The following is a 72,089-nucleotide window of genomic DNA, read 5'->3' as shown; positions in this document are numbered from 1 at the left end:
CTTGAAGGTGAAGAAATGGTTCAACAGGAAATCATCAAGGATGAATATGATTTCATACTTAAATACCTGGATCAAGCAAGAAATCGATTACCTTTCCGATGTTCGGACATTCAAAGAACCCCCATAGCTTCATGTGGGAAATCTACTGAAGAACGTAGCAGGAAGGAGAAATTGGGCACTCCGGTGGATAGTGAGCAGCACGATTTGGTATTGGAACAAGTGGAGGAAGCCGAAATTATTGAAGAAGAAGAGGAGGTAGTGGTTGAAGACTTATGAGATGTTGAACCTCCATGGGAAAGTCAAGTTATAGAGCATCCTTCAAAGACGTTTGAAGCTGATGTTGAGGAGGGTGTACAACCTCTAAACCCCCATGGCTTCATGTGGAAAATCTACTGAAGAACGTAGCAGGAAGGAGAAATTGGGCAATCCGGTGGATAGTGAGCAGCACGATTTGGTATTGGAACAAGTGGAGGAAGCCGGAATTATTGAAGAAGAAGAGGAGGCAGTGGTTAAAGACTTAGGAGATGTTGAACCTCCATGGGAAAGTCAAGTTATAAAGCATCCTTCAAAGACGTTTGAAGCTGATGTTGAAGAGGGTGTACAACCTCCAAACCCCCATGGCTTCATGTGGGAAATCTACTGAAGAACGTAGCAGGAAGGAGAAATTGGGCACTCCGGTGGATAGTGAGCAGCACGATTTGGTATTGGAACAAGTGGAGGAAGTCGGAATTATTGAAGAAGAAGAAGAAGAGGCAGTGGTTGAAGACTTAGGAGATGTTGAACCTCCATGGGAAAGTCAAGTTATAGAGCATCCTTCAAAGACGTTTGAAGCTGATGTTGAGGAGGGTGTACAACCTCCAAAGCATATCATGGTTGAAGACTTTGAAGGAGACGATCAAGAGATGGATTCAATCATTAATGAATTCTTATCTACATTTGAATCCTCTCCCATTGGTCTTGACATGGAAATTAAAGAAGAAGAAGCACAACATCCCATGCCCTTGGTGAACAATGAAGAAGAGATTAAATTTGAAGAAATTCACAAAAAGGAAGAGATTGATATTGAAGATTACAAAGAGGTGGCAGATGTCGAAGAGGAGCACAAGGGAGTGGAGCTTGCACGTTCATTAGAAACACCTCCCCCGAAGTTGCCATCATCCTTCACAACATTCAAGTGGGTAAAATTTATATCCTTTAGCTTTCTAAGTCTACTTGAATACGGGCTACTAGAGACGGATGGTCAACTTAGAGCTCTTTGTGGCATTAAGAGTAAGAAGAAGATGGTCAGTGGTAAGATCTGTCCTGCAAGGTTCATTATGGTTGGAAGCTCAAAATTTAAACGCAAAGGTTGGTGTAAAGCTCAACTGAATGGGTCTAGGAAGTTGTTTGGAAGCTTCAGTGAGAATTCTAAAGCTGAACCACCCAGATGGAATCATGATAATCAACTTGAAGATGGGTGTAGAAACAAGATTTGGGACCCCGGAGGATATCGGCATTCCAAACATTGGTGGAGATTTCTGGATGAATTTAAACATAAGCCGCCATAACAGGAAGCTCATCCAATGTCCAACATAAGGATTTAACTAAAAGTTCTAGGTGGGAGACAACCCACCATGGTATGGTCGTTTCTTTTCCAATTTTATTTCGCGTTATTTATTTTTATTCTTTTTCAATTGAACCTGAATATTATTCATTAGCATTGCATACTGCATAATCGCATAATTGCATAAAAAAAATTTTAGGGGCGTGGGATGTGACCGCATCCCTCATGCGATCGCGTCAGTTGCAATAAAACACCTCCCACGCGCCTGCGTCAATCACGCGGACGCGTGATCTGGACATCGGCGTAAGGATCCAACGCCCAGTAAGTTGGGCTGGAATCATGCGGCTGTTGTGCATCTAGCACAAAACAACCCACGTGGTCGCATCTTTGACGCAGCCGCGTCACTTGCACAAACATCAATCCCATACGACAGCGTGAGCAACGCAATCGTGTCGCATGGATTGCACACCACCCCAATGGAGACAGAGAGTTGCGCTGAACCAATGCTAGAATTGTGCGTTTCACACAATTTCTAGCGACGCGATCGCATGCTTCACGCGATCGCGTCCTTCGTTATCTACCCTTTCCATGCGATCGCACCAACCACGCGATCGCGTCAACCCCTATTCCACCCCAGCCACACGACCGTGTGTTACACGCGATCGCGTGGATTCAAATTCGATTACACCCTGTGACGCGAACCCTACCCATCGCGCGCTCCCAACCCCTTTCTTCTTCTTCTTCCCTGCGACCACCCCTCTCTCTCTCTACCCTCCGCCGCCGCACCTCCAACGACCACCCAGACGCCACCACAACGCCCCCTTCTCTCTTTTTCCTCTCTTTCCTCTTCTTCTCCCCCACCCCTCTTCCCCTCCTACCCCCATTAACCTTCCCAAACCCCCTGCCCCCGAACAGCCACCACCCACAACCGCCACCCTCAACCGCCGCTTCAGCCGCCACCACCACCATCCCCAGCCATCTCTCCGCCCACTTTCATTCATACGCCTACCAGGTTCCGCCAAACGACACCCTTCTTTTAAATTCCTAGTTAATTGCATATTTTTTCTGTTTATGTTCATCATTAGGCTAGTTAGATATGCATGTTTGTAGTGGATTCTAGGTGGTTAGGTAGCCTAGGATGTGGTTAGTGGATTTAGGCCTGATTCATTGCGCTATTCGTGCTTCTTGTTTTCTAGTTTTGTAAATCTGCTATTGCTGTGATATTAGTCTTGTTCATATGCTGTTCTTACTATTCATGCTGCTTCTGCGAATGTTCTTTCTTGTTCATACCTAATTGCAGTTTGTTTTATTATATATGAACTATTCTGCTTGCTGTTATTTTCTGGGGAACATCCAATTTTTAGCCGGAATGCTGCCCAATTTTCTGTAAACTATTTTGTTTCAATTCATGTCTTGGTTTTGGCACTTTAAAATCTGCTTTACTTTGCTTTTACCAAACCGATTCATGAATACCAGGGCAAGCTTTCTTATTCTTTTTGATTTCCTGGTAAATAATCTGCACTTTTGATGTTTAGATTCCACTTTTTGCTATTTCTATGACTATCTAAATCTTCATCAACCTGATTTCCTTGTTTGGATATGAGTCCACTGTGTCTTCTAATTGTGAATGCTTGTTACTTAGAAAATGATCATCATACCACTTACTCAGACTTTCTTTTTCCTAACTCACTGATTTCAACTTCCTTACCTCTTTTTCATTCCTAACCTAATCACCTTTCGAAACATCTCTTCTGGTTTTTCCTATTCTCTTTAACCTTCTAACCAAGGCATGATGATCGTTTTTCCTACTTAACATGAAGTCTAATACATTTTGGATTGTGAATTTTTCTTCTCGGACTTTTAACTCTTATACAATCCTTAATGCACATTCTTTAACTCATTTTCCTTACTTTGCTACCCCTTTGCCACTATGTGCTTATTTTGTTATTTGCCTACCTGTTTTCCTATTTCCATTATATCCTTGATTTCTATTTTTCAGGATGTCCGACACCCAACGAAAGGGAAAAGGAAAGGCAACAACTGGCAAACGAAAAAGAGGAGAATCCTTTATGTCTCTCCTGGAACTTTTGCATGATGAATCCTGGCGGGACAAGCACTTTACCGCGCAGGAGAAGGCTGACCAACTCCTCCCTGCTAATGATCCAATTAAGTTTTCAAACCGATACTGTGAGCTAAAGTTTCCTATGTTTGCTACCTCCAGAAATATGTACCTTGAGAGGACTTTGAAAATTCCAGAAGAACTACAACAGTACACCTCCGATCAGATCAAACAGAGAGGCTGGTTCTTCCTAGAGTGAAACTTAACTGAGGTAAATGCTTCCTCGGTAAGAGAGTTTTACTGCAATTACTTCAAGACTTCCATGGATGTCGTGTACCTCTGAGGGAAACAGATACTGGTCACTGAAGAGGTCATTGAGGATATTTTGCACCTTCCACCTAAGTCCGATCAGCCTGACGGTTACCAAAAGGCTGAAGAGGACATGCGCTTTCTGAGATTTGACTGGGATGCTGTCAAGGAGAGGATAGCCCTTGACCCTACTGTCCCATGGGTCATGGGTACAAACACCACCATGCCTAAAGGAATCAAGCGGAAATATTTGAATGATGAAGCTCGACTCTGGCATCAGATCTTGAGTAACTTTATTATGCCGAGCACTCATGAGACAGAGTTACCTGCTGCCATGATCACCCTCCTCTGGTGTGTGATGGAGGGTAAGGACATGTACCTACCGCGATTCATTCGGCACTATATGGCTAGGGTACATATCAGAGGCACCCTCCCCTTCCCTTATCTGGTTACCCAACTAGGTCGTCAGGCTAACGTGCCTTGGGAGGACGCTGATGAGAGGCCACCTACTGCAGAGTGCAGGAAGATCATTCCTCACAACAGGAACTTTCTGGCCTTGGGCTACAGACCTGACTTCCTTACTGCTTCCGATGAGACAGCCACACCCTCAGCTGCCCCCTCTTCTTCCACTGCTGCACCTACCCCACCCACTGCTCCTCCAGCTACTCATGAGCCTATTTACCATTTGGTGCATCGACTGTTCGCCCACTTGGACCGTATGGAGCGTCGCAACAAGCGACGCTATGAGCATCTCACGTTGTTGATCCGATCCGGCGGCGACATTCCCTCCGAGCCTGACACCCCTTCTGATACATCTGAGGCAGAGGCATATGATCATGAGGAGTAGGCACCCACTCAGGCTGAGCAGAGAGGACCAGAGCAGGCTGTGCCATACATTGAGGCACCACACCAGATACAGCCCACAGATCCTGAGATTCCTATCCAGTCTGAGCATCCTCCGCAGCAGACGGATCCTCATACCCTCATCCAGTCTGCAGACCCTCAGACCACCACCACAGAGACTCCGGCTATCCATCCTTCCGGAGATGACACTCCTTCACACCCTGCTTGCCCCGATGCTTTATTTTAAATGTGGGGAAGATGCCATCTCTGGCATATTTTTTTTTTTGGTGAACCACTACAGACCCTTCTATTTTATTTTAGCTATTTTTCTGTATTTTTCTCTTTATTTTTATTTTCTCGGTACTTATACATTACTCTTTTCATGTATTTCTACTCTATTTCTGCATTTTGCACTTTAGTTCATACTTTAGCCATTTAGTTTAGTTTGCAGTTCTAACTTATTAGTGATAGAATATGTGGATTAATTAGTATAGTTTACTCTTTTAGCATATAATAGTTTAATTTGGTTAAAAATAAAAAGGAGTAAGCTAGAGACTTTAACAGAATCAATCCACACACCTTGTATATATAGCATTACATGTTAGTTAGTTAACAACATTTCATCAAGGAGAAATACTAAAACTTTAAAGCCATCCAATATATTTTACATTGAGAATAATGGGAACTCTTAATTTCTACTTGCATGACATATATAACTGATATATGACTTATGAGCTTGAGAACACACAGCCTGTGAGTTTTGAGCTTAATTGTATGGTTACATCTAAACCATAATATTTTATTCCTGTGTGTTCCGCCCTTCTCATTTATTCTGGTGTTCTTTACTTTGTTTTAATCTATATGTCCATTTATAGAATATAGATACATACCAAGAAAGTGATTGAGGCCATTGTTTGATTTTAGCTCACTTATCCCAAATAAAGCCTACCTTCTACATCACCCTTGTTAGCCCCCTTGAGCTTTTAAATTCTCCCTTGTTTTATAACCACATTACTAGCCTTAAGCAGAAAAACAAAATAAAAAAATCCCAAGTTGAATCCTTCATTAGCTTAAGATAGAAATTGTGTAATTGTTTAAGTGTAAGGAAACCTTATGAGAACATGGATGATAGAAACAAGGTAGAAAGTTGAAAAGAATAAAGATATTTCGAAATAATATTTTTTTGGGAAGCATGCTCATGTGAAATCAAAGTGATTAAATTACCATGTGCAGATCAAAAAAAAACTAATGCATGAGCATGTAACATAAAAAGTGGGAAATTTGGGTAAATAGATAAAGAAGCTTGGCTTTACAAAGTATGTATGTTAGGTGAGACCTTGACTAATCAAGGATTCACTTATTAGCTCACTTAGCCTTATACATATACCCTTTACCTTTACCTCGGCCCCTTTACAACCTTAATCAAAGACCTCATGATTTTTGTATGCCTATATTCTATAACTATTGATTTGATAGATGAAGAACAAAGTTTTGGAAAACAAGAATAAAAAGAAGAATAGAGTGATTAACCCAATAAACACTGAGTGACTAGAGAGTAAACACAAAATCCAGTAAGGGTTCAATAGCTCATCACCATATATCTCTACTACTATTATTAATTGTCTTGCAAGTTTGAAAAATATTTTATTTACCCATCTCAATTATAAAAGTGCCTTAACATTATCTAAGGTTGGCTATGCATATATGATTCCTTGAGAATGTGAATTAATTTAACTACATGTAAGGTTTTATATATAAGTGGATAATAACTAGATTTGCATGACTCATTTAGGTAGATGCATTTAGAATAGATTGCATTGCATGAGATTCCACCACTTTACCTTACTCTACATCTTGGATTTAGCATGAGGACATGCTATTGTTTAAGTGTGGGGAGGTTGATAAACCCATATTTTATGATATAATTTATGCTGAATTTAAGTGTTTTATTCAATCCTTCACCCACTTATGCATGTGAAATTGCATGGTTTTACCTTCCCTTCCTTATTATGAGATGTATGTGAAAAACACGTTTTCTAGGCTTTAAAAGTATTAGTTTTAATTACCTTTTATTGCCATTCGATGCCGTGATTCGTGTGTTGAGTAATTTTAGATCTTCTAAGGCAGGAATGACTTAAAGGATGAAAAGGAAACATGCGAAAGTGGAAAGGAAAGCATAAAACGGAGTTTTTGAAGAAACTGGCAGCGATGCGATCGCATGGGCGACGCGGCCGCATGCCATCGCGAAATGGCAATGTCGCAATCGCATGATTGATGCGATCGCGCGCCACAAGCGAAACGCATATGACACGGGCGCATGACTGAAGCGACTGCGTGACAGAGGCCACGCACCAGAAATTACAGAAAGCAATCCCAGCGATTTCTGAAGCCCTTTTTGGCCCAAATCCAAGTCCAGAAAGCACAGACCAGAGGTTATAATGTGGGGGAATGCATCCATTCATATTAATGCTTTTCATAATTTATAATTTTTAGTTATAGATGTAGTTTTTAGAGAGAGAGGCTCTCTCCTCTCTCTTAGGAGTTTAGGATTAGGATTCCTCTTAAAGGATTTAGGATTTCAACTTTTCATCAGGTTCAATATTCCTTTTATTTTATATTTCTCTTCTACTTTGAGATACTTTAATGCTTTTATTTATGTTTGATTTATGTTGCTCAATTGGCTTATGAATATTTTCCATGTTAGATTTGACTGCTTTGAATGAATGTTATTTAAGGTATTCCAGATATTTATGATTTTAATTTAGCTTTTTATATTTTTGGCTTTAAATTGATTAACTGGAAACTCTTGAGTTATCAACTATTCATGATTGATTGTTATGTCGGCTAATTAACTGGAATTCCACTAACTCTAGTCTTTCTTTAGGAGTTGGCTAGGACTTGGGAATTCTAACCAATTGGTTCACTTGACTTTCCCTTGCTACGCAAAGGTTAACTAAGTGGGATTAATTTCCATTCTCATAGGAGTAACTGGGATAGGACTTCCGAATTTTCATATCTTGCCAAGAGTTTATTTTATAGTTAATTATTTATCTTATTTGTCATTTAATTTACTTGTTCCTCACTTTCAAAACCCCAATTTACAAAACTCATAACCAATAATAAGAACGCACCTCCCTGCAATTCCTTGAGAAGACGACCCGAGGTTTGAATACTCGGTTATCAATTTTAAAAGGGTTTGTTACTTGTGACAACCAAAACGTTTGTAAGAAAGGTTGATTGCTTGGTTTAGTAACTATACTTACAACGAGAGTTTACTATAACTTCTAAACCGTCAATCTTCAGTTCTTCAACAACCCTGCAAAAATTGTAACCTGTGCACACGCACAGACCTGTGCGTACACACACGCAGGGGAAGACTCTCTGTTTGCAGCGCTAGCACAGCTTGTGTGCACACATACCAATGAGGATTTGCGACCTGTGCGTACGCAAAGACTTGTGCGCACGCACACGTTGGGAAGACTAGTCTGTTGGGGGTGCTGGCACAGGTTGTGCGAGTGAACAGACCCTGAAAATTTTGGTACCTATGCGTACGCACACCTCTGTGCGCACGCACACATTTTGAAACTTCTTCTGGGTGTGCGCACGCACAACCCTGTGCGTACGCACAGGCCCTATTTCTCAAATTTTAACTTTGTTTTCAACTATTTCACCTTCCCAACAAGGTTGTAAGCTTCTAGTACACCATTTTAAGACTCTTGGGCCTAGTTTTGGATATTTGAACATGGGATAGAACCTAAGGAATTTGATTTGGTATTATTTCAAAAAGTAGAGAACGGAGGCTTAGGTTTCTAGTGTACTGAGGATGGGTTTGATGGAGTGCGAGGGAAGAATAGTTTGTGAATTGAAATGTTAACGAACTAGTAAGTTCAGAATGGAAAGTTATGAATTAATGATGGTTGTGATGAGAACTTGGAAATGGATGATTATGGTTGATGGAGTGAGTATGAGTGGAAGGGTGCTATGAGCACTGGCCTTTGGGATTGAATCCGTGATTATGATATGTTTTGTTATCCATCGTAAGGGTTGTGGAAGTCTTCCGCCTATGTTCGGATGTGAGAGTTGAAGCTGGGCTTCTCACTCATACTTATCACTTCAGAGGAAGGTGGTAGGGCACTCTCCCTCGAAATGTTTCCCTCTGAAAGGAGAAGGTGGTAGGGCACTTATCCCTCGGAATTATTCCTCCTGAGAATGCGATTTCTCTCTGATTGCAAGGTGGTAGGGCATTAACCCACAGAATCATGCGGCAACCAAAGGAAGGTGGTAGGGCACGCTCCCTCGGAATGTTTCCCTTTGAAAGGAGAAGGTGGTGGAGCACTCATCCCTCGGAATTATTCCTCCTTATGCGCAATAGAGAGACTAATCTGGGAGTTGTCGACCGAATTTTCTATCGGATTTGGCACAATAATCGGCATGTGATATCACAACCAATAGAACAGACATTCATCATGTGCATTTTCTATCTTTTTGTATACTTTGCCGACTTGTAATTGTATGCCTAATTGAATAACATGCCTATTTGCTTACTTGAGTCACTTACCTTATATGCTTCTAGTTGTGTTTTACTTGCATTGTAATTAATTATGATTTCTACTGGGATTGAGGAGGTTCGGAAGGCGATGGCAATGGGATCGCATGGAAGATAAGTTGGTGATGGCTGTGGGATAGCAGTGTTTGGTTAGATTAGAAATCCCCTAAGATAGATTACCCTTTTATTTTATTATGATTTAAGTTATGCTTTATTGTTTTAGTATGCTTTACGATAAATCTGTGATGGATATGAAGTTCTAGGGTTGCCTCTGGCGTCCCGAGGTCTTATATCCTACATCACTGGGCACTGTTACCATATTGAGAACCTCTGGTTCTCATACCATATTTCTGTTGTGTTTTATAGATGCAGGTTGCAACCCACCTCGGTGAGCTATTTGGTTGGTGATAGAAGCGGAGGATCCGGATACCTTTTTGGAGTCTTTTTGGTTTATTTTGTACATGTCTCTCACTTTTGTTTGGTATGGCCTAGAGGCTTGTATTCGAGAGCACAAAACTTGTATAAGCTGTTTTTACTGTCTGGTTTCTTGTATGGTCTGTATATGGCTAGCCGGCTCAAACTCCGCGAGTCGTGGCTAGTTTCTTATGATATTATATACTTATTTTTTTTATCTTATATCTATTTCTTGTGCCTTAAGTTAGTAGCTTCGTTAGTACATTTTGGGCTTTTGAAATCCTGTTTTTGAGCTATATCCTTCATCGGGCTTCTAGATTATATTAATTCTTTCTATACATGTTATGTTTAAGCTTTAGGATTGTCGTAACCTCTGATTAACCTTTGCTTTACGGCTAGAGGTAAGGCTTAGGGTAATTAGGGTGTTACATTGGGAATTGGATACTATTCATCCATTCAATACTTAAACCATATGCATTAGTCTCTTGTGTATATATTATATTATATAAAAAAAATAAAAACAAAGAGAAAAAGAAAAGAAAAAGAAAAAGAAAAAAAAAGCAATAAAGAGGGAACAAAATGCTCCAAAGAAAAGTCCAATAATAATTAATGCATATGTGTTGTGATAAAAAAAAGAGAATGCATGAGTGTGTGAAAAAAGTGAAGAATGGGTAGTTAGGTTTATATTTGAAGTGTATAGGTTGTTATATGTGTTAAGTGAGAGTTTCAGTTAATCAAAGATTCAAATCTCAAGCTCACTTAGCCATATATATATCCATACCTTGACCCTAACCCTATTACAACCTATGGATATGTCCTCAACATATTTGTATGTATGCATTGAATAATTGTTGATTGTTAGATGACAAACAAATCTTAGAAAGTATTATTAGAGGAGAACTGAGTGAATCAACCCTATACACTTGAGTGACTAGAGCGTATACACATCCGGTGAGTGGTTTGATTACTCAATTCTATGTTTCCACCGGTTATTATTTCTTATCTTGCAAGTTTATAATTCTTTTCAATAACTCAATTCAATTGTGGATTTGATTTGATTGTGATTGCTTTAGCCCTTATGTTCATATATGTATTCTTGAAAATTGATTTATTTTGACCACGTAGTGCATACATTTAGATAGAGTGCATTTAGATAGTTTGCATCGAATAAAATTCATACCCCTTAGTCTTATCCTTCTTGAGTTTGGCATGAGAACATGCTATTATTTAAGTGTGGGATTTGATGAATCCACAATTCATGGTATTTATTTGCTTTAATTTGGTGGATTTCAACAACTTTTTCTACACTTATTCCCTAAAATAGCATGGTTTTGTGAATTCTTCCTAAATTTTGCTTAAGAGTGAAAACATGATTTTTAGGCCCTTAAATTGCTAAATCTAACTCATCTTTCTCCTAATTGATACCTTGATATATTTGTTTGAGTAATTTAAGATTTGGAAGGAAAGGATGGCTTGAGGAAAATGGAAGAAAAGCATGCAAAGTGGAAAAATTCATGAAGAAATGAAGGAATTGCTAAGCCGTCAATCCTGACCTCTTCGTACCAAATCAATCATAACTTTAGCTGTAGAGGTCCAAATAAGGCGGTTTTAGTTGCGTTGGAAAGCTAACATCCGGAGCTTCAAAATGACATACAATTTGCCATAGTTAACATACATTTAGACAACGCATACACATGACAAGATCAACATGCTTCACTTAAGACAACACGTGACCAGCAATTTCTGGACTTGCTGGAGCTCAATCCAACTCATTTCTAAAGCAATTAGAGGTCAAATTCAAGAAGGATGAAGAGAGAGCAATTAGGTATAGTTTAAAAACATGTTTTAGATCATATTATAGAGAGAGAAGCTCTCTCTTCTCTCTAGAATTAGGATAGATTATATTAAATTCCTCTTAGGTTTAGATTTTGATTGTTGCTTTGATTTAGTTTCCTTGCAATTTATTGTTCTTTTAGTTTTACTTTCTATTTCCTTTGTTTTGTTGATTTTATGTTCATGACTCTTATTGATTTTAATTTCTATTAATACAATTATGCTTTCATGTTTCTTATTATTTAATTGAGTTGTTATTGTCATTTTTGTATTAGGTAGTTGTGAAATTTATTATTTCTTATAATTTTACCATGCTTTCTTTTTATGCCTTTCAAGTGTTTGATTAAATGCTTGGTTGGATTTTAGAGTAGATTTTAATACTCTTGGCTTGTGATTTAGAACTTAGGTGCCTTGATATCATTTATGTCCAGTATCATTGGTAATTTAAGGTTGTTAGTTGGTTTTAGAATCAACTATATGCACTTTACTTCACCCTCCGATATTAGAGGAAAACTAAGTGGAATAAACTCTTTGTAGTTACCATGTTGTGGTCAATGATACAAGATGGGAAACCTTGACTCTTGATCTTTGCCATGAGTAGCCTTTTAGCATTTATAATTCCTTAGTTGTTAGTTTTAATTTCTTATTCATCATCTCAAAAAAAAACCCAAAAATAGTTTCCCATAACCAATAATATGCACACTTCCCTGGAATTCCTTGAGAGACGACCCGAGGTTTAAATACTCTCGATTTTTATTCGGTTTGACTTAAGTGACAAACAAATTAAACTTTGATTGAAGGTTGTTTGTCAGTTTGGAACTATACTTGCAACGGAATTATTCTATGAAAATTCCTAATCGACAATTTTCCTCCGTCATTAAGAAAGAAAAGAAAAGGAAAGAAAAATATTAAAGAACCTCTGCTACCGGAGAGCGTAGAGAAAATATTAAAAGAATCTAAAGAATCTCTACCACATGAGAGCAGAGAGCAAGAATAAAAGAATGTATTGACTAAAGGGATCTCTACCACAAGAGAGTAGAGGGTAAAGATAAAGAAAAAGCTTTAAAAGACTGTCTTCCACAGGAGAACAGATGTGATCTTGTTTGGGCTTTAATACCAAATGTATAGTAGGGATGCCCACATACTGAGAACTGTTTCTCAGATGTAAGCCTATTGAAATGCATTTAAAATTCACATTGCATGCGGCATGGCCGTAAGACTTATGTGCACACTGTATGCATCTGGAAAGTCATATCTGGGACTTGTGCCCGAGTAATGTTGGGAGAGAGTAGGCAACCGACACATGAGCTCATGGCCTTCGATAGGAATAGACATGCATCATACTTGTTTGCACATATTTGTTTGTAAGTGTGTTTTTTGTGATTGTGGGTGTGTCAAATGACTGTTTAAATTTTGTGTTCTATAATTGTTGAATTGGATTGCCCCTTGTTGACTGTTATTGTTGACCAAGTATATATACAATGAACAAAATTTCTAACACTGATCCTTCCAAGAACTCCCCAATTTGTACCCTCTATTTCCACCCATTTCAGCTACAGGTGCGAAGGTTTAGTGCAGAGCTACAGGAGCATAAAAGATTATATTCACGAGTTGAGTTGTTAGAATTTATTTTTCCCTCATCGTTTATTATTTTTAGTTTTTGAGGGGTAGGATTTATTTTTGAGAATTTGGGAATAATTCTATGTATTAATGCTGTGTGAATATATATACCTTTGTGGTTCAGTGATTTAAAATAAAGGATTTTCATTTTCTTAATTAAAAGTTTCGGTTCGTGAAGAGAGAACTTTTGCGTGGTCTAAGAATCTTTACAATTAGGTACTCGTTGCAAGTATAGCTCCTAAACCAACAAAAGTCCTTTCTTACAAATGCTTTGGTTGTCACAAGTAACAATCCCTTTTTAAAATTGATAACCGAGTATTCAAACCTCGGGTCGTCTTCTCAAGGAATTGCAGGGAAGTATGATTTATTATTGGTTATGGAAAATAGTGTTTTGGGTTTGAAAAAGGTTTTAAGCAAGAGAAATAAATTGCAAGAATTAATAAATTAATAACTAATAAAACTCCTGGCAAAGTATGAAAACTGGAAGTTCTATTCCAGTTGTCCTTATCGATCGTGATAAGAATTAGATTTTTCTCCCACTAAGTTAACCTCTAACTATGAAGGTAAGTTAAGTGGATGGAATAAGTTTGGTTCCTCAAGTCCTAATCTTTCCTTGGGAAAGATTAGAGTTAGTGGAACTCAAGTTAATTCTTGGAGAATTCCAAAATTCAGTCAACGATGAGTTTGACAACTCAAGATTTACCAATTAATCAATTAAAGCCAAAAGGGAAGAGAATCTACTTGAATAAAAATACCTTCAGATGAGAAGTAACAGTAACATAAATAAAAGAAAGAAATCTTAAGTCTGAAATACCTCAATTGCATTAATAAAATAAAATCAATCCAATCATGAAAAGTCATAAGCCAAATAGGTAACATCAATAATCAACAAATAAGAGAAGTCAAAATAAAAAGATTTTGAACCTGATATGAAGATGAGATAAATCCTAATCCTAATATAAATTCTAATCCTAATCTTAATCCTAAGAGAGAGGAAAGAACCTCTCTCTCTTTAAAAACTACATCTAAAACTATGAAAAGTGAATTCTGAAAGCATGTTGAGTCTATGCATGTTCCCTGACTTTAATGTGTTTCTGGGCCAAAAACTGGGTTGAAATGCGGCCCAGAATCTCTGCCAGTGACTTTTGTAATTCTGCAGATCGTGCATGTCACGCGTCCGCGTTGTCCACGCGATCGCGTCACTCAGCGTTTTTCGTACCACGCGTGCGCGTCATCCACGTATTCACGTAGTTCGTGCAGCTTCCAATCCGCGCGGTCGCATCAGTCACGCGAACGCGTCACTCTGATTTCTTCCATTTCGTGCAGTCGCGTGAGCCATGCGACCGCGTGACTTCTCGCTGGTCATCTCCTCAATTCCTTGTGTTCCTTCCGTTTTTGCACGCTTCCTCTTCATTCTCTAAGCCATTCCTACCCTATGAAGCCTGAAACACTTAACGCACATATCAAGGCATCGAATGGTAATAAGAGAGGATTAAGATTAGCTAAATTAAGACCAAAGAAGCATGTTTTCAATCATAGAACTAAACTAGGAAGGAATTGTAAAATCATGCAAATCATATGAATAAGTGGGTGAAAAGCTTGATAAAACTACTCAATTAAATATAATATAAACCATAAAATAGTGGTTTATCAGTTCGTATTAACAAAGGCTTAATATTAAATGAGTATAGTATGAAATTAAAAGAGTAGAGGTCGGTGACACCCGAACTTTTAGTACGATCATGAGGTAATAAAAGTTAGGGTGTTACAAACATGACCTCTGCAAGTACTTGCATGCACTGATTCTTCAGCTGAAGCATGTGACCCGTTCACCTGGAAGCCATACCATAATTACGGGCGTCCCCGCACAATCATTCACATACAAAGCCCTCGGCTTGTTAACATTTATCCCTCGACACCATAATCATACTATTGTCACCCTCTCGTGACCTTTCCATAATCACAAGTGCCGATTTATCTTCTGTCTTTCTTCAGTCTTTTACTTATTCATCCTTAATAGTCAAACTATCTTCACACTATTCTCTCACCATCCACTAAGTATTTTATGGAAAGAGAATCATAAGGTTATTTAATTAAGTCGGTGTTCTCTAAATCTTTTAAAATTACTCTGTTTACTATTTTCTATTTTATTCTTCATAATACGTATAATAATATTCTTATAAAATAATATCTTTGATAAATAATATTTATAATAATAATTTACTCTAATATAAATGAGTAATTTTAAACAAATATTTAAAACAATGTTTATAATACTCTTAAAACTTATTTTATAAAACCTTATTTTTAAACTTTTATTAATTACTTTCTAAACTACGAACTTCTTAATATTTTATTTTTGACCTCAATATTTTATTGAATTATATATAAACATTCACTCTTTGTTTCATATTTATGAAAATAATCCTAAACTTTTATAAAATATTCGTTTTACCCCTGAACTTTACTTATTACCCAAATTACCCGAAAAACTTATATAATTATAATATTAAACTCTATTTTTTCATAAAAATACATTTACATCCCCCAAAAATAATTCTTTGTGACTGTTTCTTCTCTTCACAAAGAACCGAAATCCTTCTTATTTTCTTTTCAAAATATACATTTAAATCTTAATCCCTTTTTGAGTTATATAGTTACCAATTTGCCGTAACTTTTATATAATCACTTAGTCACTTAAGCCTCATCAAATTTTACTTAATCTTTAACATTGTAACAGCCCAAATTTCGTCAATGCATCACGGTTTGGGCTGCTCCTTTCTGGCCGAACTATCATCAATCACCAATTATCAAAGTTTCACAAAAATTCAACATAAACTCAAACAAATTCAATCAATAATCAATTATAATATCAATTCATTTATCAAATATAAATTTAATTGGTAAAAATTTATCAAAATTGAAATTAAAACAATAAAAATTCTGGAGAAGTTTTTCGATCCAGCTGTTAAAGAACGTCAGAAATTGTCTGTGCTTTTTAGAATTTTAATTGGCCAAACTCAAGAGAAAGAAGAGTCACGTTACCGTCAACTTCTACCAAATAAAAATGACGTCAATATGTAAAGAAGAAAGATACGAACATATTTATCGGATTAAATTTTTTATTAGATTTACGGATGAAAAGAAATCAAAACCAAAAATTGATGAGCGGTCACAGTTTATATAAGAGCATTCTCTTTATATAAGAGCATTCTCGGACTCTCTTTTTCTTCAAGCTCAATTCGGTGGGGAATGAAGAGAAAAGGAGGATGATTATGGGCTAATAATAATCAATGAAAATTTGTGGTGGTTAAGGCATCATTAGGTGTCATTATTATTATTATTATTATTATTATTATTATTATTATTATTATTATTATTATTATTATTATTATATATATATATATATATAAAAGCCAATTTCTATTTATTGTCTTCGTTGATAATGATTAATTGGTGATAAGTGTGATCATTGACTAGGTGTTAATTTCTGAAACTGTTGAACCAGCCGTTTAAATTATAAATATCTTAAATGAATAATTATAAAATCGAATATATTAAAACACAAGTAATAATATATATAAAATTAAATATATGAGTTATTTATATAAATAACATTAGTACTTAAAGATGAAAGATATTTGATAAAGTATTAATAATTTTAAATTCATTAAAAAATACCAATAATTATTTATATTGACAAATATCAGATTTAATAATAATAATAATAATAATAATAATAATAATATATCTATACTCTATTATAATTATAGTATGTAAAATAAATTAATAACATAATAATAAGATTATATTATTATTTATTTTAATTTGGAATTCGAAATTGACTTATCAAAATAAAACTAATAGTTAAAAATAATATTTTTTAAAAAACATCGCATTGAGATAAAAATTCGAATTGTTACAGATTCAATATCATCTAATAATCATCATTACATCAGAACACAATTCTCTCTATTTCTCTATTATTCAACAAAGATACAACTTGATCAAGTGTGAACACCATTGATTCAATCCAGTGTCTAATAATGGGCAAGGACTTGAGTCACTGTAAACATCATCTAAAAGATACATCCAAGAAAATCATGCTTAATACATTGGACAAATATTACGATACAAGATTGCGAGAAATCGAACTTTGTCATTGAACCGGTCAAGCGATTGATTTAATAGTTCAATAATCTAAATGTAATTGGACGTCAGTTTAATTAAATATATAATAAAATTATTAAAAATAAATATACAATTTTAAATATTCAAATTTAATTATTTCTTAACTAATAAAATCTAAAATTTTGTAATTTCACATATAATTTGTACATATTTTATTATTAAAAATTCACAAAATAAAAATTTTTTAAATAACTTATAAATTCTAATGAAATAATCAGTAATAAAACCATCACATTAGCAACAAAAATTTAGAATAAGAAAAATTTTAACAATAACTTCTAATAATTAAATAATTAACAACAATGAAAAACACAAACCTTTACAAAAGCTCAAAAATTCAAAATCATAACAAATTTTTAACAAAGACTTCCAATCAAGAATTCAACAAAATTATAATTTTTTCTTGGGTCACTAAAGTTTAAGAATCTTTTGAAAATGAAACAATGTGTATATTATTAATATATGACATATAGTTCACAAAGCAAGAGTTCGCATACGATTTTCTATGACTAAATTCACCATTTTAACACGGACGATTGTTGTAATATAGATAATGAAGATTACCGTCAGACTATTACTATTCTGGACCTATCACATACCTCAAAGCATGGTTTTCAATATCTGCAACATAAACAATATTTTTCTTTGCATTATAAGCGAGGCCCTAAAAACAAGAATAGAAAAAGTAATATATCATTATTGAGATGGAGGAAATTGTGGAGTAATCACCATTTTCAGTTCCTCATAACGATGGCACAATCAATCTAAATCCAAAATCCAAAATTCTCAGTTCCCAAATCACCATTCTCAGTTCCTCATCAGTCGCAAGGATGAATGGAGAGGCGAGCAGAAAGACGATTTTGGCGGCGAGCCGGCGACAGAGACAAAGTAGACGAACCGCGCAGTGGCAAGGAGAGAGACGCGGGTGAGGGAGGAGCCGAGGAGTTCTTACCCTAGAGGTAAGTAACGGCGAGGTGAGCAAAAGCAAGAAACCAAAGAGGTGAGCTGATAAGATGAGCGACGTGAGCGACAACGAGGTGGGCGACACGAGCAACAGCGAGATGTCTGAATAGAGATTTCACAGCAAGGAGAATAGGGTGATTTGCTCTGATAAGGTTTTTCTCAATGAAATTTGGGGGGAGACTTGTGAGAGAAAGAAGGGGGAGGAGAGCGGGTTCTGTAGCTGTTTTTTTCCCCTCAAAACGCCGTCGTTTTAAGAGGAAGTAGCGAACCAGACCTTCAAAAAATCGAGCCAATTCATTCGATTCAACGGTTAACCGCCAGTTCGACCAATTTTTTGACTAGGTATTTGTATAACAGTTTTGGATATCAACCAGACCAGTCAAAAAATCGATTCCGGTTAACTCGGTCGAACTAGCTGAAATATTAGTGTCATCTAAGTACATACAAATGGCTGAAATATTTCACAAACAACCTTCAGCATAGTTTCAGACAGTGAATGCCGGAGAAAATTAAGCAGGTATTATTAACAAAGATTATATCTTTTCTTTCATAATCACCAAGACAATCAAAAAGGCACATATTATAAAGATTATATCATGAGCAAAACTATTAAAAGATACGTTTTCGGCTACAAATGGAGGAAGTGGAAGGAATCCATTTGATCATGGCTCTTCTTATCAAATAACATGCAGCCCTCTTATCTGTATAACACAAAAAGTATGGATTTAAATGACCAAGCTTTCGTTGCACTTTCAACATTTTCTCGAAAATTATGTCCGATGAAGCCATGCCGACCCACTCTCCATCCACCACCATTTGATGAGAAAGCATGCTGTGAACGGTGAAAATTGCATGGTTAGAGAGAATCAAGCTCTCATCAACCTTTGTTGAGTGAGTCCAAGAGTGAAGGGAGAAGAATCTAGAGAAGAAAGTGAGAGAGATGAAACAAGAAAGAAAGGACCAATGAAGAATCTGTTAGGTCAGTTGGAAATGTGAATGAGAGAAAGAACGAATTAGGGAAGATGAAAATTTGTGATTGATTCATCTACTTTTCTGCATTACATGCTTGTCTTACATAATTACACAAGAGCAGCAGTTCTCTAACAATCCAATAAACTGACTGCATTAACTTTCTATATTGAGCTAACACCTAACTAACTCAATCTGCCTAACTAACTTTGCCAGCTGCCAATTCTAACTGACTTATAACTGACTAATACTAACAGCAGCAATGGATCAAATAATAAGTTCAGCTCCCAAAGTCCATTAACTCAGGTTACATGAACAATTCAAAAATCTTTATGTAAACAGGTAAAACGTCATTGATTTATATCACATATGCACATACATTTTATACCTTCATGCTGTTAGTTCATAGAGAAAAAGGATGACACTTCCTTTCTCACCAAGAACCAATTTACAACAACTACCTTCCATCAAGCTTTCTTAACCGGGTATTAATCAGTGTTTCATAGAACCCACCATCATCACCCTTCAATATAAGATGCAACGGTGGTTTCACCCCATTCTCAACCAACACCTTATGCCTTGGCTTAATACTCCCTTCCAAGCCAAATTTAAAATACGGCGGAAACCGCTTCAACTCTGAAACATTTCCATTCATCTCATTCAAAAAGTACTCAACTTTAGGCTTCAAATTCTTCTCTACACTGTAGGTTAACAAAGCAGGGGACCTCACAACCATGCAATTAACCTCCGATTCCGAAGAGCATTTCAAGAACTCGATCTTCGGAACGAGCGTCTCCTCCACGCTCGAAACGAGTAGCACAGTGTTCTGGCACGTGAGGGAAGTCGAACCGGCGAACCCTAATTTCATCAGGAATTTTAGGGTTGGCTTCAATTGCTCCTCCACGCTGCAGATCAAGAGCCTCGGGGTAAGGGATTCCAACGTCGTTGAGGAAGAAATCGAGGATCGGATAGAGGTCCGTGGCGGGGTCTCGGTTGAGAAGCTCAGGGAGCATGTCGAGGATTCTTCCCATTGCTCGACGGATTTGACGGCGGAGAGTGGCGTTGACCGGAGGTTAGGGTTTACTTGGAAAGATTTCTGTGGTTCACTTTGAGATTCTTGAGGTACTGAACTTTTTCCTGGAAAAAAAGGCCACGGTCGGTGGAGGAAGCAGCGGTGTTTGTTTCCCGGGAACATTGGGGTCTGAATTTAAAAGGGTGAGTTTTCAGGATAAAATAAAGGTTTTGGAAGGGTTTTGGGTTCTGAGGGAGCAAGAAGTGAAGCGAGAGTACGATTGTCGTCGTCATGGTGTTGTTGGAGCCTTGGAGGACGATGGATGATGGCGTTAACGGCGCCGTTTGTTTCTATAATCCAATTCCAGGGAATCTGATTAAACGACATGACGTTTTGACTGACCTTGCAATCTGGATTTGTGGGTAGTCGGTAATGGTCTCGTTATTCTTTCTTTTTACTTTTTGGCGTGGTTTTTAGCATTGTCCGGATGCATGAAACGCCCAATTTTAAGAAGCGAAAGTTTTTTTTTTTTTTTTTTTTTGATCTTGAAGAAGCGAAAGTTAAAGAAAATCGATAGTCATTAGTTGGGCTTTAAACAATGTTTTTCTAAGGCTACCAACATATATACGACTATACCCAAGAAAAAATATAAGTAAAAAACCTGTCCATACGGTTATAGCCTCTGCATATTAAGTTGAGTTATAATAAAAATCATATGAAACTTTGAGGCTGCAGCAGCAACCCACCCACTATAGTATATAATGATACGGTTTTTATTTTTTATTTTTTTGTCGTGGTACTACTGTACGTCTAAACCATAATATATATTTGAGATTCTCCAAGATTTTGACTTAAAATTAATTAGTTTTTAAAAAATAGTACTTATTAGGTTTTTTAAAATGATAAACTGTGAACATATATATTCTTCCGTTTATTGATAGTGCGAAATAAAATGAAATTGTTCATATATTTCGTTATTTATAGGAGTGTGCGTCTCGTTGTTTTACATGAGCATAAAAACAATGTAGTTTTACATAGTAAAACATTCATTATCTTTTGAGTTCCTATATAACCTTTATTGACTGTTCTTTATTTACAACGAATCTTACTATAACAGCTGAAGTTTTGTTCCAAAATTTGTTATCTACATAACAATCTTTCATAAATAGATACGTTATAGTAGTTAACAATACATATAAACACCACGTTGATAGAACTGTTAGAGAATCATTAGAATTAATTTAGATCAATTAGTATCGTTTATATTTATATAGCATATATGTATATTAATTATAGGATTCTATACCTTTATTACTTTGATTTAGGCTTAATTACTCTGTTGGTCCCTATAGTTTCGTGAAATTTTCAATTAGGTCCCTATACTTTTTTTCTTTTTAATTGAGTCCCTACACTAGATTTTTTTTTCAATTAAGTCCTTCTTAGTAGTAATTGGCTTAATTTTATAGGACCCAACTAAAAAAAGAATTGGTATAGGGACCTAAATAAAAGGAAAAAAAAGTGTAGCGACCCAATTAAAAAAAATTTTGGTGCAAGAACTCAATTAAAAGGAAAAAAAGTATAGGGACCTAATTGAAAATTTCGCGAAACTATAGGGACCAACAAAGTAATTAAACCTTTGATTTATTTAGCACGTATAAATACCCCTTGTATATTGTACTTTTGATCAGACTGAATAATACACAAAACACTTTCTTTAGTTTGGTCTCTTGTGTCTAACATGGTATCAAGAGCTTAGGTTCCTTTCTTTTCCATGAGAATTCGTTCATAGCCCCGTTGTTTTTTTTCGGCAACTGTTCTTTGGCCTCATTTTTCGTTCCCTTTCGACGCTTTGGTTCGTCACCTCTGTTACTACCGTGTTCGTCTTGTCACCGTGATTCCAACGCAACCAAAATCGCCGCCATCCGCCACCGGACGGGCCGCCTGAAGACACTGCCGCCACCAGGTTCAGCTCCTCTCCAGATTCATCTTGAGCTATCAGATTGGGTCTTCAATCGAACGCTCCGCAGCCACCCACATGTCGCACTGCAACCCTTCAATGTCGACCCGACGACCCGCGTCTCAACCTGACCCGGTCCGCTTGGCTGACCCGTGAGTTTCTTCCTCCATCCATACGCTGCCACGTGTCGCTGACGTGGCCGCTGACATGGCAGATAGTCACTACAAAAAAACTTGGTAATTACAGCGGTTTTTTTGGGTTATTACGGCGGTTTGAACCGCCGTTATTACCTTGAATGGCGGTTAAGAAAAACCGCCTGAATTCTAAGCGCCATTTGGTTATTACGGCGGTTTTTAAAAAACCGCCACAATTCCCATGGTTAAAACGGCGATTTTTTAACATGTTAAAACGGCGGTTCAAAACCGCCGTTATTTCCGGATAAAACGGCGTTTTCTTGGTTGGTTAAAATGGCGGTTCAAAACCGCCGTTATTTCCGGATAAAATGGCAGTTCAAACCGCCGTTATTTCTGGATAAAATGACATTTTTTTAGTTAGTTAAAATGGCAGTTCAAACTGCCGTTATTTCCAGATAAAACGGCATTTTTTAATTGGTTAATACGACGTTTAAAACCGACATTTTTACCGAATTAAAATGACATTTCATATTTTTTAAAACGGCATTCATGAACTACTTTTACTAAATAAAAATGACATCTTTTATCGTTTAAAAAGGCATTTTTAACTATTATTTTTACATTAAACAAATAATTTTTTGTTTAAAATTTCACAATAACAAAAAATCATAACCCATAAACAAAATATTACACAACTCATAAATAAAGTATCAAATATAATATATAATTTTTTAGTATTAGAAATCAAAAGTAATAACTTCTATACAACAAATCATATCCACTAATTATTACTTTGAGAAGTATTAGCATAGGCATGCCAGAAAAAAAAAAAAAGCTCAAAGGATATGAGCTGTGAGCTAAAAAGTTGATTTCTGGCATCATAACATTTCTGATAGCATTAGCATGAGCTTGAAAAAGTAACCCACCAAAATTCCTAGTCTCCAAAGAACTTTCTTTAACTTTCCACTGCTTTTAAGCCTCTTCAAATTCTTTTCGTCCCAAATCAGTAGAGCAGAAGTAATAATTAGTATGAGGAAAGGAAAATAAGACTTTACCTGCAAAACAAAAATGAATGATGGAACCAACCTTTCATTATTTTCTACTTACATCAAGTCATATATATATGGCCCTCCTCAAGAGAAAAAGAAAGGAAAATAAAACAAGTTCAAAAGATCAAACAAAGACATTAGGTATAAATGAGAAGGTGGTGACGAAAAAGGATAAAAGTACAAAACTAATATCAAGAAACAAAGCAATTTAAGAGAATAAAATATTAGGTATAAGGCCAAAAAATTGTTTTATACCTCGCTACACACCCAAATGCTTTGGCCTTTAAACATGGATAAGCATAGCCCAGTTTTTCCATGTGCCAAAAATTAATTTAATTATGAAGAATGAGGAAGCAAGCATCAAACTCCTAATCCTTGATAAAGGAATCACAATTTTACCTGTCTCTCTGTTCCAAGAAATCTAGGCATTAGAAAATCAAAAAGGGACCACAAGTCCATGATGTTATTCTGCACACAAAAAAAAAGAGGTAGTGTGTTTATTTAATTAGTCATGATATGTTTACCTTTAATGAGAACAGAAAATCACCACACTAACCTGTATTGGAGTCCCACTCAATATCAAGTGGTGTTGGGCTTTTAACTGCTTTATAGCAAGTGTAACTTTGGACTTAGCATTCTTGATTATATGCCCTTCATCTAAAATGCAGTAATTCCACAGAAGCTGTCCCAAATAATCGATGTCTTTACGGACAACATCATATAAAATTTCATAAGCTTGAAACGTTTCAAAAAGCTCTAGAATAAGACCCAGAAACATACCATAACATAATAGTCACCTTACCTGCCCTTGTAATGTACTTGAGGCACACCATGACTGCCACCAAGAATTCTGCACAAGCAGAGGGAAAAGATTGAAAAGAAGCAAGGTACACAAACCGAGCTAAGAGAAAATACAGAGGTCAAAACTAGCACTCACTTGTACACTTGCCACTCGTATGGTGGTCCATAATTACATCCTTTACTACTTCTATGCTCAAATTTTAACGCAACCTCGGAACAAAAGTTTAACGTATGGTGGTCCAGTTCTCTCATTCAAATTTCCACCAGAAAGATGTCGACCAACATATACTTGACCAAATCCACCCTTTCCAAGTTTTCTTTCTAATTTATACAAAGGGGAACCAGTAACCACCTACTTGAATCTATGCCAGTGACAAAAAGATTAGTACACAGGTATCAATTAAACAAAAGTATGGTAGGTTCCTGGTGCGCGAAATTGTGAACAATACTTTTTCACAACTCTCATAATCCCTGGTCATGAACCCCAAAAACTTGGTAGCTCAATACCATGGCATTACACAACTTCGCACAACTAACCAGCAAGTGCACTGGGTCGTCCAAGTAATAAACCTTACGCGAGTAAGGGTCGATCCCACGGAGATTGTTAGTATTGAAGCAAGCTATGGTCATCTTGTAAATCTTAGTCAGGCAAACTCAAATAGTAATGGTGATGAACGAAAATAACACAAAGGTAAAGATAGAGATACTTATGTAATTCATTGGTAGGAACTTCAGATAAGCGCATGAAGATGCCTTCCCTTCCGTCTCTCTGCTTTCCTACTGTCTTCATCCAATCCTTCTTACTCCTTTCCATGGCAAGCTTAAGCAACGGTTTCACCGTTGTCAGTGGCTACCTCCCATCCTCTCAGTGAAAGCGATTGCATATGCTCTGTCACAGCATAGCGGAATTCATCTGTCGGTTCTCAATCAGGCCGGAATAGAATCCAGTGATTCTTTTGCGTCTGTCACTAACGCCCCGCCTTCAGGAGTTTGAAGCACGTCACAGTCATTCAGTCATTGAATCCTACTCAGAACACCACAGACAAGGTTAGACCTTCCGGATTCTCTTGAATGCCACCATCAGTTCTCGCCTATACCACGAAGACTCTGATCTCACGGAATGGTTGGCTCGTTTGTCAGACGAGCACTCGGTTGTCAGGCGATCAACCATGCATCGTGCAATCAGGAATCCAAGAGATATTCACTAGAGCCTTGATCGCTTGTAGAACAAGAGTGGTTGTCAGTCACCTTGTTCATGGGTGAGAATGATGATGAGTGTCACGGATCATCACATTCATCAAGTTGAAGAACAAGTGATATCTTAGAACAAGAACAAGCGGAATTGAATGGAAGAACAATAGTAATTGCATTAATACTCGAGGTACAGCAGAGCTCCACACCTTAATCTATGGTGTGTAGAAACTCCACCGTTGAAAATACATAAGCATAAGGTCTATGCATGGCCGAATGGCCAGCCTCCCAATGATCTAAGAACTAGATGTCCAAAGATGAAAATACAATAGAAAAAGATCCTATATATAGAGAACTAGTAGCCTAGGGTTTACAGAGATGCGTAAATGACATAAAAATCCACTTCCGGGCCCACTTGGTGTGTGCTTGGGCTGAGCAATGAAGAAATTTCGTGTAGAGACTCTTCTTGGAGTTAAACGCCAGCTTTTATGCCAGTTTGGGCGTTTAACTCCCATTTTGGTGCCAGTTCCGGCGTTTAACGCTGGGAATTCTGAGGGTGACTTTGAACGCCGGTTTGGGCCATCAAATTTTGGGCAAAGTATGGACTATCATATATTGCTGGAAAGCCCAGGATGTCTACTTTCCAACGCCGTTGAGAGCGCGCCAATTGGGCTTCTGTAGCTCCAGAAAATCCACTTCGAGTGCAGGGAGGTCAGAATCCAACAGCATCTGCAGTCCTTTTCAGTCTCTGGATCAGATTTTTGCTCAGGTCCCTCAATTTCAGCCAGAAAATACCTGAAATCGCAGAAAAACACACAAACTCATAGTAAAGTCCAGAAAAGTGAATTTTAACTAAAAACTAATAAAAATATACTAAAAACTAACTAAATCCTACTAAAAACATACTAAAAACAATGCCAAAAAGGGTACAAATTATCCGCTAATCACAACACCAAACTTAAATTGTTGCTTGTCCTCAAGCAACTGAAAATCAAATAAGATAAAAAGAAGAGAATATACTATAGACTCCAAATTATCAATGAAACATAGCTCCAAATTAGATGAGCGGGACTAGTAGCTTTTTGCCTCCGAACAGTTTTGGCATCTCACTTTATCCTTTGAAATTCAGAATGATTGGCTTCTTTAGGAACTCAGAATCCAGATAGTGTTATTGATTCTCCTAGTTAAGTATGATGATTCTTGAACACAGCTACTTATTGAGTCTTGGCCGTGGCCCAAAGCACTCTGTCTTCCAGTATTACCACCGGATACATACATGCCACAGACACATAATTGGGTGAACCTTTTCAGATTGTGACTCAGCTTTGCTAAAGTCCCCAATTAGAGGTGTCCAGGGTTCTTAAGCACACTCTTTTTGCCTTGGATCACAACTTTATTTCTTTCTTTTTCTTTCTTTTTCTCTTTCTTTTCTTTTTTCATCTCTCTTTTTTTTTTGTATTCACTGCTTTTTCTTGCTTCAAGAATCATTTTTATGATTTTTCAGATCCTCAGTAACATGTCTCCTTTTTCATCATTCTTTCAAGAGCCAACAATTTTAACATTCATGAACAACAAATTCAAAAGACATATGCACTGTTCAAGCATACATTCAGAAAACAAAAAGTATTGTCACCACATCAAACTAATTAAGCTAGTTTTAAAGATGAATTCGAAATCCTGTACTTCTTGTTCTTTTGTGATAAAAACAGTTTTCATTTAAGAAAGGTGATGGATTCATAGGACATTCATAACTTTAAGGCATAGACACTAAGACACTAATGATCATAAGACACAAACATGGACAAACATAAGCATAAAAATTCGAAAAACAAGAAAATAAAGAACAAGGAGATTAAAGAACGGGTCCACCTTAGTGATGGCGGCTCTTTCTTCCTCTTGAAGATCCTATGGAGTGCTTGAGCTCCTCAATGTCTCTTCCTTGTCTTTGTTGCTCCTCTCTCATGATTCTTTGATCTTCTCTAATTTCATGGAGGAGGATGGAATGTTCTTGGTGCTCCACCCTTAGTTGTCCCATGTTGGAACTTAATTCTCCTAGGGAGGTGTTCAGTTGCTCCCAATAGTCTTGTGGAGGAAAGTGCATCCCTTGAGATGAATCTCAGGGATCTCATGATGAGAGGGGTCTCTTGTTTGCTCCATCTTTTTCTTAGTGATGGGCTTGAGGTCATGCCTTCTCAGTTGAACCGGCTTCCCTCTTGAATCTCTCTTTCATTGAACGCCCTCTTCATAAATGTCTATGAGGACTTGGTCCAACCTTTGATCAAAGTTGACCCTTCTTCATGGCCACAACTTCATAGAAGTGGTCTTGATGCACCCTAGAGATGAATCTCTCCATCTCCCATGATTCGGAGGAGGAGGCTTTTGCCTTCCCTTTCCTCTTTCTAGAGGTTTCTCCGGCCTTGGATGCCATAAATGGTTATAGAAAAACAAAAAGCAATGCTTTTACCACACCAAACTTAAAAGGTTTGCTCGTCCTCGAGCAAAAGAAGAAAGAAGAGAGTAGAAGAAGAAGAAATAGAGGAGAGGGAGGTGGCTTTTTGGTTCGGCCTTTATGGGTGGGTTTGGGTGGGAAAGTGGTTTGAATTTTGAATGGTGAGGTAGATGGGGTTTTATGAAGGATGGATGTGAGTGGTGGAGAAAAGATGGGATTTGATAGGTGAAGGGTTTTTTTTTGGGAGAGAGGTGTTGAGGTGATTGGTGAATGGGTGAAGAAGAGAGAGGGTGGTGGGGTTAGTGGGGATCCTGTGGGGTCCACAGATCCTTAGGTGTCAAGGAAAAGTCATCCCTGCAGCAAATGGCATTCAAAAACACGTTTTGAGCCAATTCTGGCGTTAAACGCCGGGCTGGTGCCCATTTCTGGCGTTTAACGCCAGGTTCTTGCCCTTTCCTGGCGTTTAACGCCAGTCTGGTGCCCCTTTCTGGCGTTAAACGCCCAGAATGGTGCCAGACTGGGCGTTAAACGCCCAACTGCTAGCCTCACTGGCGTTTAAACGCCAGTGGGTTCTTCCTCCAGGGTGTGCTGTTTTTCTTCCTGTTTTTCATTCTGTGTTTGCTTTTTCAATTGATTTTGTGACTTCTCATGATCATCAACCTACAAAAAAAACATAAAATAACAAAAGAAAATAGATAAAATATAACATTGGGTTGCCTCCCAACAAGCGCTTCTTTAATGTCAGTAGCTTGACAGATGGCTCTCATGGAGCCTCACATTTTCTCAGAGCAATGATGGAACCTCCCAACACCAAACTTAGAGTTTGAATGTGGGGGTTCAACACCAAACTTAGAGTTTGGTTGTGGCTTCCCAACACCAAACTTAGAGTTTGACTGTGGGGGCTCTGTTTGACTCTGATTTGAGAGAAGCTCTTCATGCTTCCTCTCCATGGTGACAGAGGGATATCCTTGAGCCTTAAACACAAAGGATTCTTCATTCACTTGAATGATCAGTTCACCTCTATCAACATCAATCACAGCCTTTGCTGTGGCTAGGAAGGGTCTGCCAAGGATGATGGATTCATCCATGCACTTCCCAGTCTCTAGGACTATGAAATCAGCAGGGATGTAATGGTCTTCAATCTTCACCAAAACATCCTCTACAAGTCCATGAGCTTGTTTTCTTGAGTTGTCTGCCATCTCTAATGAGATTCTTGCAGCTTGCACCTCAAAGATCCCTAGCTTCTCCATTACAGAGAGAGGCATGAGGTTTACACTTGACCCTAAGTCACACATAGCCTTCTTGAAGGTCATGGTGCCTATGGTACAAGGTATTGAAAACTTCCCAGGATCTTGTCTCTTTTGAGGCAGTTTCTGCCTAGACAAGTCATTCAGTTCTTTGGTGAGCAAAGGGGATTCATCCTCCCAAGTCTCATTTCCAAATAACTTGTCATTCAGCTTCATGATTGCTCCAAGGTATTTGGCAACTTGCTCTTCAGTGACATACTCATCCTCTTCAGAGGAAGAATACTCATCAGAGCTCATGAATGGCAGAAGTAAGTCCAATGGAATCTCTATGGTCTCAGTTTGAGCCTCAGATTCCCATGGTTCCTCATTGGGGAACTCATTGGAGGCCAGTGGACGTCCAGTGAGGTCTTCCTCAGTGGCGTTCACTGCCTCTTCTTCCTCCCAGAATTCGGCCATGTTGATGGCCTTGCACTCTCCTTTTGGATTTTCTTCTGTATTGCTTGGGGGAGTACTAGGAGGGAGTTCAGTAATTTTCTTGCTCAGCTGACCCACTTGTCCTTCCAAATTCCTAATGGAGGACCTAGTTTTAGTCATGAAACTTTGAGTGGTTTTGATTAGATCAGAGACCATGGTTGCTAAGTCAGAGGTATTCTGCTTAGAACTCTCTGTCTGTTGCTGAGAAGATGATGGAAAAGGCTTGCTATTGCTAAACCTGTTTCTTCCACCATTATTGTTATTGAAACCTTGTTGAGGTCTCTGTTGATCCTTCCATGAAAGATTTGGATGATTCCTCCATGAAGGATTGTAGGTGTTTCCATAGGGTTCTCCCATGTAATTCACCTCTTCTATTGAAGGGTTCTCAGGATCATAAGCTTCTTCCTCAGATGAAGCTTCCTTAGTACTGCTTGGTGCATTTTGCATTCCAGACAGACTTTGAGAAATCATATTGACTTGTTGAGTCAATATTTTGTTCTGAGCCAATATGACATTCAGAGTGTCAATCTCAAGAACTCCTTTCTTCTGACTAGTCCCATTGTTCACAGGATTTCTTTAAGTAGTGTACATGAATTGGTTATTTGCAACCATTTCAATCAGTTCTTGAGCTTCTGCAGGCGTCTTCATCAAATGAAGAGAGCCTCCAGAAGAGCTATCCAAAGACATCTTGGACAGTTCAGAGAGACCATCATAGAAAATACCTATGATGCTCCATTCAGAAAGCATGTCAGTGGGACACTTTCTGATTAATTGTTTGTATCTTTCCCAAGCTTCATAAAGGGATTCTCCTTCCTTCTGTCTGAAGGTTTGGACTTCCACTCTAAGCTTACTCAATTTTTGAGGTGGAAAGAACTTTGCCAAGAAGGCATTGACTAGCTTTTCCCAAGAGTCCAGGCTTTCTTTAGGTTGAGAGTCCAACCATGTTCTAGCTCTGTCTCTTACAGCAAAAGGGAATAGCATTAGTCTGTAGACCTCAGGGTCAACCCCATTAGTCTTAACAGTGTCACAGATTTGCAAGAACTCAGCTAAAAACTGATGAGGATCTTCCAATGGAAGTCCATGAAACTTGCAATTCTATTGCATTAGAGAAACTAATTGAGGCTTAAGCTCAAAGTTGTTTGCTCCAATGGCAGGGATAGAGATGCTTCTCCCATGGAAGTCGGGAGTAGGTGCAGTAAAGTCAGCCAGCACCTTCCTTGCATTGTTGGCATTGTTGTTTTCGGCTTCCATGTGTTCTTCTTCTTTGAAGAATTCGGTCAGGTCCTCTAAAGAGAGTTGTGCTTTGGCTTCTCTTAGCTTTCTCTTCAAGGTCCTTTCAGGTTCAGGATCAGCCTCAACAAGAATGCTTTTGTCTTTGCTCCTGCTCATAAGAAAGAGAAGAGAACAAGAAAATGTGGAATCCTCTATGTCACAGTATAGAGATTCCTTGAAGTGTCAGAGGAAAAGAAGAGTAGAAGACAGAAGTAGAAAATTCGAACTTATCAAAGAAGATGGAGTTCCAATTTTGCATTAAGGGATAGTGTTAGTCCATAAATAGAAGGATGTGAGAAGAAGGGAAGTGATTTTCGAAAATTAAGTGAAAAAAATTTTGAAAACATTTTTGAAAAACATTACTTAATTTTCGAAAATGAAAGTGGAAAAGAAATAAAGTGATTTTTGAAAAAGATTTGAAATTAGAAATCAAAGAGATTTGATTGAAAACTATTTTGAAAACGATGTGGTTAAGAAGATATGATTGGTTTTAAAAAAAATGTGATTGAGAAGATATGATTTGAAAAACATTTTAAAAAGATTTGATTTTGAAAATTAAAAACTTGACTAACAAGAAAAGATATGATCCAAACATTAAACCTTTCTCAACAGAAAAGGTAACATACTTGAAATGTTGAATCAAATCATTAATTGATAGTAAGTATTTTTTTTAAAAATAGAAAGAAATTGATTTTGAAAAAGATTTGATTGAAAAATTGATTTGAAAAAGATTTGATTTTGAAAAGCTTTGAAAACTTGAAAAAAATTGCATTGAAAAATAGAATCTTCCCCCTTGTGCCATCCTGGCGTTAAACGCCCAGAATGGTGCACATTCTGGCGTTTAACGCCCAAAATGCTACCCTTTTGGGCGTTAAACGCCCAACCAGGTACCCTGGCTGGCGTTTAAACGCCAGTGTGTCCTTCTTCACTGGGCGTTTTGAACGCCCAGCTTTTTCTGTGCAATTCCTCTGCTGTATGTTCTGAATCTTCAATTCTCTGTATTATTGACTTGAAAAGACACAAATTAAAAATATTTTTGGATTTTTAATAATAAGGAATAATCAAAATGCAACTAAAATCAAAGAACAATGCATGCAAGATACCAAACTTAGCAGTTTGTATACTACTGACACTAACAACATGAGAATGCATATGAGACACACAAAACACTCAAGTCAATAGAATTCAAAGATCAGAGCACGAAAATCATCAAGAATTACTTGAAGATCCTTAAGACACATGAATGAATGCATGCAATTGACACCAAACTTAACATGAGACACTAGACTCAAACAAGAAATTTTTGGATTTTATGATTTTTTTGATTTTTTTTTTCGAAAATTAAGTGGAAAAAGGTATCAAAATTCTTAATGAGAATTCCAGGAATCATACAATGTTAGTCTAAAGCTTCAGTCTAAAGGAATTAGACATGGTCACCAAGCTTTAGCAGAACATTGCATTCAAGAGCTAAATTGATGAAGATCAATCAGCTTTGGTGATGATAAGAACATCACCTTGAAACACTAGAATTCTTTCTTAAGAACTCTGAAGAAAAAAAATACCTAATCTAAGCAACAAGATGAACCGTCAGTTGTCCAAACTGAACAATCCCTGGCAATAACGCCACTAACTTGGTGTTGTTGCCGGATCTTGGCACTGATGTTACCACAAGCTTGCTCAAAACTTGAACAATCCCCGGCAACGGCGCCAAAAACTTGGTGCGCAAAATTGTGAACAATACTTTTTCACAACTCTCATAATCCCTGGTCATGAACCCCAAAAACTTGGTAGCTCAATACCATGGCATTACACAACTTCGCACAACTAACCAGCAAGTGCACTGGGTCGTCCAAGTAATAAACCTTACGCGAGTAAGGGTCGATCCCACGGAGATTGTTAGTATTGAAGCAAGCTATGGTCATCTTGTAAATCTTAGTCAGGCAAACTCAAATAGTAATGGTGATGAACGAAAATAACACAATGGTAAAGATAGAGATACTTATGTAATTCATTGGTAGGAACTTCAGATAAGCGCATGAAGATGCTTTCCCTTCCGTCTCTCTGCTTTCCTACTGTCTTCATCCAATCCTTCTTACTCCTTTCCATGGCAAGCTTAAGCAAGGGTTTCACCGTTGTCAGTGGCTACCTCCCATCCTCTCAGTGAAAGCGATTGCATATGCTCTGTCACAGCATAGCGGAATTCATCTGTCGGTTCTCAATCAGGCCGGAATAGAATCCAGTGATTCTTTTGCGTCTGTCACTAACGCCCCGCCTTCAGGAGTTTGAAGCACGTCACAGTCATTCAGTCATTGAATCCTACTCAGAACACCACAGACAAGGTTAAACCTTCCGGATTCTCTTGAATGCCGCCATCAGTTCTCGCCTATACCACGAAGACTCTGATCTCACGGAATGGTTGGCTCGTTTGTCAGACGAGCACTCGGTTGTCAGGCGATCAACCATGCATCGTGCAATCAGGAATCCAAGAGATATTCACTAGAGCCTTGATCGCTTGTAGAACAAGAGTGGTTGTCAGTCACCTTGTTCATGGGTGAGAATGATGATGAGTGTCACGGATCATCACATTCATCAAGTTGAAGAACAAGTGATATCTTAGAACAAGAACAAGCGGAATTGAATGGAAGAACAATAGTAATTGCATTAATACTCGAGGTACAGCAGAGCTCCACACCTTAATCTATGGTGTGTAGAAACTCCACCGTTGAAAATACATAAGCATAAGGTCTAGGCATGGCCGAATGGCCAGCCTCCCAATGATCTAAGAACTAGATGTCCAAAGATGAAAATACAATAGAAAAAGATCCTATATATAGAGAACTAGTAGCCTAGGGTTTACAGAGATGCGTAAATGACATAAAAATCCACTTCCGGGCCCACTTGGTGTGTGCTTGGGCTGAGCAATGAAGAAATTTCGTGTAGAGACTCTTCTTGGAGTTAAACGCCAGCTTTTATGCCAGTTTGGGCGTTTAACTCCCATTTTGGTGCCAGTTCCGGCGTTTAACGCTGGGAATTCTGAGGGTGACTTTGAACGCCGGTTTGGGCCATCAAAGTTTGGGCAAAGTATGGACTATCATATATTGCTGGAAAGCCCAGGATGTCTAATTTCCAACGCCGTTGAGAGCGCGCCAATTGGGCTTCTGTAGCTCCAGAAAATCTACTTCGAGTGCAGGGAGGTCAGAATCCAGCAGCATCTGCAGTCCTTTTCAGTCTCTGGATCAGATTTTTGCTCAGGTCCCTCAATTTCAGCCAGAAAATACCTGAAATCACAGAAAAACACACAAACTCATAGTAAAGTCCAGAAAAGTGAATTTTAACTAAAAACTAATAAAAATATACTAAAAACTAACTAAATCCTACTAAAAACATACTAAAAACAATGCCAAAAAGGGTACAAATTATCCGCTCATCAGTTCCCTCTAGAAGCACACCATTCCCTAGCTTTCTTCTCAGTCACCTGCAACAAGTTGAATGAGATTTCAACTTCAAAACTATGCATATTAATCTCAAAGGCCCAAACTCTTTTTAATACCTTTCTACTGTTCCCACCATCTACATCAACCTTGTTCCCAAGTAACACAAAGGGAAATGCTTCATGATCATTCAAATCTGCCTGAGGCCAAACACCAAAACATATAAGATATAATCTTCATGTATTGCTCATTTAGAAAGGTGCTAAATAGTACACACCTGCTTAATGAACTCATCATGCCAATTGTTTAGTGTGTCAAATGTGTTGTGTGCATTTACATCATACACCAAAACACAACAATCTGCACCTCTATAAAATGCAGCACCTAAACTATTGAACCTTTCTTGTCCTGTTGTATCCCAAATCTGCCAAAAGAGTCTCATTTATTGTTTTGACCAAAATAAGAATGTGTTAGTTAAAAGTAAAGTTATCAGATAACTTAAAATTACTTACATGTAAAGTGACGAGTCATCTACTTGTAGCTCCTTTGTAAAGTAGATTACATAATTGGTTTAGGTAGAAAACCTGAAAATTTGATCCTCACGAAGATACTGCTTGAGCGATTTTGTTAAAGCAGCTGAAGATTCTGAGTCTCGACCAAAAGGCTTCTCAACAATGACTCTTGTCCAACCATTACCAGAAGATGCTGATGAACTGGCACATTTTACAGCATCTATGAATATGTTTGGAGGAATTGATAGATAGAACAGGCGATTAGAAGATTTCCCATTATACAAGCAAAAACCATATGGCTAAATTAAGATCAGAAAGAAAAGCTTAGAAGAGCATACATAGAATGAAAAGAAAAGGATAAGTTCATGCATCCTTCATATGTTGATCTTGAGTTCTTGACACAAACTAAAATGATGCGCCATAATTAAAATTACCTCATGTTCCTTAAGCTTCTTGTCCAGTGCTGCAAAGTTTTCCTGAGAGTCATACTGACCAGAATGGTAGAAGCATCTCTTAAGAAATTCATCCATCTTTTCACCGCAGTTCTCTCTGAAAATCAATAGAATAAGTTTTCATACATTAAACATGTTTCTTAAGCATGACAAATAAGGAAATCCCAATGGAAAATTTATTCTCCATTATGAACTAGTTGACAACTGAAGATGATCATAATCACACTGCAATGGAAAAAACATTAGTTGATAACATAAAGTAAACTTTTAAATAACCAAAATAACCTCTTAAGAAGATCATATTTATCACCTGGATAACCGGAGAATCAGGTTCCAGTTCTGTCATAAAAGCATTGATAAGGGCAGAATTTAGTTGAAGCATTTCATCGAGCAGGTTGTGTGCTAGTAAAATAAAAATGAATTTTAATGCAAACAAAATTTAAAGCTTTCAACAAAACAATCCACCACATAGTAAGATATAAAGCATGAGCTTTCATATTAAGAATCAATGAAAAATTGAAAATTACAAGCAACATTAGAAGTACCAAATTATATCAAATCAAATGAAATAAAAGAAAAAGAACATAATCATTATTAGAAGTGAACGGTTGAATAGCAAAATTGAACATTTATAATGTAAGAATGGAAACAAATCAATAATCATGGATTCACTTTTTCTTTTCTTTTTTTGGAAGAATTAAAGCAAATTTGATATGGATAGACAAGAATACTCACAGTTAATGTTGCCATAAATGAACCAAAGAATAACAAATTAAGAAGAAAATTGATGCTTCACTCACCAGGGCTTTCTCCCATAAATTTTCTGCCAACTTCATGAACAAATAGAACAAATTATCAAGAATTTAAAGAATGTACTTTACAATTTACATCTGAAAAGAATTCGATTGTTAACCACCAATTTAGAAGCACAATAGAAGCTGATATACAAAAGTACCAATTTAGATACATTAACCATCACACACACATAAAAACAAACACATGGTGCTCAACACACAATAAGCTACAATTCCTGTCTCTCAAAACCCTAACAATCATACAATTAAGATGTCATGCTTAACCTTAATTATTAATCAAATTGAACCAGCAACACAAGAACAAATATTAATTAATTATATTGTTATACCGCAAAAATAAAATAAAAAATTAAGGAAGGGACAAGAGAAAGGATGAGAGAGATCTATAGTACTTACAGAAAAACAGAGGAAGCAGGGGAGAGTTGTGCTTGTTCTGTTTGTGATGGCTTGGATTTACAGATCTTCAATAGAGAGATGTCATCGAAGAAGACGCTGAGGGAGGCGCTGAGGATTTTGGCAAAGAAGGCGCAGAGCTAGGATGGAAAGGAGAGGAAGTTGGAGGTGACATCACCGGAGGAGATTACCATGGGAAGAGATGTGGCCAAAGGAGGTCGTCGCCGGAGGAGATGTCACCGGAGAAGATCCGGGATCTGAAAAGAGATCCGCTATCGTCGTACAATGGGGAAGCAAGGTGTGTGGCTTGGAACCTTTGATTCTGTTGAAGAGGAAGCGATGGTGGAGGGTGAAAGTGGCGGTAGCGATGGATTGAGCACGAGGACGAGGGAGAGATAGAAGGGAGATTGAGCGAGCCATCGTGTGTATATGTACAGTGTTTCAGTTAGGGATTGCACTTTTTGCTGCCACAGACAGAAAGGATAAATTCTATCGAAACTATACCCGTTCTGGGCACCTCTTCCCCGAGTGTCCTTCTGTTGAATGTCACGCATGCCTCTAGAAAGGTCATATTAGCTACCATTATTCACAGCTGTTCTGCCGTTACTACAAGCTCTCGGACATTTAATTACTGCCTGTCCTACTCGCCCACCACATCCTGATCCACTCAACCGATTTCGTGTCTCTCTATCTCATATTGCATCTCTTCTTCAGCGTCTTCTCTCCGTTTCTGGTAATACTCCTGCTGCTTTTTCGACCGCTCCAGGTAATTCTAAATGGTACTTTGACTTGGGTTGCTTTAATCACATGTCTCCGTTGCTTAATATTTTCTCGTCCATGTCTACCACTACAAATGTACCTTCTATCAATACTGCAAATGGCTCCCTCTTGCACGCAACACACAAGGGTTCTATATCCCAGTTAACTCTTAATCTTTCTGATACTTATTATATTCCCAAATTAATCTTTAATCTTATTTCTGTTGGTCAACTTGTTGATCTGGGTTTTGAGGTCACTTTTTCTGTTTTTGGTTGTCGTGTACAGGATCCTCGGACGAGACAAATCATCGGGACTGGACGAAAGGTCGGAAGGTTGTTTGAACTCGAGAATCTTCATGTTCCTCCTGTACCAAATCTCTGTGCTGCTTCTTCTCCCTTTACCTTTCACTTATGGCATCAACGTCTTGCCCACACCTCCTTAGGAAAACTGCGTCCTCTTGTGTCTCAGGGTGTTTTAGGTCAGGTTCCAAATGAATCGTTTGATTGCATTTCTTGCCAAGCTGCGAAACAACCTTCTTTATCTTTTCACAATAATTCATCTCTTGCTTTCTCTCCTTTTGATCTCATTCACTCTGATGTTTAGGGCCCCGCTCCCACTGCCTCTATGGGCGGAGCTCGATACTTTGTCGTTTTCATTGATTGTTATTCCCGTTTTACTTGGATTTATTTGATGACTAATCGCCATGAGTTACCTCAGATCTATATCAACTTTGCTACTATGATTAAAACTCAATTTTCCAAGGTCATTAAGGTTTTTTGATGTGATATGGAATACCGTGATTCTCAACTCTTAACCTTTCTTGCAAAACAGGGTACTTTGTCTGAGTTTTTTTGTCCTCGTACGTCTCAACAAAATGGTAGAGCTGAATGCAAACACCATCACATTCTTGACTCCGTCCGTGCAATGCTTCTTTCTTCTTTGTGTCCTGAGCGTACTTGGAGTGAAGCTGTTCTTACTGTTGTTCATGTTATCAATAGACTCCCTTCTTCTGTTCTTGGTAATGTTACTCCCTTTGAGCGTCTTTATCATACCTCCCCAGATTATAGTTCTCTTCAAGTTTTTGGTTGTGTATGTTTTGTTCTTCTTCAGTCTCATGAATATAGTAAACTTGAGCCTCGGGCTCGTATGTGTTGTTTCCTTGGTTATGGCACTGCACACAAGGGTCATCATTGTTGGGATCCTCTCTCTAAACGTATTCATATATCTCGTCATTTTGTCTTCTGGGAGCATCACATGTTTTCTCGGTTCTCATCCTTTGAGTTCATTCCTACTACTCAGTCACCTTTGTTTACTAACCCCAATGTTGATCTTTTTTCTAGTGATGATTCTACAGATTCTATCTCGAGTGACCCTCTACAGCCTCCTGTTCTTCCGCCTTCTCCATCTCCCGATGATTCCAGACCGGACGATGATCTTGCTCCTATCGCCATGCCTCCTCCTCCTGCTCGTTCTTCTAGGGTAAGGAATCCATCTCCTCATCTTCTTGATTATCATTGCTTTTCTACTATCCTTTATCAACATGAACCTAAGTCATTTAGAGAAGCCTCCACAAACCCATATTGGCAACAAGCAATGCAGGAAAAAATACAGGCACTTGAAAAAGCACACACTTGGGATTTGGTTGATCCTCCTTCTGATCAGGAAGTTGTGGGCAGTAGATGGGTATACAAGATCAAGACTCGCTCTGATGGCTCTATTAACCATTATAAGGCCCGCTTGGTTGCTCAAGATTGTACGCAAGAGTATGGTATTGATTATAAAGAGACTTTTGCTCCTGTCGCTCGTCTTACGTCTGTTAGAGCTCTTCTTGCCATTGCCGCGGTTAAAAAATGGTCTCTCAGTCAGATGGATGTGAAGAATGCATTTCTTAATAGATATTTAAAAAATAAAGTCTATATGAAACTACCTCCGGGATATCCTTGTCCTTCTAGTAAGATTTGTCTCCTTCACAAGGCACTTTATGGACTTAAGCAAGCTCCCCGTGAATGGTTTGACAAGTTCAGCACTACCATATGCAGTCTTGGTTTTACTTCTAGCCCTCATGAGAATGCCCTCTTCATTCGTAAAAGCGAACGTGGAGTTATTCTTCTAATTTTGTATGTTGATGACATGATCATTACTGGAGATGATGCTGATGGTATCTCTGATCTCAAAACCTCACTTCACCGTACTTTTGAGATGAAAGATCTTGGTTCTCTCAACTATTTTCTTGGTCTCGAGGTCATCTCCATCGATGATGGCATCTACCTCTCTCATGCTAAGTATGCTTCAGATCTTCTTACTCGTGCTAGGATTACAGATAGTCGGACTGAGTCTACTCCTCTTGAGCCTAATGTTCGATTTACCCCTATGGATGGCACTGTTTTGGATAATCCAACTCTCTATCGACAGTTAGTTGGAGGTCTCATCTACTTGACTGTCACTCGACCAGACATCGCCTATCGGCAGTTCTTTCTCTCCTTTTGATCTCATTCACTCTGATGTTTGGGGCCCCGCTCCCACTGCCTCTATGGGCGGAGCTCGATACTTTGTCATTTTCATTGATTGTTATTCTCGTTTTACTTGGGTTTATTTGATGACTAATCGCCATGAGTTACCTCAGATCTATATCAACTTTGCTACTATGATTAAAACTCAGTTTTCCAAGGTCATTAAGGTTTTTTGATGTGATAATGCTATGGAATACCGTGATTCTCAACTCTTAACCTTTCTTGCAAAACAGGGTACTTTGTCTGAGTTTTTTTGTCCTCGTACGTCTCAACAAAATGGTAGAGCTGAATGCAAACACCATCACATTCTTGACTCCGTCCGTGCAATGCTTCTTTCTTCTTTGTGTCCTGAGCGTACTTGGAGTGAAGCTGTTCTTACTGTTGTTCATGTTATCAATAGACTCCCTTCTTCTGTTCTTGGTAATGTTACTCCCTTTGAGCGTCTTTATCATACCTCCCCAGATTATAGTTCTCTTCAAGTTTTTGGTTGTGTATGTTTTGTTCTTCTTCAGTCTCATGAATATAGTAAACTTGAGCCTCGGGCTCGTATGTGTTGTTTCCTTGGTTATGGCACTGCACACAAGGGTCATCATTGTTGGGATCCTCTCTCTAAACGTATTCGTATATCTCGTCATTTTGTCTTCTGGGAGCATCACATGTTTTCTCGGTTCTCATCCTTTGAGTTCATTCCTACTACTCAGTCACCTTTGTTTACTAACCCCCAATGTTGATCGTTTTTCTAGTGATGATTCTACAGATTCTATCTTGAGTGACCCTCTACAGCCTCCTGTTCTTCCGCCTTCTCCATCTCCCGATGATTCCAGACCGGACGATGATCTTGCTCCTATCGCCATGCCTCCTCCTCCTGCTCGTTCTTCTAGGGTAAGGAATCCATCTCCTCATCTTCTTGGTTATCATTGCTTTTTTACTATCCTTTATCAACATGAACCTAAGTCATTTAGAGAAGCCTCCACAAACCCATATTGGCAACAAGCAATGCAGGAAAAAATACAGGCACTTGAAAAAGCACACACTTGGGATTTGGTTGATCCTCCTTCTGATCAGGATGTTGTGGGCAGTAGATGGGTATACAAGATTAAGACTCGCTCTGATGGCTCTATTGACCGTTATAAGGCCCACTTGGTTGCTCAAGGTTGTACGCAAGAGTATGGTATTGATTATAAAGAGACTTTTGCTCCTGTCGCTCGTCTTATGTCTGTTAGAGCTCTTCTTGCCATTGCCGCGGTTAAAAAATGGTCTCTCAGTCAGATGGATGTGAAGAATGCATTTCTTAATAGAGATTTAAAAAATAAAGTCTATATGAAACTACCTCCGGGATATCCTTGTCCTTCTAGTAAGATTTGTCTCCTTCACAAGGCACTTTATGGACTTAAGCAAGCTCCCCGTGAATGGTTTGACAAGTTCAGCACTACCATATGCAGTCTTGGTTTTACTTCTAGCCCTCATGAGAATGCCCTCTTCATTCGTAAAAGCGAACGTGGAGTTATTCTTCTAATTTTGTATGTTGATGACATGATCATTACTGGAGATGATGTTGATGGTATCTCTGATCTCAAAACCTCACTTCACCGTACTTTTGAGATGAAAGATCTTGGTTCTCTCAGCTATTTTCTTGGTCTCGAGGTCATCTCCATCGATGATGGCATCTATCTCTCTCATGCTAAGTATTCTTTAGATCTTCTTGCTCGCGCTAGGATTACAGATAGTCGGACTGAGTCTACTCCTCTTGAGTCTAATGTTCGATTTACCCCTATGGATGGCACTGTTTTGGATAATCCAACTCTCTATCGACAGTTAGTTGGAGGTTTCGTCTACTTGACTGTCACCCGACCAGACATCGCCTATCCGGTTCATGTACTTAATCAGTTCTTGTCAGCTTCTTGTACTACTCACTATGCGGCAGTTCTTCGCATTCTTCGCTACATCAAAGACACTCTATTTCATGACCTTTATTTTTCTGCCCATTCCTCTTTGTCTCTTCAGGCTTACTCCGATGCTGATTGGGCTGGTGATCCCACTGATCGTTGTTCTACTACTGGTTACTATTTGTTTCTTGGCGACACTCTCATTTCATGGCATGCTAAGAAGCAAACGTTCACTGTTTGCTAATGAGCGGATAATTTATACGCTTTTTGGCATTATTTTTAGGTAGTTTCTAGTATGTTTTAGTTACTTTTTTGTGATTTCAGGTATTTTCTGGCTGAAATTGAGGGACCTGAGCAAAAATCTGATTCAGAGGCTGAGAAAGGACTGAAGATGCTGTTGGATTCTTACCTCCCTGCACTCGAAGTGGATTTTCTGGAGCTACAAAAGCCCAATTGGTGCGCTCTCAATTGCGTTGGAAAGTAGACATCTTGGGCTTTCCAGCAATTTATAATATTTCTATACTTTTCTCGAGATTTGATGGCCCAAACTGGCATCCAAACACCCACCAGAGACCATTTTCTAGCGTAAAACGCCAAAACTGGCACCAAAGCTGGGGTTAAACGTCCAAACTGGCACCAAAACTGGCGTTTAAACTCCAAGAAGAGCCTATGCACGTGAAAGCTTCAATGCTCAGCCCAAACACACACCAAGTGGGCCCTGGAAGTGGATTTCTGCACTATCCACACCTAGTTACTCATTTTCTGTAAACCTAGTTTACTAGTTTAGTATAAATAGCACCTTTTACTGTTGTAGTCATATCTTTAGATCATTTTTGAGACTACCTTAGGATCACTTTTGATCTCTTGATTACGTTTTGGGGGCTGGCCATTCGGCCATGCCTGGACCTTCATCACTTATGTATTTTCAACGGTGGAGTTTCTACACCTCATAGATTAAGGTGTGGAGCTCTGCTGTTCCTCATGAATTAATTCAAGTATTATTGTTTTTCTATTCAATTCACGCCTACTTCTTCTCTAAGATATACTCTCGTACTTAATTCAGTTACGTCAGAATGAAGGGGTGACCCGTGACAATCACGCAATCTTCATTACTCGCTTAGCCAAGATCCGCGTGCCTGACAACCACAAAGCGGTCTACATGATGTTCAACGTAGTCATTGGACGACAGCTGGAGTATACTCACTTTGGTCTCTGATCCATGGATCTGAATCACCTCTCCTGACAACAGAGCATTCAAATCCGTGACGTTAGAACCTTCGTGGTATAAGCTAGAATCAATTGCCAGCATTCTTGAGATCCGAAAAGTCTAAACCTTATCTGTGGTATTCCGAGTAGGATTTGGGATGGGATGACTGTGACGCACTTCAAACTCATGACTGTTGGGCACAGTGACAGTGTGCAAAAGGATCGATGGATCTTATTCCGACACGATCGAGAACCGACAGCTGATTAGCTATGCGAAAAATCGTAGCGGACATGTTTTCACTGAGAGGATGGATGGTAGCCATTGACAATGGTGATCCACCAACATACAGCTTGCCATAGAAGGGAGTACGCATGATTGGATGAGGACAATAGGAAAGCAAAGGCTCAGAGGAAACAAAGCATCTCCATACGCTTATCTGAAATTCCTACCAATGAATTGCATAAGTATCTCTATCCTATTTTATGTTTTATTTCTCTTTTAATCATCAAATCTTCATAACCATTTGAATCCGCCTGACTGAGATTTACAAGATAACCATAGCTTGCTTCAAGCCGACGATCTCCGTGGGATCGACCCTTACTCACGTAACGTATTACTTGGATGACCCAAGGCACTTGCTGGTCAGCTGCGCGGAGTTGTGAGAAAAGTGTGAACTCACAATTTCGTGTACCACTTGCTCAAGCACAAAAGCTGAATACCATGCCCTCGCTGACACCACTGCTGAGGTTATCTCGGTTCGTGGCTCCTCGAAGATCTGGGTGCTCCTCAGTCGTCTCCTACTGATATTTTTTGTGATAACCGCAGTGCTATCCAGATTGCACATAATGATGTGTTTCATGAACGCACCAAACACATTGAAATTGATTGTCACTTTGTTCGGCAATGTATCCTTATTAATGCTGTTCGTCTCATTGCTGTTGGAACACTGGATCCGACTGCTGATATCTTCATGAAAGCTCATCACCTGACTCGTTTCCAGACTTTGTTATGTAAACTCAAGCTGGCATCCTTAGCTCCCACTTGAGTTTGAGGGGGATGTTAGAAAATCATTAAAATCAATTTAGATCAATTAGTATCATTTATATTTTTATAGTATATCTGTATATTAATTGTAGGATTCTATGTTGTTGAGTTAAGAAATTAACTAAATTAATTAGTGATGACAAACATTATTTTTGGGCAAAATAAATAATTAGTGTTAAGTGTTAATAAGTATATGTTGCTAATTATTTATTTCATATTGCAGGCCAACAAAATCTCAAGCAACCCAAATGGTATGAAAATGATATAGCAAGGCTGATGGATAAGTAATCAAGCACAGCCCAAGAGAATCAAAGTCAAAGGATCCAATGGGCCAAACGGGTGGCTTAATGAAAACCGGATCCAAGCCCGTATCCATCCCACAAAGCTTCTCATACAAGATAGAAGCTTTCATTCCCTCTCACTTGCTCTCACCACAGCAACGTACACTTCTATAATCAAGTCAAATCATAGCATCAGAAAAGTAAGAAAGAGAAAGAGAGAAAAAGCTTCATCAATAAGCTAGTGACCAAAGAAGCAAGAGAGAGAGAGAGTGAAGCTTGAAGCACAGAAGCTAAAACAGTAACTCCAAGCTAAATCAAGCTTAAGAAAGGTAATCCATCTCATCTTGCATGCATCAGATCTTCATCCCTTCTTTCCAACGCTCTGCAATATCCGAAAATGGCATTCAAGGGAAAGTGGTTCTCTGCCCTATTCTATTTCAAATCCACGGCCACAAAAGATTCTTGGGGACCAAGTTGCATCTCTATGGTTCAAATTTGGTTGACCATTGGAAGACAATTTCGGTTACTCCTTCTTGGCTTTCGGACAAGTTGGAAAAGTCAGAAGGAAAGTTTATAATCTGAGGATTAAGGAGAAAAAGTGAATCTGTGGTTAGTGAAGCTCAAGGCTCAAGATGTTGACCTTGGAAGAAGGACCCAGCAACATGCAAGGAGCTAAAAGGAAGTTTTTCTGTTGATTGAGGACTAAGGAGAGAAAACCAGAGTTTGACAAGTTGAGCTCTGTGAAACATTTCCTGTGAAGTTCATCTACTTGGACAATGCTCTCTATCAAAGAAGCATTCTGCCAACACTGAAGAACAAATTCAGAGGTTTGCAAAGCTGGTTTTTCACATAGCTTAGAGGTTGTTGATGAAGTCAATCTCCTTCATGTTTTACTGATTGTAATGTACTTTTCTAAGTTTATCTTTCTGTAATTTCTTGAGAGAAAAGGCAAAGTGAGAAAGCTTAAGAAAAAGCCATGAGTGGAAAAAGGCTGAGAGATACACTTGAGAGAAAAGCCTAGAGTTATTTTCATATTTCTTTAGGTTAGCTAAGTGTCTTGTATCTTGTACCTGTTTGGTATCCCCTTCTTAGTTGGGTTAGCACTAAGGGTGAATAGTTAGGAGTTAGCATAGCCAATGTCAAGTTAGAATAGAACTTGAGAGTGAAATTGGTGTATGTAATTCTGTTAACTATAGTGAAATTCCTCCATAATTGTGGAGGAGACTGGATGTAGGTTGCATAGCACAAGGCAATCGAACCAGGATATATGCTGGTGTTCTCTTTTCTCTTCTCTGCTAAGTTCTATTTTCTGATATTCATGAGACAAAAATAAATTGTCTCATAAATTTCCGCTGCTGAGTTCAAACAGAATCAGAATTGTAATTTTGTTTAAAAAGATTCATAACAGCAACTTAAAAGGAAGGCATAGATTCAACCCCCCTTCTCTAAGCCTACCACAACCTTCATATGTCTTTATTACTTTGATTCATTTAGTACCTATAAATACCCTTTATATATTGTACTTTTGATCAGACTGAATAATGCACAAAACACTTTCTTTAGTTTGGTCTCTTATTTCTAACAAGAACGATATAACGTGTCCACCGTTTACTATTGTGAGAGACTAAATTGATATTTTTTTTCAAAATCTAATTAGTCCAAAATTAAAATTTTAAGAAACCTAATTATTACTTTACTCTATATATTTTGCATTTGTGACCGTCAAATCCAAAAAAAAAAAAAATTGGGTTTATGTTATTGGCAATTTTGAGATTCACTCTCCAATCTTTGGTTATTTTGGGTCAATAAACTTTTTGTAGTTCAGTAACATATGATTAGCCAAAATATGTGGCTCAATGTGGCAATCAGATATCACCTATCTTCTATATTTAGTTATTTATACTTTGAGTAAAAGATAAATAGGTTTTTGATATTTTAATTTAAAAACACATAAGTTTTTAACTAATCAAAATATAAAAACGTTACTTATATTCTAAAATACAAGACATTTAAATTCTTTTATCTAAAATATATAGTTACTTACATTCTAAAATACAAGACATTTAAGTTTTTTTATCTAAAATATATAAGAATAAATCAATCTCCAAAAAAACTTAGATATCTCACATTATAAAAAGTGAAAAACATTTTTATATTTTTAATTAGTCGATGATTTATTTGTCTTCAAAATAAAAATATCAAATGGCAACGAGCTATACTCAAATGACATAATCTCTTTATATTTATTTAAAAAGCGTAGGTTCTAGTCTTATTTTTAACTAAAAAAAAGCCTTTTTATTTGTGCTTCTAGTAGTATAATGTAAAAATAACCTTTTATTTTTCAAAAGTAAAAAGGCTTTTTAATGTACTTCTGCTTTTGCTTTTGAAGAAGTACTTCAACCAGTAGCCCTCAAAAAAATGATCGAAGCCTCCATATTCTAATTTATTTTGACTCATTGATTGGAACTTTTTTTTATGTACTTTAGTTTTGATTTCTAATTAAGGAAATTTGTTTCGAAGCTCGATAAAACTTTTAAGAATATATGTTCCCCTGCATCTTAAAGAAAATTTTGGCTCTCTGTTGCCTTTGCCATTATTGAACACATCGGTTTGCAGAATATAAGGCTCTCCATTCATATTCCCCAATAATTCAAAGTCAATCTCGTCACAATTCGATCCCTTTGATGATAACTGCATCCCAATTCTCCACTCACCACTTTGGGATTAAGATTTATTATTTAGAGTTTATTTGATCAAATTTTAAAAAATTATGGTACTGATAGCTAAATTTTATGTGTGTCCTGACATATCACTTAACTAACTTATTGAGTCAAGTTATTTTTAATATTTTATGATGATAAACATAATTAATTATTATTAATTATAGCTAATTATAATGATTGTAAGAATCAATCATATTCTTTCAAGAAAACAAGAATAATACATGTTAATGAAAATTTCATTAAGGAATAATCAAGTTATGATTGGAAGGATCTTGCACCATGATGTAACATTTAAAGCTCCAAATTAGAATCAAATTAAGGGAGCTGCTACACTTTCTTCGTATATTATTTATGAAACACGACATTTTCGGACACAACATTTATTAATACTTGTTTGATACGGGTGTTTTGATTGTATCTTAATAAAAAAAAATTAAAAAATTTTTTTTGGACATGTTTCCATACACCTAAATATCATCACATATCAATGTGTCCTCCAATCTTATTCTTAACATATATTTTTAAAATAAATTTAGATATAGTATATATTATTATTTATTAAAAAAATATTTTAAATACTTGATATAATTAAAATAAGACATTAAAAATAATTAAAAATTTTAATTTATATTTTAATATCAATAAAATATCAAAATATTATTATAATTTATCTAAAAAATACTTTATATTTTATATGTCTTCCTGCATGTAAAATTTTAAATTTCGTGTGTCAGCATGTCCCATATCGTGTCGTATTTCGTGTTCGTGTCAGTTTTAAATAGTCTAAAAGTGGTTGAATTGATTTAAACCCCATTTTCAATACAGGTGAGAACCTTCACAATCAAGTCAATTTTCATTAACAATGTTAGTAAAAAAAGTGATAGAAAAACTAACGTGACTAATTTCAAATCTTCTAAGAATGGATTTAATTAAAAAAATCTTTTGGAAATCGATTTGAAAATCGCATGACCTTCTAAGAACCAATTTAACCGTTTACTCTTATTATAATGTTTGGATAAATAACTTAATAAAATTACTTTGTCAATAAAATATTTGTTAAATATACTTTCTATTACTTTTCTAAATAAAATAACAAAAATTAAAATAAGACAAAACAAAACAAGAGGTGTTACTAGTAAATTACTTCAACTTTCCATTACATGCAGAAATAGAAACATTTACACTTTGAGTCTCTAATACAGCAAAAAGACATACTCAGCTAATAAGGGCTGATTACAATGGATTATAGTAAGCAAACAATGCTTCTGATAAGTAACTAAACACCCCACCAGTGGAAGGGGCAAAAAACACTGATCCAATACCAATGGCGGGTGGAAATTAAGATAGTCCACCTCTTCCAATTTACCAATGAACCACTTTAATTCTGCTAGCTTTCCTTTTAGCAGCACTATAAAATATAAAACACCCCCAATCATCAAGGAAGCTCCTAACACTTAATTAGGAATTTCCCTACTTTAACGCAAATCAAATGAAAATGATGAAGAGCTAAGTTAAAATAAGCCCTTCCCATTTTCTAACCCCCTCCAATAATGCAAATAGCTTAATTATCCCTTAATTAATTGTCCCTATAACCAAGTAACATACTATCTAATATCCTAGTATACTATTAAGTCATATACTACTACGGACATTTAAATTTAAGAAACTATAGCATACCACCATCAATTCTTAATAACTACCACTTCGATTTTTTTTTTTGGTACATAGATATAAATATTTTTGGCGTACCGAAAATTTCGAAGTGACAGATATCGCGAATCGAAGAGATCTTAATGGAATTGGGCTCCAGAATAGGTTTGGCCAAATGACCATCCAGCTGGGGCAACATTGTAAGAGACCACACTACGGCCATCACTAGTGGTGACTTTGAAGGAGAGACTTTGGCCGTTGAGGAAGTTGTTGCTCTGCCAATTCTGTCCCCAGTTTCTTGACATTGGCATCCACCCAGTTCTTGAACCCTTGATGGCCACGCCATGAACGTCGCCGGCGCCGCCAACGTTTGTCACCAAGACTAGGTTGAAGTATGAGTGGCCATTGACTGTGAACCTTATTCCTCCCCTTCTCCTGCAGGGTACTCTGTCCGAACCAAAAAAGGAAGAAAAAAATTGTGACACACATGTTACTAGTTTTTCCCCACTCCAACTTAAAAAAACTATAAAGACGACATAGTGATACATCAAAGAAAATCAATTTTTAAACACGGAAGAAAATTCGCTCGCATCATATTTGACCGTAGAGTAAATTTGGCTATAGATTTATCTTTGCCAAAATAGACAAGCAATTAGTAATTTCCCTCTTTTAGCATTTAAACAAAAGAAAATAGAAAAAAAAACATATTATTATAAAAAAAATCACTTTCACTAGTTATAAGTGAGAGGTAACCGGTCCTTTTTTAACTAATGCTAACATAGAATACATTGATGGTGAAAATTACACATGGGAAGATATTTGTCATTGGCTTTTCTTTTCTTTTTCTTTATTTTTTTAACATGTTATTTGTTTTAAAAAAAATTACAGAAAAAATATGATTTTTTTTCTTGAAGGAGTTTTAAATTTTAACATATAATAGAGCCATATTAAAAGTATGTATAGTGAGAGATAAAAATAGAATAAAAGTTACCATGAATATATCTAAACTTATAAATAAAATTATTTACGAAAACTTTTATCCCCCAATTAAACATAACCTAATATTCAAATTAAGACATGAAGAAAACAAAAAGAAAATTAAAGGTTACCTTCTGTAAGAAACAGGGATAATTCCAGCTCTGTATTGCGCAATGCGCAAGAAAACAGGCTGAGCAAGATCAAAGTGGTGCAAGGGAGGGTTGCACCACCCTCCTGCGTTATTGGGTAAGGCATTGTTTGGAGGGCAGAAATTGGTGGCAGTTACCATTATTGAGCCAGGTAGGCACCACCTACGGTCATTCACACACCTTATCTCATAGCATGAACCACAGCTCAAACCATTGTTGAACAGTGCAGTGCTCAAAGCTGCTGTGTTTGTTCCATACCCTTGACTATACAGGTTCCCATACCCACACGCCCCACCTGAAAAATAGTAATTTGAAAGAAATTATTCATTTCTCAAATGGGTTTTGCTCTAGAGAAAGAAGCTTCAACTATCTACTCCACACAATTTAATGCAAAACTAGTAATAAAATAACTACATTCTATCTACTCATTCTGTACTTAGAAAAATGATAATGTCACTCTCATTTTTTATAATGTTTATTTTCACATGATTTTTTTTAATGGTATCTTTTATGAATTTATCAAAAAAAAAAAAGAATGGTATTATGAAAATAGGAAATTTGGATAGAATTATTATTTTTTCCTGTACTTAATTATAATAGAATATATATACGTTGTCGAAAACTAACGAAAGCTTCTTTAAACACATTTTTAACTCGTTATTAATGAATTATGAGTAAAGTTGTTTATGCTGGTTCTGCATCAAACGTACCCATTGTTCCTGAAGCATCACTCCCACCATAGAAGGTAGCATGTGCGTTAATCCACCCTCCTCCGCCATAGCCGTACACGGAGGAGGAGAACATTGCGAGGTTGATGACCAAGACCAAACCAATCAGATCCATTTCTTTTCTTGTTGACAACCTGAGCAAGAAAATTAAAACAAAAAGAATTTAGTCATTTTACTTTTGGCAACATTATTTGTGCTAGGAAAAATGTGCACTTTAGAAGTCCACATGAAGAAGCAATATTTGGAAGAAGCAATTACTTTGGTTATTGGAAAGTAGACACAAATGAGAGGCAAATGTGTTGTTGATGAGTAGTTGAGTGAAGCATAATGAAGGGAAGTGCGACTTAATTTATAGACCTTTTTGGGTTGTAAGGGGGTGGCTACAGGGACCACAGTCACAAATTCACTAACTTTAACTAACGCTTTTATAACTGTTGGGACCAAAAACCGCAAGGGCATACTATAGGTATAGGTGTATAAGTCGGTTATTATTTTCCACACTTTTAGAATAAAAAAAATTCTATCTACCACTTTCTTTTGTTCAGTTAGCTAGCGTTTGTTTTCGGAGACAGGACACAGAGACATGGACACCGAAAGTTTAAAACGTGTTTGGAGGTAGAGACATGGACACGGAACACATTGTCTCCAGGACACTATTTTATATTTTTGTGTCCACTCTTTTACGAAGGACAATGATAGACACGAGATTTAAAAAGATGGACACGGATTTTTTAATCAAAATTTTTTCCCTTTCTATCCTTAGATATTTTTTATTATTCTACTATTATCTCTTCTTATTTTTCTTAATTTTAACTTCTTCTCTACATCGGAGTTCTTCTTTCTCTGTGTTCTTTTTTTAGATACTCTCTTTTTTTAGAATTTTTTATTTGATTGGATAATTAATTTATTCTTTTTTATTGTTCATTCTCTTCTTTATGGCATGCTGTGTTAATGGAGATTTAATTCACTTCTCTATTTTATGTTACTTTATTTATTTTTAATTTTGTTACTTTAATATCATTTTTATCTTATTAGTTCATAGACTAATTTTTCTTGTAATTTTTTGTACTCTTACGTACTCTTATTTTTTATTAAATTGATTTGTATGATGTAAAAAATTTGGAATTATTTGGCTATTTCAGTCATTTTGCATACTATTTTAGTTTTGTCCATGTCTATCCAAACATAATACAGGACATTATATCAGTGTCTTGTCCATCATATCCAAACACAAAACACAAAAAATAATTTTTGGTGTCTCCGTTCTATTGTCTCTGTCTTAGTGTCATGTTCTGTCCTGTCTCCAAAAACAAACGCAGCCTTACGGTATACATTTATATATTTTTCTCAATTAATTTAATACTAAAAATAAAACATTTATACAAATAATACATATATTTTTTTAATAATGATGCAAATTGCAAAAGGAAGGCTTGAAAGGGGTCCACTTTTTGAAGTTTCAAAAGAATTTTTCTTTCTTGCCACATTGATTGTCCACTCTTAATCTTAATTTTGGTATATCTTTGCCATAAAAAAATCAAGAGTAAACAAATTGTCCTTAAAAGAATTTCATGTAGGATACTTTGGTTCCTAAATTTGATAAAATTTTATTATTTAGAAATTCTCAAAAGTTATTTTTATTGGACAGATTGTTTTTTTGTTGTTTTCAGTCAAATTTCTAATGTGTGTCGAATAAATAAGTTTTTAATAAATTTTCTTATAAGATAGACAATTAAATTTTCAACAAATATCACTATAAGAGAAATTAGATTTTCTTTTAAATAATAAATGGACTAATTTATCTGATAAAAATAATATTCAGTACAAAAAGTTGTTAAGAGATAAAAGTATTTGATCTAAAATTTTTTTAAAATCAATTTGAGTGTTTAATCTAAATTTAGAAGGTTTTCCTTTTTTATTCTCAAATAGATTAAAATATATCAGTAAGTTCTTAAAGTGATGGATAATAAACTTTTCCTTTTAAAGGTGTTAAGGTCGAATTTTACAACAACAACAGAAAAAATTTAAAAAGGATGGTGGTAATAATTTCTACTCAAGTCAAACAGTTAAATATTTAATAAATACGAATTACAGTAACAGTTGAAATCATCACTCACATAAATCTAGATAAGAGGGGATACGTGAAGTCAAATACACATTCGTAATTCAAGTAAAATATAGGAAATAGGAGACCTAACCACTAAACACTAGATTTAACTGCCCAAAAGACTATATTTTACACAGATTCTACTAATTACTAAATGCCAAATAAACGAACTATAGCTAGAATAACATAGCTTGTTAGACACAAGAGTGGTTTTTGGTGGAAAGCGTGTGGTTTTGTTGCTTTCATAGGGGGAAATCTTTAAAATCCATGTGGGGCATAGCGGTTTTTACTAGGATGGTTAGCAAGCTGCCAATGGCACATGCAAAGCATCTTCAATTTGCCGCAAATACCCTTTTTCCCTCTTTGTGCTTTGCAACACATAAACACAGGTAGGATTGAAAATGAATTGAGCTGAATTGAGTTGAGTGAGATTAACTTTATGTTTGGCTGATAAAATTAAACTTGATTTATCACTGTATTTATTAGTGTGTGTTTGGTTTATCGTTTGTAAATGAAGATTTGTATAAAATTGATTTTGTAAAATTGATTTTGATTAAAAGTGAGTTGGTAGAAATGTGATTTATGTTTGATAATTTTTATTTAAAATAGATTATAGTAAATTAAATATAGTTTGGATTGTATTATTTAAAATTAATTTTAGATAAAAAATTATAAAAAAATATATGAATTTAAATAATTATTTTATATTATTTTATAATTTTATTATGGATATTTAAATAAATTTAATATTTTTTTTAGTATTGTCAGTAGTATTCTTATAGGATTAATAGAATCATAATTTAAAACAAAAAAATATTTCATACAAAAAAAAATAAAAATAACAGTAAAAAAATTTATATAAATAAAAAATAATAAAAATTTTATTAAAAAAAAGTAAAAATATGCATAAAAGAGTATTAGAAAAATATTATAAAAAAACAACAAATTCATCGTATAAATAACAAAGACATAATTAATACATAAAAATAAATTTCAGTCCAATCTAAAAAGTTAAACGTAAATACTAAAAATAGTAGTTTTTGATAAACGTGGATTAAAAGATAGAATCAAGTTTACGTTCAGAAAAAAAAAAACTAAAAAATAAAACTTTTAAAAAAAATTAAACAAATTTTTTATACTTTAAACGCTAATCCAAATACATCTGTAATAATTGAGTTTATTCGTGAAGTTCAAACCCTTCTTACAGAGAGTTTATGAGCTAACTCAAATAGCATGCATAAACATAATATATAATTTTATATAGATAAAGTATTTTATATATATCAAGAAACTATCTATTATACGTTATCTATTTGTTAACTACAGTTTTGCTATCTATCAAAATCATATATAAAAATATGATTATAAAATTTATATCAAAATATTAAGATATAGATATAATGTTTTCTTCTATCATAAATAATTTTATTAGATTTATCAGGTTTTAATTCATCATTCATTCAACATACAATAAAACAATCAAAGATATTGCAATTTAAATATGATAAAAATAAAAAATAACAATTGTATATTTAACAAATATGAATATAAATATATGATTATATGTGTATAAAATTATATATTATTATTATAAAATAAAAATATAAAATAATTAATTTATTAGTTGTTAATTAGTCGCACCTCACCAAAAAAAAAAACTGACTCACGAATCACTTTGACTCACAAGTTATTTATTTATTTTCTTTTTAGAAAAGTAAATTCTTTTAAATTTTCATTCATTAGTTAAATACACTTCAAATTTTAAAAGTATCTCAATATGGCTGTATCACTAATTTTTTTCAACTAATTTTAATATTTCTAGATCAAATATTAAATAATATTATGTACATAGATTTTTAGAAAATATGTGTAAGAATTAAAAATAATTTGACCAATGTACCAATACATAATTAAATAACCAAATAGAAAATATTTATCCTAATACAACATTACAAAAGAATAATAATTTTAATGTAGAAAGTTATGCAATTTTTTTATTACATAAAGGTCAAATTCTGAATATACACAAACCAGATTTATATGTATGAAAAAATATAAAATCAAATATATTAGAATGTGTTACAAGTTGTCTTTGACCAATCGAAAGTTTTTATCGTTGTACTTATTATACATGAGAGATTGATTATTAATGATTTAGAAAATGGTCATGCTATATATATAAGTGTTTTTTTAGCTAAATTTAACTATGTCGATATAAGTCTAACAAAAAAAAAATATGTACATATGCGTTATTATTTGTTTTTTTAGTATAAAATTTTTTGTTGAACACAAAAAGTCATCAACATAGCACATAAATTTTTATACATATCACAAAAATTTTTACATTTAACACACAATTTTTTATTATGAATATATTTTGTTTGTTGGAAAGTTAATTGTGGTCTTTAAAAAATGTGTTGTACATAAAAAAATTTTGTGATATGCATAAAAGATTTCTATACTGTGTATCAAAACTTTTGTATTATATGTATTTTGTTGGTTGAATTTTAATATTTTAGGCATGTAGTCTTTTAAAAATTTGTATTGTACACTAAAATTTTTGTGATGTGCATCAAAATTTATATGTTATAAATCAAAATTTTTGTACTCTAATTTTTTTGAACATATATAAAAAAAGAAGAAAATGTTTCGGGGCATTATGATCATGAAACGCTCAATTCTTGAGACGTTTCGGGACTCAATTATTGATGATAAAGATACCAAAAAGTAAGTAGTCTTTTAAGCAAACTTGTTTCCATGAGGTATAAAGGTAAAGGGAACATAAAGGAGCACATCATGGAAATGTCTCATCTTGCTTCAAAAAAGTTGAAAGCACTAAAATTAGAGTTATCTGAAGATTTACTCATGCATTTCATTTTGATTTCTCTTCGTGCATACTTTGGGCAATTCAAAGTGAGTTATAACACTCTGAAGGACACTTGGTCCTTAAATGAGCTTATATCTCACTGCAAGAAGAAGAAAGGCTACAGCAAGATAAGACTGAAAGTGCTCACATGACTTCATCTTCTCAGTATAAAAAAAAGCATGATACTACTGCGGATGTACCTTCTCAGCAGAAAAAGACTAAGAAACAGGATCAAGTTTCAACCTGTTTCTTCTGTAAGAAGGTGGGACACATGAAGAAAGATTGTACTAAATATGCCACTTGGCGTGTGAAGAAGGGTATAATTCTCACTTTCGTTTGTTTTGAGCTTAGTTTAAGTTATGCACCTGTTGATACTTGGTCGGTAGATTCTGCTGCTACTACTCATGTAAGTGTTACTATGCAGGGTTGCCTGAGGAGTCGATGGCCAAGTGATGCTGAAAGATACATCTATGTGGCAGACGGCAATATAGTTGTAGTCGAAGCTATAGGAATCTTTAGATTATTATCCACGAGTGGATTTTACTTAGATTTATTATAGGTATTTTATGTACTGTCATTTAAACGGAATTTGGTTTCTGTTTCTCGTTTGGACAAATCAGGTTATTTTTGTTCGTTTAGAGACAATATAGTCAGTCTCTTTTATAATTTGAATAATATTTGCTCTGGTCATTTGGTGAATAATCTATATGGGCTTGATTTGAATTCCTATAATAATGAAATGCTGCAAACATGTATAAAACAAAAACTAAATGAGAATTCGGCATCGTTATGGCACAAACGCCTAGGCCACATTTTTAAACAGAGAATTCAGAGGCTCGTGTCGGATGGAATTCTTCGACCCCTAAATTTGGCAGACTTTGAAGTCTGCATTGAGTGTATAAAGGGAAAAAGGACAAACAAAAGGAAATTAGATGCCGAGAGAGCTAAAGAGGTCTTAGAACTAATACATACCGATATATGTGGCCCACTCTCTACTGTCTCTTGGAATGGACAACAGTACTTTATTACGTTCATAGATGATTACTCTCGTTACGGGTATCTATATTTAATTCATGAAAAGTCTCAAGCCTTGGATGTTTTCAAGACTTCTAAAGATGAAGTTGAATTTCAATTTGGAAAGAAAATTAAAGCTGTCATATCTAATCGTAGTGGTGAATACTACGGAAGATAAAACGGTTCAGGTGAGCAACGTCCTGAGCCTTTTGCTTTTTTCCTAGAGGAGTGTGGTATTGTTCTGCAATATACCATGCCGGCAAACCTAGCATGAATGGTGTTGTAGAGCGAAGGAACTGAACTCTTAAAGACATAGTGAAAAGTATGATTAGTCATTCTTCCTTGTCTGAATTACTCTGGGGAGAAGCCTTAAAGACTGTAGTGTACATCCTTAATAGGATGCCAAACAAAGCAGTTAACAAACCCATATGAAATTTGAACTGGAAAAAAAACTTAGTATAAAGCATTTGCATATTTAGGGATATCCAGCAGAGGCGCGACTTTATAGGCCGCATGATAGAAAATTGGACTCAAGGATAATTAGTTGCAACTTTGTTAGTTATGCTGAGTGTTCACGAGGGTACACGTTTTAAATCCTACATCAAGGTCTATTTTTTGAAACAGAAAATGCAAGATTTCTTAAGGGTGTTGAGTTTGGGAGGGGAGGGGAAGAAAATATTAGGAATGTTACTTTTGATGAGAATTCTGTAACTGACAATAATCAGGTTTTTGTACCTATTATGGTTCAAGACACAGTTATAGTATAAGAGAACAATGAGAATCCTTCTGTATATCCAGTTATAGTACAAGAGAACAATGAGAATATCATTGTTGCTCATGATACTGCTACAACACAAGAAAATAATGAAAATCCTCCTCAATCTCAATCTATACAGTAAGCTCAACAACCTCAAGAAGTGTCATTAAGGAGATCTAATAGAGAAAGGTAAAAATCTATCTATGGTCTTAGACAAGCTTTCCGTTAATGGTATAACAAGTTCATCAAGTCATTAACTCATGATTTTGAGGTAAATATCATAGATGAGTATGTATACCACAAGTTCAGTGGGAGTAAATACATCTTTTTGGTCTTATATGTTGATGACGTTCTACTTGCCAGTAATGATATAGGCTTGTTACATGAAACTAAGAAATTTCTATCGAACAAATTTGAAATAAAAGATCTTGGTGATGCCTCTTTTGTATTAGGAATCGAGATACTAAGAGATTGCTCTCAAGGTATTGTTGGATTATCACAAAAAAACTATATCAAAAATATTTTAAGTAGATATGACATGGAAAGATGTAGACCAATGGACACACCCGTAACTAAAGGAGACAAGTTCAGTCTCAAGCAATGCCCTAAAAATGATCTTGAGAGGACAACAATACATGATAAACCTTATGCATCAGCACTAGGAAGCTTAATGTATGCTCAAGTCTGCACACGTCCTGATATATAATTTATAGTGGGAGAGTTGGGTAGATACTTGAGCAATCTAGGCATGGATCATTGAATAGTTGTTAAACGCGTAATGCGTTATTTAAAGAGAACAAATGATTACATGCTTACTTATCGGAGATCAGAAAATTTGGAGATCATTTGGTATTCTAATTCCGATTTCATGGCATATAGTTGTAAAACTTTGTCACTAAGCTACGTATAGTAGATGGCATTGAAAGGTCATTAAAGATATTTTGTGACAAATAAATCAGTAATACTATACTCCAACAACAATAAGAGCTTGACAAAATTGAAGCATATAGACATTAAGTTCATAGTTATCAAGGAAAAAGGTTAAGAAAAACAGATTTCCATAGAACATATAAGAACAGACTATATGCTAGCAGACCCATTAATCAAGGGATTGATCCCTAAAGTCTTTCATGATCACACTGCTCGAATGAGTGTCAATATTTGTGATGCCTTGATTTAGTGGGAGTTTTTCTTTTGTGCTATATGTCCTATGACATATATTGAATTATTTTCTGCAGAATTAAGTTGATGGTTTATTTCATGTTATGTGAAATGTTCATTTTGCAATATTTATTTTGTGTTTGATCTCAATAAAGTTTTAAAGTTAGACCATCTCAAAATAGACATGCATTAGCTCACTTGGCATGTAATTTTCATATTACTCATCCAAATATGATCTATGTCGTTAAGTATAATAGGATGGTGATTATTGTGGTTTAGTCACGACATTAATGTGATAAAAGCTGCGGTGATTCCATATCTAATATATAAGACGGACCAGATTGTTAAAGTAATGAAAGAAATAGCATTCAGATGTGCGCATAAAGTTTATAAGATGTGATTATGTCAAGAAAGAATATATGTATAGCCCAAGTGGGAGATTGTTAGGAAATTATTTTAATTTCCTAATTTGTTTGTGAGCAATACATATATTAATTGTAATAACAATTATGCTATTTCAAATTAAATGACTTATATAATGGTGATCTCATTTATTATTTTAAATACTAAATTGAATAAGTCATTATTACTTTTGATTTGAAATTAAATGAGAATAAAATCGGATATTATCTTCTGTTCTTTAGATAATTATCTTTTGGATTTTAGATATATTGACTTTAGATACTGTTTTATTTGGACTTTAGGATTTAATGGGTACTATGCTTAAATATAAATAGTGTCTTCAGGGTTTCGGTCCCCAATATACCAAAGTCGCTTTGTGCTCTTTTCCCATCAGAAGAGTTACAATTCAGCCATCTAAGAATATAAAAGGCGGCCTTGGTTGACGAAAATTGAAATAACTATAAGATTCAAATCCTTCTATTAATTTCTAATTTTTATGAGTAAAAATACGCTTCTGCATTATGATATATTTTCCAACAAAATAAACGTTCATATCTAATTTAGTTGGAACTTGGTCTATAAAATTACTTGAGGGCGTAGTTATATTTTTTAAAATAATGGGTGAGGAGCGAAGAGCGAGAGAAAATTGAGCATTAAATAATCCATACGCAATTTCACAACTAGCGTCATTATTATTGTTATTAGTTTTGCCATTCTCTTTGAATGCTTTTGCATGCCGAGAAATTAATTTCCATTTGTGACATTATCTTTGGCTTTGGCGAAAAGTATATTTCTCTTACCTGACGAACATTCACGGCTTGCCCTAATTTTGAACGGAAACGACAGAAATCACAATTTCAATTTAGTTTCACAGCTCCCAAAGAAATTAAAATGGCCTAAGTTTGATGAATTTATTACACATATCTTTTCTAGTAACCAACGTAATTACGTAAACAAAACTTCTGATATACTAGTATCTTCCAAACCAATCTCCATTTTTGGTAACCATAAACATCCAACATGATTTAGGTCACTCTAGCAGTGCTTAATTGTTTACGAAAAATATGGATAAATACTATCACAAAGTGTATAGACGTAGATGGAAAAAATCGATATTTTTAAAGTTTAATTATTCTGTTGATTTTTATAATTTTATTAAATTTATAAGTAAATTTTTAAAATTTTTAATTAAATTTTATATTATTTTTAATTTTATAATTAAAATTTTTTTAATATAAAAAATATTAAAATTAACTAAATATTTTTTTATAAATTAAATATATTTATAATTAAAAATTTAATTAGATCTTTGACTGTATATTTTATTAAGAAAAATTTTCGGTTTATTTTAATATTTTTAATATAAAAAGAATCTAATTATAAAACTAAAAATAATATAAAAATTCAGTAAAAAAAATATAAAAATTTAATTATAAATATAATAAAATTAAAAAAATAATTAAACCTATTTTTAATATTAATACTAAAAAGTTCTCGTTTTATATATTTTCAATTATTGGTGAGGATAATAAGTTAGTAAAAACATAATACAAGAATAAAAGTTATTGACTTATTAGGAAACTTGATAAACGGTTAAATTAGTCATTAAAAAATTAGTGGTCTTCGAAAATTTTTCTTAATAAATTTTATCTTTTAAAAATTTTAAATTAATTATATTTGTCTTTCTGCCACTTCCATTATTAATTGTGTCAAAATTTGCTAATGTAACACGTTAACTGATACTATAATATATATTTAGTAGTCTTAATTAATGGTTAATATGATAATTTTATGAAATTAAATCAAATCAATCTCAAATTGAGAGATTCTAATACTTCAAGATTCTCTTTCAATTAGGTTTTGATTTAATCTAATTTTACACAAAAAAAATAAGTTAACAGCTAATTAAGACACTTAAGTATGTATAGTGGTATCACTTAATGTGCTATATTTATAAATTTTGATACTGTCAATAAAAAAAATAACGAAATAACCAACGTGATTAATTTAAAATCTTTAAAAAATAAATTTAATTAAAAAATTTGTTCAAAGACTTAATTTAAAGAATGAATGATATTTTAAAAAAAATTTGACTATTTACTCATTAATAACCTAATGATAATAATCTCCCCAAAATAATAATATTTGTTTATTATATACTTCTGTCATATTTTATGCTATTATTAAACAAAATTTTAGAAAACTAACTATTTAATTATGATGCTTTTTTACCTATCTATTTCTAGATTTATTTACTAAATTCTCACTATTTTCAAACATATTACCAATTACCAAACCAATTCGCGAAATCAATAAGAAAATGCTGAATTGGCCTACGTCTAGCATAAAGAAAATATTGAAGGTAATTGCGCCTCTTATGAAGATGATGCCGACCTGGACAGCGCCACGTGTGAAGGAGATGTGGAATGCAGTGGTATCTCCACCTGACATGTTAATTGAAAATTATTTAACGGTATTTATATAAATCAATAGTAAATGTAAATTATGATTTAGATTCAAAAGTTTAATCATTGCTAAATATTTAAAAATAATTAATAATAAATATTTAAATTAATAATGAATGTAAATACTATGTTATATTTAAATATGTTTTTGAATTTAAGAAGTAAGTATAAAAATGTATTCCAAATCAAAGTCTTAAAATAAAAGTATACTCATGAAAAAATACAAACATACAAAAAAGTAAAAATTAAATTAGATAACAAAATCAAGAAGATAGAGGAGGTGGGGAGAATTGATATGAGGGTAGGGATATGGGTATGGATAAGGAAATGGGAATAATAGTCTAGCACTGATACTAGCATAAGTAGAAGTGCTAGCTTCTTCAGTTTGGAGAGATAGTATTGGAATCACAAAATATCCTAGGTACTGATACGAATACAAGGGGATCTATTGAAGTGGTGGCGGAACACTAGACAATGGAGTTGATGAAATAGCAGGTGGTGTGGAATTTATAATTACAAATTAATTGGCATGTGTATCGGATCGTACTAATAGTACCTTAAATAAAATAAGGATCGATTTTACGGGAATTGATGGATTAAGTAATAAAGGTCAAGTGATTTGTTTAGTTAGACAAATAAAAAATAGTGTTTTAAGAGTTTCATTGCATCAAACAATAAATTCAGAAGATCAGAAAGCAGGTAGTAAATTGAGATGAAATATATATGGAGAAAATAGTTAAGGTTTCAGAGACATCTATCTTTCGTATTGACTTTTCTTACTAACTATTTTAATCATGCAAGATTCCATCATGGCAAACTATATGTGACTAAACCCTAATTCTTTAGACTTTTTTAGTTTCCTCTAACCTTCATCAACTGCCAATTTCTTGGTCACTCAATTCTAATTAGAGGGTTAAGTTTAATTCTAGTTTTTGTGTCACAGAAACCCTAATTACCCAAATATAAGAGGATTATATGTCACGTACCCCGTTAAGTCCAGATAATTAGAAATTTAGGAGAAATTATTTTCAAATTGTTGTTCAAGTAAAGAGCTTTTCCAAGTTATACAAGAACTCAATTAGAACAAGGGTTATACTTCCGTTTCGCCCAAATTCATAAGATAGAAAACGAAAACAATTCTTGAAATAGAAATCAGTACAAGAATTAAAATAGAAAAGTAATAGTATCAATTCATAAAATAGACAGAGCTCTTTACCTTAACAGTGGAGGTTTAGTTGCTCATGATCCAGAGAGAAAATTAGGATTCTGTAAAACTGTAAATTCCCAAATGAGGTAAAAGAGAAGAGATGAGAAGAGCCCGAAGGGCTGATTCTTTTCTCTTTTATATCTAATCCTAATTAATGTAAATTATATTTCCTAAAACTAAATAATATCTTTTCCTATTTTTAATTAAAATAAGAGTTTTAATCAGAATAAAAACGAATCTTCGAACGCTCTTTGTCATGCGTGGGGACCATTGAACTTGGCATGCTTGGACTGGAGCCTAACTTCACTAATGTGAAGTTACGCGTGGCTAAGGCAGCATAAATTGGAGCTGATGTGAGTGTTGCTACACCTAATTTGAGAAGGGATTGCGCCTAACTTGAAGGAAGCAGAACCAATTTGCGTGTTGATGTTGTGTCTGGGCACTACCTTGGCAGACTCCTTGGATGCCCCTTGCTTTATCCTGGCGCCTAACTTGAGATTTCTCAAGTTAGGTGCCACCTTGGTTGCTTTGGATTAATGGATGTAGTTGATTTTGGCGCCTAACTTGAGAAATCTCAAGTTAGGCGCCACCCTTGCAGATTTGATGGAGAAGAAGTATGGACTATTATACATCATTGAAAAGTTCTGAAAGTTAGCTTTTCAATGCCATTAGAATCATGTCAATTGGACCTCTGTAGTCCGAGTTATTTAGGTTAGAGTGTAAAGAGGTCAGGGTTGACAGCATCATTTGCTTTCTTCTCTTTTTCTACAGATACTCCATCAAATCCATTCGAATGCTACCTGAAATAAACAGAGTTGTAAAAGACTCAAATTAGCATTCATAGTGGCTAAAAGATAATTAATTCTTGATTAAACTCAATAATTTGAATGCAAATTCATTAGGAAAAGATAGGAAAGATGCTCACGCATCACAACACCAAACTTGAATTGTTGCTTGTCCTCAAGCAACCAAAACTAATACAGAGTTAAGATGTGAATTTGCATGAGAAGTGAAAGTTCAATTAGGCTCATGTCTCTGCTCAAAGTGGGGTTTACTTGTTGTAATACTGAATAGTTTTGGCATCTCAATCTCCCTTAAATAATAGGAATGTCGCTATCATTCGGAGTTAGAATCCGGATAATATTATGAATTCTCTAATCTCTTATACTTCAGTTTAATCCTTGAACACAGCAAATTTCCTTTAATTATCTTTTCTTTAGTGCTTTGCACCCTGAGCCTAGCTGTGACTTTAAATATTTTGTCTCAAGCTTTACTTGACACAAAGACACTACAAGCACTTAACTGGGGAACTCTCTTTAAGTTCTGATTTTTCCTTCAGTTACTCCCAGACAGTGGTGCTCAAAGCCTTTGGCATACTCTACTAAATACACTTGATCTCGACTCTTAGTGCTCTGTCTCAATGATTACTTGACACAATTGCACCACAAGCATATAACTAGGGAAACAACTCTTTGAGCTTTTAATCATACTTGACCTTCCTAGTCATTGATGCTGAGAGTCTTGGACCTTACTTTTATTTTTTCTTTTGCTGTTTCTTTTGCTTCAAGGATTAAGCTTTTACAAGCTTTAGAGAATTCATAATACTTTTCTAAATTCTTGTTCCTTATACATTAACATCCTTTTATTCAAATTCAAATATGCACAGTTCATGTCATGCATTCAGAATTACAGAGAATACCACCACATTTAAATAATTAAGGCTACTCTTTGTTATAACTCTATTTCTCATGCAATATATATTTTGTTCTTTCTTTTCTTTTGAATTCAAGCTCAGAGAGCAATACATGAGGCACTTTTTAGAATAGAAAACAAATAACAGAAAAAATAAAGAAAAATAAACTAGAAACTAGGAATTGAAATAACAAAGGATCATGCACTACTAAGACAAAACAACAGAAAATAGGAACATAACATAGTAATGGCAAAATAATATAGGAAGTGAAAGGAACTAAACCACCTCAATCTCCATGGTGGGGATATCTCTCTCCTCTGATTGTGATCCGTATGGCCCTCTCAGGCGGCTATAATTCTGTCTCAGCTGAGAGATCTCCTGGCGCTAAAAGTCTTGAGCAGCTCTTATCTCATCAAGGGTGGTGGTGAGATGCTCCTAACGGCTATTCTATGTCGCCCTCATCTCCTCAATGGACGCAGTGTACTGTTGCTAGCAGTTATCCTGCGTGATCCTCATCTGCTCAATGGAGGATGTGAGCTGCTGCCAGTATTCTGCCAGTTATTCCTGAGGAGGGACGTAGAGTCCTTGAGGTACTGGTGGCTGGTCCTATTGAGCTTCCTCCTCAACTTGCTCTTCTCCATGGTCTTCTTTGTGATTGGTCTCTCAACAGGAATGGGAAAGTCATTCTCCACCTTTACCCCTGCAGCTTCACACAGGCGGTAAATTAGATATGGAAAACCGAGCTTAGCCTTCTTATAGGGGGCTGGAGGCAATGTTGTATATCTGCTCTGGGATAATATGCTCCACCTCCACCACTTCTCCCTTTATGATACTGTAAATCATAACAGCCCGGTCTACAATGTATTCAGACCGGTTGCTAGTAGGCATGATGGACCTTCGGATGAAGTCCAACCATCCCCTAGCTAAAGGAATGAGCTCAGTGCTCTTCAAGTAGTTCGGCTTTTCTTCTGCACCTATCCTCCATTGAGAATCCAGGATGCATAATTCTTCAATAACTAGCTCAATTTCTTGGTCTCTATGCATCCTTTCACTGTAGCATGCAGACATATGTTCTGGACCCGGCAGATGGAGAGCTCGGCGGACATCTCTTGGGCTGAAATTGATGACCTTGCCTTTCACATAACTATGATAATTCTTCTCATTGACTCCCTCAACGTCCTTGTACGTGGCCCATAGGTTACCATAAAACTCTTGGACCATTAATTGTCCAACTTCTGTGTACGGGTTACACAGAAAATTCCACCCTCTTCTCTCAATTTCAAATCAAATTTCTGGATATTCATCCGGCTTTAAGGCAAATCTCACTTCAGGAGTCACAACCCTTTTTAAAGTATGCTCATAAAAATGTTCTTCATGGAGCTTGGATCTGAATCTGTGTATCATGAGAACTGGTGGCCGGTTCTTTACCTTTTCTTTTCTTTGAAGGTGTACTATTTTTGGGTGGCATTACAGAAAATAGAGAAAACAAACAAGCAAAACGACAACACCAAACTTAAAACTTTTTTGAATAAGCAAGGGAAAATAAAAATTAAATCTAAATTTTTTTTCTGTTTGTCTTTTTTTTTGTTTTCCTTTTTGAATGAACGAAAGAAGGACAGAAGAAGAAAAGGGTGATGAGGGGACAAAGGAGGATAGTTAGGATGGGGTTAATGTGTTCCTCGGTCTTGTGTGTGTATAGAAGGGTGGGGCTAGAAGTAGAAAGGAGGCAGAGGGTTTCAAATAGTGTGGTTTGGAAGAGGAGGGGGAGGTTATTGAAAGGGGTTTGTGTAGTTAAGAGGGGAGGGAGTAATGTGTGTGGTATGAAGTATGATGGGGGGTTTATATAGATGGTTGGCTCGGGTATGTTTGTTGAAGGAGGTGGTCACGGGCATGTGTTGGGAAGGGGAGGGCGTTATGCGCTTGTCTCGAGGCTAGGATTCTTGAAGGAACGGGACAAGTATGGAAGAGGGAATGAGGTTGTCTCGGGTAAGGATTGGGAAGTGGTAAAGGTTTGAAAAAAAGGAGGCTATCTTGGAGATTAATGAAAGGGTGGTTAATGGGAGTGAGGACCAAAGCAGAAAGGATGTGGGCATGATTTGGTGGAATCTGTTTGGAATTGACTAAGGTGGGAGGGTGGGGTTAAGGTTGGCGCCTAACTCCAGTTTTTGGGCGCCTAACTTGAGTCCTTGTTCCATACTCACAGTGCCTAACTTGTCATTACACGGCGCCTAACTTGATGGCTAGTTCCACACTCATAGCGCCTAACTTCAAGTGATGGTGCACCTAACTTGAGTTGTGGAGGAAGCCTGGCGCCTAACTTCGTTGTCTTTGTTTCCCCAGGGCGCCTAACTTCATGTGGCACGCTCCTTATTAGCGCTTAACTTGAACATTGGGGCGCCTAACTTGAGGCCTCCCGAGTGCACTAATTACCTCCGCGCTTAACTTGATCTCTTTGTGCCTAACTAACTCCCGTATGGCGCCTAACTTCACGTTTCTTGCACCTAACTTGGGATGGCCCAAATAGCATGGGACTTGTCTCCTAGGTGTGGCACCTAACTTCAATAATTGGAGCGCCTAACTTGAGGGCTCCTGAAAGCAACAACCATTTCGCCCCTAACTTCAAGTTATGGTGCGGCTAACTTGATGGAGCCAAGTTAGGTGCCTAACTTGATGGAGCCAAGTTAGGCGCCACCCTTCCCGAATCAAAACCTCCAGAGTGTTGAAACTCTATTTTCAGATTTCTGTTCCTGTTCCAAATATGCTACAGGATCCAAACACACGTAAAACAAAGGAAAACAGTAGAAATTCAATGAAAATCAAATAAATAATAAAATCAAAATAACAGAAATCAACAAAGGATACAAAAATATCGGGTTGCCTCCCGACAAGTGCTTCTTTAACGTCACTAGCTTGATGGTTAGTTCTGCTAGTTCAGCAGATGAGCAGACCTTTGGTGATCAATCTCGCCTCCAAGATAGTGCTTCAACCTTTGGCCATTAACTATAAACTTTATGTTAGAATTCTCTTCATGAATTTCTACATGACCATACGGTGATGCTTTGGTTACCACAAACGGTCCTGACAACCGGGATTTCAGCTTCCCGGGAAAGAGTTTGAGCCTGGAATTGAACAGAAGCACCTTCTGACCTGGCTCAAAGTCTCTGATGACAATCTTCTTGTCATGCCATATCTTATTTCTCTCCTTATAGGGCTTGGCATTCTCATAGGCTGAATATCGAAATTCATCAAGCTCATTTAACTGAAGCATTCTCTTTATTCCTGCAGCTTGATCATCAAAGTTTAGATACTTAATTGCCCAGTAAGCTCTATGCTCCAGCTCAACTGGCAAGTGATAGGCTTTATCATAGACCAACTGATAAGGGGACATGCGAATAGGAGTCTTGTAAGCTTTCCGGTAAGCCCAGGGAGCATCACCAAGCTTCCTAGACCAGTGCTTCCTTGAGATACTGACCTTTTTCTCTAGAATCCTTTTGAGTTCCCTGTTTGAAAGCTCAAAATGTCCACTTGTTTGAGGGTGATAGGGGGTTGCCACTTTATGACGGACTCCATACCTCTGCAGACGTGAGTCTAGCTGTCTATTACAGAAGTGACTTCCACCATCACTAATGAGTGTCCTTGGGACACCAAACCGGCTGAAAATATATCTTTAAAGAAAGCTCATCACCGCTTTGACATCATTGGTGGGCAGAGACACAGCTTCTACCCACTTGGACACATAATCAACTGCCACCAAGATATAGTTGTTTGAATATGAGGGAGGAAAAGGTCCCATAAAGTCAATACCCCACACATCAAACAACTCAATCTCAAGAATCCCCTGTTGTGGCATCTCATGGTTGGCAGGGAGAGTCTTAGAACTTTCACATCTGTCACAGTTCTTCACAAATGCTCTTGAATTTTGGAAGAGAGTCGGCCAGTAAAATCCGCTCTGAAAGACCTTTGTTGCTGTCCTTTCACCACCAAAGTGGCCTCCATAATCAGAGCCATGACAATGCCAAAGAATCTACTGTGTTTTCTCATCTGAGACATATCTTCGGATTATACCATCTGAGCATCTTTTAAAAAGGTATGGCTCCTCCCAAAAGTAGTACTTTGCATCTATCAGTAGCTTCTTCACTTGTTGTCTACTGTACTCTTTTGGAATGAAATTCATGGCTTTGTAATTTGCAATATCCACAAACCATGGAGCCTGCTGAATGGTGAATAGTTGCTCATCCAAAAATGTCTCAGTCACAAATGTGGGTGGCTGCACACCGTCATCAGGTTCAATCTTGGAAAGGTGGTTAGTGATGAGCGGATATTTTATACGCTTTTTGGGGGTAATTTCATGTAGATTTTAGCATGTTTTAATTAGTTTTTAGTAGAATATTATTAGTTTTTAGGCAAAAATCATATTTCTGGACTTTACTATGAGTTTGTGTGTTTTTCTGTGATTTCAGGTATTTTCTGGCTGAAATTGAGGGAGATGAGCAAAAATCTGAGTTAGGCTGAAAAAGGACTGTTGATGCTGTTGGATCCTGACCTCTCTGCACTCGGAATGGATTTTTTGGATCTACAGGAGTCCAATTGACGCGCTCTCAATTGGGTTGGAAAGTAGACATCCAGGGCTTTCCAGCAATATATAATAGTCCATACTTTGCGCGATGATAGATGACGTAAACTGGCGTTCAACACCAGTTTCATGCTGCTGTCTGGCGTCCAGCGCCAGAAACAGGTTACAAGTTGGAGTTCAGCGCCCAAAACACGTTACAACCTGGCGTTCAACTCCAGAAACAACCCAAGCACGTGAGAAGCTTTAGTCTCAGCCCCAGCACACACCAAGTGGGCCACAGAAGTGGATTTCTGCACCAATTATCTTAGTTTACTCATTTTCTGTAAACCTAGTAGGTTTACTATTTAAACAACTTTCAGAGACTTATCTTGTACCTCATGACATTTTTAGATCTGAATTACATAATCTTTGATGGCATGAGTCTCTAAACTCCATTGTTGGGGGTGAGGAGCTCTGCAGCGTCTCGATGAATTAATGCAATTACTTTTGTTTTCCTTTCAAACACGCTTGTTCTTATCTAAGATGTTCACTCGCGCTTAAACGTGAAGAAGGTGATGATCCGTGACACTCATCACCTTCCTCAATCCATGAACGTGTGCCTGACAACCACCTCCGTTCTACATCAGATTGAATGAGTATCTCTTAGATTCCTTAATCAGAATCTTCGTGGTATAAGCTGGAATTGATGGCGGCATTCATGAGAATCCGGAAAGTCTAAACCTTGTCTGTGGTATTCCGAGTAGGATTCTGGGATTGGATGATTGTGACGAGCTTCAAACTCGCGAGTGTTGGGCGTGATGACAAACGCAAAAGAATCAATGGATTCTATTCCGACATGATCGAGAACCAATAGCTGATTAGCCGTGCTGTGACAGAGCGTTTGGATCATTTTCACTGAGAGGATGGGAAGTAACCATTGACAACGGTGACACCCTACATATAGCTTGCCATGGAAGGAGCCTTGCGTGTGGAAAAAGGATTTCAAGGAAGAGTTGAAATTCAGAGGACAAAGCATCTCCAAAACTCCAACATATTCTCCATTATTGAGTAACAATTACTTATTCCAAACACTTTTACTTCTTACAATTAAATCGAAATAACCTTATTGGCATCCTGACTAAGATTAATAAGATAACCATAGCTTGCTTCAAGCCAACAATCTCCGTGGGATTCGACCCTTACTCACGTAAGGTATTACTTGGACGACCCAGTGCACTTGCTGGTTAGTTGTGCGGATTGCAAAAGTGTGATTGCAATTTCGTGCACCAAGTTTTTGGCGCCGTTGCCGGGGATTGTTCGAGTTTGAACAACTAAAGGTTTATTTTATTTCTTAGACTAGGAAGATTTTGGCAATTGGGTCAGAGTCTTTTATTTTCTTTTCAAAAATATTATTTTTCTTTATTAATTTTTAATTTTTCTTTGAGTCTAGTGTCTTGTTATAAGTTTGGTGTTAATTGCATATTTTATATTTTTCTTTTAAATTTTCGAATTTCTTTTCTTTGATCTTTAAGTTGTTCTTGTTTATTTTTCTTGTTTGATTTTTAGTTTTTTTCTTGTTCTGTGTCTTTTCTTGTTTCACTTGTGTCTTTTTTAAAAGCATTAATCTTCCAAAAGGAATATACCTATTTAGAACAAGTGTTACATTTACTCCCAATTGGCTAGAACGTTGGTCTATGTTCTTGGCAATTGGGCATCTTCTTTTTAAAATCTTTTTTTTTCAAAAATAATTTTTCTTGATTTAATCTTGTGCCAAACTTTAAGTTTGGTGTTTTCTTGTTAATCTTTTCATAATTTTCAAAAATTTTATTAAAGTCTTCTAAAAATTTTAAGTTTGGTGTTCTTTCTTTTGTTCTTGGTGTTCTTGTAAATCTTCAAGGTGTTCTTGAGTCTTTCTTGTGTTTTGATCTTAAAATTTTTAAAGTTTGGTGTTCCTTGGTGTTTTTCCTCCAAAATTTTCGAAAATAAGGAGCATTAGATCTAAAAAAATTTTAAGTCTTGTGTCTTTTGTGTGTTTTTCTCTTTCATAATAAAAATTCAAAATTCAAAAAAATATCTTTTCTAACTAATTTTAAACTACATTTTCAAAATTTTTATATAAAATTTCAGATTTCAATTTCAAAATTTTTCAATTCTTATCTTTTTAAGTTTTAAAAAAATATCTTTTTCAAAAATATCCTAACCACTTTCTCTCTCCTCAAATTTTTGAAAATCTTCATAAAAGTTTTCAAATTTTTAATTTTTAATTTTCTTTCAATTTTCTTTATATAATAAATTAAATAAAATAGACAATATCAACATCTATACCATCTCCCTTGCTCCATCATGGAACTAAGTGGAAATGAACAGTCCAGGAGGACTCTAGGGTCATATGCTAATCCCACTACTGCTTCATATGAGAGTAGTATCTGTATACCCTCCATTGGAGTTAGTAGCTTTGAGTTGAATCCTCAGCTCATTATCATGGTGCAGCAAAGCTGCCAGTATTCCGGTCTTCCACATGAAGAACCTACAGAGTTTCTGGCACAATTTTTACAAATTGCTGACACAGTACATGATAAGGAAGTAGATCAGGATGTCTACAGATTATTACTGTTTTCATTTGCTGTAAAAGATCAAGCTAAGAGGTGGTTAAATAACCAACCTAAGAACAGCATAAGGACATGGAAACAGCTGTCAGAAAAATTCCTGAATCACTATTTTCCTCCAAAACGGATGACACAGCTAAGGCTGAGCATCGAAGGCTTCAAACAAGGAGATTATGAATCTCTTTATGATGCTTGGGAGAGATACAGAGAGATGCTGAGAAAATGCCCCTCTGAAATCTTTTCAGAGTGGGTGCAATTAGACATCTTCTACTATGGGCTTACAGAAAAAGCTCAGATTTTTCTAGATCACTCAGCTGGTGGATCTATACATATGAGAAAAACAATTGAAGAAGCTCAAGAGCTTATTGATACAGTTGCCAGAAATCAGCATCTGTACCTAAGCAGTGAATCTTCCATGAAAGAAGAAGCTAAAACAGTAACTGCTAAACTCAGTCTTGTAGATCAGGCTAATGAATTCAATCAGCAATTAGACTTTCTAACTCAGCAGCTAGCCAAATTCAAGGAAATACTACAGGAAACAAGAATGGCTAACAGGAATATGGAAGTACAGTTAAAGCAAACAGAAAAGCAACTATCAAAACAAATAACAGAAGAATGCCAAGCAGTTCAATTAAGAAGTGGGAAAACATTAAATACCTCACTTCAAAGCAGCAGGAAGCCAAGAAATGAATAAATGGCTACTCAAAATCCCTCTGAGGACAATCAGAGCCCAGAGAGGAATAATGCTGGCGCTGAACGCCCAGACCATGCTCATTCCTAGCGTTCAACGCCAGATACAAGCATGAATCCGGCGTTGAACGCCCAAAGGGAGCACAGTTCTGGCGTTCAGACGCCAGTAACAGAT

General features: G+C 36.1%; 3 protein-coding genes, 1 long non-coding RNA gene and 1 pseudogene across 4 annotated transcripts; all 5 read right to left on the bottom strand.

The window, feature by feature from the left end:
• Positions 1-19,337: 19,337 nt before the first annotated feature.
• On the bottom strand, positions 19,338-20,754 carry LOC112801583 (transcription termination factor MTEF1, chloroplastic-like; annotated as a pseudogene).
• A 2,338-nt stretch (positions 20,755-23,092) lies between these two features.
• LOC112801582 (TATA-binding protein-associated factor BTAF1) lies at positions 23,093-24,661 on the bottom strand. Its single transcript, XM_025844396.3, has 5 exons — positions 24,380-24,661; positions 24,245-24,292; positions 23,999-24,144; positions 23,842-23,910; positions 23,093-23,448 (listed from the first exon to the last, which is right to left on the bottom strand). The coding sequence occupies exons 1-5, from the start codon at positions 24,408-24,410 to the stop codon at positions 23,272-23,274; spliced, it is 471 nt and encodes a 156-aa protein (XP_025700181.1). The 5' UTR covers positions 24,411-24,661; the 3' UTR covers positions 23,093-23,271.
• Positions 24,662-34,303: 9,642 nt separating this feature from the next.
• Positions 34,304-34,749, bottom strand: LOC140173114 (ras-related protein Rab7-like). Its single transcript, XM_072195962.1, has 3 exons — positions 34,585-34,749; positions 34,427-34,507; positions 34,304-34,351 (listed from the first exon to the last, which is right to left on the bottom strand). The coding sequence occupies exons 1-3, from the start codon at positions 34,747-34,749 to the stop codon at positions 34,304-34,306; spliced, it is 294 nt and encodes a 97-aa protein (XP_072052063.1).
• A 504-nt stretch (positions 34,750-35,253) lies between these two features.
• LOC112801581 (uncharacterized) lies at positions 35,254-36,929 on the bottom strand. Its single transcript, XR_003201974.3, has 4 exons — positions 36,483-36,929; positions 36,072-36,101; positions 35,582-35,673; positions 35,254-35,368 (listed from the first exon to the last, which is right to left on the bottom strand). It is a non-coding gene; the product is annotated as an uncharacterized lncRNA (long non-coding RNA).
• An 11,089-nt stretch (positions 36,930-48,018) lies between these two features.
• Positions 48,019-50,830, bottom strand: LOC112801580 (expansin-A10). The gene is made up of 4 exons (XM_025844394.2): positions 50,653-50,830; positions 50,377-50,528; positions 49,649-49,961; positions 48,019-48,986 (listed from the first exon to the last, which is right to left on the bottom strand). The coding sequence occupies exons 2-4, from the start codon at positions 50,507-50,509 to the stop codon at positions 48,680-48,682; spliced, it is 753 nt and encodes a 250-aa protein (XP_025700179.1). The 5' UTR covers positions 50,510-50,528; positions 50,653-50,830; the 3' UTR covers positions 48,019-48,679.
• Between the last annotated feature and the right edge of the window lie 21,259 nt (positions 50,831-72,089).

The sequence above is a fragment of the Arachis hypogaea genome, chromosome 5, assembly GCF_003086295.3.
Source record: "Arachis hypogaea cultivar Tifrunner chromosome 5, arahy.Tifrunner.gnm2.J5K5, whole genome shotgun sequence".
NCBI classification, from domain to species: Eukaryota; Viridiplantae; Streptophyta; class Magnoliopsida; order Fabales; family Fabaceae; genus Arachis; species Arachis hypogaea.
Note: the sequence above shows the minus strand (reverse complement) of the source record. Positions and strands in the feature narration are given on the sequence as shown.

Coding starts and splice junctions, on each gene's coding strand:
- LOC112801580 (XM_025844394.2), bottom strand. CDS start 50,509: ATGGATCTGATTGGTTTGGTCTTGGTCATCAACCTCGCAATGTTCTCC. Junction 49,962..50,376: donor TGATGCTTCAGGAACAATGG/GTACGTTTGATG, acceptor ACTATTTTTCAG/GTGGGGCGTGTGGGTATGGG. Junction 48,987..49,648: donor ATCCCTGTTTCTTACAGAAG/GTAACCTTTAAT, acceptor TGGTTCGGACAG/AGTACCCTGCAGGAGAAGGG.
- LOC112801582 (XM_025844396.3), bottom strand. CDS start 24,410: ATGGACCACCATACGAGTGGCAAGTGTACAA. Junction 24,293..24,379: donor TACGAGTGGCAAGTGTACAA/GTGAGTGCTAGT, acceptor CTGCTTGTGCAG/AATTCTTGGTGGCAGTCATG. Junction 24,145..24,244: donor CAAGTACATTACAAGGGCAG/GTAAGGTGACTA, acceptor TTGTCCGTAAAG/ACATCGATTATTTGGGACAG.
- LOC140173114 (XM_072195962.1), bottom strand. CDS start 34,749: ATGAGACTCTTTTGGCAGATTTGGGATACAACAGGACAAGAAAGGTTC. Junction 34,508..34,584: donor ATGATGAGTTCATTAAGCAG/GTGTGTACTATT, acceptor GTTTGGCCTCAG/GCAGATTTGAATGATCATGA. Junction 34,352..34,426: donor ATGGTGGGAACAGTAGAAAG/GTATTAAAAAGA, acceptor AACTTGTTGCAG/GTGACTGAGAAGAAAGCTAG.